The 72,089-nt window shown below is 32.2% G+C and overlaps 2 protein-coding genes and 1 pseudogene across 2 annotated transcripts; 1 reads left to right on the top strand and 2 right to left on the bottom strand.

The window, feature by feature from the left end:
- Positions 1 to 1,605: 1,605 nt before the first annotated feature.
- LOC120211021 lies at positions 1,606 to 7,023 on the bottom strand (annotated as a pseudogene).
- A 1,814-nt stretch (positions 7,024 to 8,837) lies between these two features.
- On the bottom strand, positions 8,838 to 26,949 carry LOC120211084 (phosphatidylinositol-3-phosphatase SAC1-like). Its single transcript, XM_039209703.1, has 16 exons — positions 26,664 to 26,949; positions 25,987 to 26,191; positions 25,734 to 25,899; positions 24,122 to 24,344; positions 23,280 to 23,356; positions 21,747 to 21,934; positions 21,532 to 21,629; positions 16,148 to 16,281; positions 15,902 to 16,036; positions 15,084 to 15,468; positions 14,829 to 14,950; positions 14,524 to 14,634; positions 13,484 to 13,696; positions 12,566 to 12,772; positions 11,613 to 11,724; positions 8,838 to 9,289 (listed from the first exon to the last, which is right to left on the bottom strand). Exons 1-16 carry the CDS (start codon positions 26,790 to 26,792, stop codon positions 9,041 to 9,043), a joined length of 2,754 nt encoding a protein of 917 aa, XP_039065634.1. The 5' UTR covers positions 26,793 to 26,949; the 3' UTR covers positions 8,838 to 9,040.
- A 22,511-nt stretch (positions 26,950 to 49,460) lies between these two features.
- LOC120211059 (V-type proton ATPase subunit G1-like) lies at positions 49,461 to 50,337 on the top strand. The gene is made up of 4 exons (XM_039209681.1): positions 49,461 to 49,498; positions 49,638 to 49,727; positions 50,011 to 50,111; positions 50,194 to 50,337. Exons 2-4 carry the CDS (start codon positions 49,640 to 49,642, stop codon positions 50,335 to 50,337), a joined length of 333 nt encoding a protein of 110 aa, XP_039065612.1. The 5' UTR covers positions 49,461 to 49,498; positions 49,638 to 49,639.
- The last annotated feature ends 21,752 nt before the right edge of the window (positions 50,338 to 72,089 follow it).

Here is a 72,089-nt window from a genome sequence, read left to right on the forward strand (position 1 = left end):
GTTCTCTCCACAACTGAAGCAGAATGTGTCGCTGTTACGGAAGCAGGAAGGAGATGGTTTGGCTCCAAAGTTTCTTGGAAGAGTTAGGCAAAAAACAAGAAAACAATGTCTTGTATTGCGACAGTCAAAGTGCTATCCATCTTGCAAAGAATTCGTCTTTTCATTCCATGACGAAGCACATACAATTGCGATATCATTTTATCCGGTCTCTTTTGGAAGATAGGATTTTGAAACTTGAAAAGATTAGTGGAGCTCAAAATCCGGCAGACATGTTGACAAAGACGGTGACTACGGACAAATTGAAGTTGTGTTCAGCTTCAGTTGGCATGCTAGAGTAACAAGACCAGAAATATTGCTGCATTGATCGAGGGGTGAAGACAGATTAAAATCAGTCTTCAAGTGGGAGATTGTAAAGTCAAACAAAGGGGGGCAGGGGGCTGATGTTTTTTCAACAAAGGGGGCACCGAATTATTTTTTATTTTTTATGTAATAGGGTTAATTACATTTTAGTCCCTACATACTTTAGGGTATTTACAATATTAGTCCTTAAGCTTCAAGTATAAATACCCTAACCCATTTAGCTTCAAGATCATCCAAAATAATTTCTTTCTCCCAACACTAGAGAGCTTCATTGTGAGTTGTGTGTTTTGTAAACACCTGTAAATTTTATCTCTTTAGTAAAAGATCTGCAGTAGTCCGGAGACGTAGGCAAAATTGGCTGAACTCCGTTATCAATTTCGGGTATTATTTTTCCGCTTTTATTTTGCATTCTCACTAATATGGTTATAGGGAAATTACTCGTTTATTTCCCAACACATACAACCAATCAGGATTGGAATTTCCATATCATCAAAAATCACATTCTTCCTTTATTTCAACTTTTGCACCCGAAAAATTATTTGACCAAATAAAACAGCAAGCAAACAAAATATGAAGTATATTACCTTTAAAGCGGCTGCTGCTCCGCCATAGCTGCTATATCGAACAACATGCATCATTTTACTCGCAAGTCTCAGGCTCTCAGCCTTCTTCATTTGGGAGATACACACAAAGTAGTCAAGTGAGAACTCAGAAAAAGAAACTGGCACGAGGTGTTCACTGTTCAGTTCTGTTAAATTCATTCTTGTTATATTTCACCTTTTTAAAAGAATTATATTGAATGAATTGGACAAAAAAATCAATCAACATAATTGTTTTTTTAATAATTGATCATACACATAATATTAAATTCAGGTGTTTGAAACTAAATTTTTTAGAAAGGAAAAATATTATTTTTCACTACTAATCGACGTATCATATTTATATAAATAAAAAATTTAAAATAAATAGCCAATACATGAAATGGTGGTCTATTGAAGTTAAATGTCAGCTCACTAGTTGCTGAAAAATACCATGATTATGTTGGCACAAGTGGCCTTCCCTCAAATCTACGCACGCTACTAATTTTTCTTTTCATACAAATGAAACCAATTTTGCAAAAATATGTAGTAAATATCAATCATGGTGACCTAAAAAACCCAGTTATTCTTATTGTACAACTGTATATCAGTATATGTATATATACTATTTGCTGTTGTATTTTGTGAGTAAACAAATTAATGTTACCTAGGGATCCCAAAGAGAATCGAGTTGCATATCTTCCTCATTCTTATTGCAGAACATCATTGATTCATCCATCATCAATGCCTCCGACATTTTCATCCACGTCTTGGGTGAGTCCATAGGGGACTCATTGATGGCCTGAATTTGGCTCTGCGAAAGCCTGACCGTTACTGGACCGATGCTCCAGCTGGAGCTGCCGCCGTTGGACGCTGATGCATTATTCATGGTCCACGAGGCTGAGCTGCCGCCGTTGGACGCTGATGCATTTTTCATGGTCAACGTGGCTGCCTTTCGGATATCTTTGGCATTGGAACTGGCCGGCCTGGGAAGACAATGCATCGTCACCCCTGAGTTGTAACGCCGCCGCATTGTAAGCCGGGGCCGCCATTTCCTGTGTCTCGAAGCTCCCTAGACAGATTCTCGTCTTTTTTCCGGGCTCCCGGATTTCAGACACCCACTTACCCCATTTTCTCTTACGAACGCCTCTATAGCTGGATGGTAAGCCGCCCCGATCACCTCCGCTGTTCTTTCCTTCCATAAAATGCACTGGCTTTCTCCTTTTCGTTCTTGAAATTTTGATTGTTTCATGGATATTAGAAAATGCTTAATACAGCTAAGGGTATTTATAGAAGTGCTGGGAATACTGTTAAGAAAACAACACACAAAATCTTGGAGGAAGTAAGCTTCCGAGCAGCTGCAGATTCGGTGAAAAGGATTAAAAAAAGAAAAAGAAAAACATATGTGCATGTTACGATCAATCCATGTAATCCAGAGGAATTTAAAATCTTATTTAGTGAACAGCACCAATCAGCGGACGACAAGCTTGTAAACTTGTTTTTTTTTTCTTTGTTTCTTTCTTTTGTGAAAGCTTAGATAATTTGATGAAAAAATATCCTAGGGCACACAGAGTTTCCTCATGTTGAAGACGCGGTTTGGTAATAAGGTCAATGTGGGAATTAGGGCTTTGGATTGCATTGGACCCACTCGTCTATCCGAGTCTCAAGATGAAAATGAAGCAGGGTTGAACTTAAATGAATAAATCCACTTTTTCTTCTCCTTACTTTCATCAGTCTAACGAATACTCTGATTCGTAGTGGGACTCCTTCGGTAACCGCCCCTTGAAATAATTCTATTTATTTTGTGATGTTTTGTATTATTTAATTTATTAATTCAAAGTTATTGGTAGTAGTAATATAGATTGGGACGATAGTAAGCCATTTATTTATTTTTGGTTTGTTTTGGTTTGAACTGAGAAGCGTTGTCGATGATATGGATGACGATTAAAAAGTTTAAGGGAAAAAAAAACAAGAACCATCCCTGCTTTCCTCTTGCGTGATATATAGGTTTATATATTGATATCGTATTATTGTTAGTGTTAGATTTAAGATCATGATTGTTATTTATAGATCGATAAAGTAAATAAATGTGTCTGTCAATTAATATATAACAATTTAACATATCTCTTAGGCTTCCTGATATTTTTGTTAAGAGGTAGTGGTCGCCGTAGGATACCAAGCTCCGAAGGCTTTAGTTTCCAAAATGACGCATCCAGAAGTTTCATTGTTATCATTTTGTTGGGCAATGGAATTTTATTTTTAAAGTAACGTAATATAATTTGTATGTCTCCTTAAAAACCTTTTTAATCTTAAACGGAAAAAATGAATAAAAATCAGATAAAACAGAACACACAGCAAATCAAACTAATACGAGTAGAACATAAGATACCATGACAACAAACTGTCAATTTTCGACTAGATAGACTCACCACTTATATCGAGCAAATTCATCTCCTAACTTGTGTACTTTTCCTTGTAGATTATTTTCGATGTCTTAATAGAATGTCTTATTTTGTGAGAGTTATATCAGGTGGAATCATCTCTAAACTCCGTTTATATTCCCCTGTGAAGGATTTTTGACGATTTAATGGGATGTCTTAATAGGATTCTCGACGCTTTTTATGTTCTTCAAAGATCAAGACCAGTTTTTTTCGACCATAGCAAAGGATCTCTACTCTATTTGGATATTGATTAGTAATTTAATCTAATAAAGGATTATATTATATAAGGTTGCAAAAATATTATTTAGTTTTATATGGAGGGGATAAACATTTAATTCAGATCAGGTTTGGTTTGGATCATTTCGGTTCGAATCATTTCGAATTTAGACTTAATTCAGTCGGGTTGGGTCATTTCAGATTTTGGTTTTATTCGGATCAATAGTAAGCAGAGGTCGGGTTCGGATTCAGGTAGGATCATTTTGGCTTTCGATTTTATTATGGTCTATAGTAATTGGGGTCTATCGAGTCAGGTCAATATCAGATCAGATGATTTTCAATTCGGGTTAATATTGGATCTGTTGATTTCGGGTCGATCAATTAGATCGGTTAATTTTCGGATCATGTCAATATTTGATCAATTATTTTCACTTTGGGTCAACTTTGAATCTTCGAGTCAATTCGGGTTGAGTTGGGTATGCGTCAAATCAAAAATATATAGAATTGCTGATATACTTTTATAAAAATACGTCTTTTTAAAAAAAATGTATATATAGAGATCGTACTTTTTTTATTGATCCAGACCAAAAAGTTTGTGGCACAATCTATTTGATTAAAAAATAAGTTTTTAATTCTAAATTTTATTATCAATTGAAATTTTATATGAGATGTTTAACGTTTAATTATAAATATAATATTTTTATTAAATTTAAAAGTAATAATAATATACTATTTATGTTTGAATAAATATTATTTTAAATAAATTTATAAATGATTTTTTATATTATAAAAATAAGTTATTTGTGTAGTGTAAACTAAGTTATTTTTATATTAAATTTAAATAACTGTGTTTTTTACATATACGGAGAAATTAAATATAGTTTGTAATTTTCATATACGGAGAAATTAAATATAGTTTGTAAATTAATTTGATAGTTTTGAAAAGCTAGTTTAGTAGTTACAAAAGTAAAATATTAAATTAATAGTTTTTAATTTGATTTAAATAAAATGAAAATTAACTTAATAATTTTGATTCAATAGGTATCTAATCCAAAATGAAATATTGAATTAATAAATTATTATCTAAATGATTTGAAGATTAATTTCATATTTTGGTTCATTAATTAGTGGAATCTAAAATAGATATTAAATCAATAAATTATTTAATAAAAATATAAAATAAAAGTAAAGTTAACCATAAATTTTGAGATTATAAAATTATTATTATTTTAAGAAATTAGAATTAGATTTTATAAAAAATAATTAATGGAGAAAAATTAATTTTCTCGTAATTATTAATTAATTAGTGGATTAACTATAGATTAAAGTTAATTTAGATTTATTTAGTTACTAAATATTTAATTAGGTATATTAATTTTAAATTTAGATATTTAATTATTAATAAAAATGAATAAATTGAAATGTTGTCCATAAACAAATCTGAATTTATAAAAAGACCCATAATAAGTATTTTTTTTCTAAAGTGTAGGGGTTAAAATAAAAATTAAACCATTTTTCTAACGGTTCACATCATCAAACTAACGCATTTAACGTTCAAGTGACCAAAACTTAACAAGATAATAACGTAAGTGATTAAAACTTAATAAAATGATAATGCAAGTCATCAAAAGTGTACAAATATGGAAGGAAAGTGAGCAAAACTTAATCCACGTATTATCTACGTAGAAATTATGTAATTTTAGTTTTATATATTTACCGTGCTACATTAACAAACGTTAAAGGTTTAGCGGTTGTTAATCTTTAGTGACCGCATCTTAATTAAAACGAAATAAAAGTGGTCAAATCTTATGTTTTTCGAATTCAATAAGGAAAAGTTTATAAAACTAAAAAAGAAGTGACCATTTCTATAGTTTACCCTAAGAAAAAGAAGTAGATTCAAAACAAAAACCAAGACTCAGCTTTGTTTCGTCCAATTTTTTTTTTAAACTAGACTCAGCTATGTTTTTAAACCACATCAAAATATAGAGAAAAAATTAGAGATAAAAGTCACAAAATATTGATATAAAAATAAATTATTAAGCATAAATATACGAAGAAAAATAAAATATTTCGTTCAGAATGACGACTAACATCAAAACTCAATAATATTTATAAAATCTCTGTCTCTATCAAATGAGACGCTTTAAGAAACGATAAAAAGAGTTGTGCGCGAACCAAACAATATGACATGTTGTTTCACTACACAATTCTGATTATATCTACAAACAACTTTTTACTAAAAATGAAATCTGATTATACGTAACGACCGACAAATCAATTAGAAAATAAATATTATAATAGTTTTTGTGTGAGTACCAAAACAACCGCAAAGGTATATGACGTAGTAAAAATCATAAGGATCATACCACAAAAACAGAGAGAATCTGTCACAACAGTAGAGAAAAATATGTCACAATGACATAAATTTTTATTCAAAATTAAAAAGTCGTAAAAAATAAAATAAACAATATATATAAAAAAAGAATTAATATTTCCCTGTTGGCTTAACAAAAATCAAAATGAAAGAAAAAGACGATATAAAAATATTGAAAGAAGAACAAAATGACACAAAAATTAACTCTTTGTGCCCAAAAGAAAAAAATAAATTAAAGTTTCTTTTGATTTTAAAAAATATTTTATATTTTATATTTTATGTTTTTATTTTTGTTTTTATTTTTAAATTTTATTTTTAAATTTTTTAAAAATTTTAAAAAATGTTTAATAAACTTGAATTTAAAAATAAAAATAGTGAAAATATATTTAGTATTTAAATTATTTACAATTCAATTAAAGGTAAATAAAACAAATCATCACTGCACTTTATTTTATTTACTCGTTGTACTTTAAATTTATTTAATTTTCTTATTAAACTTTATATATTTAGCATTCACTCGACCGTTTCGTTAACTATCGATGTTATGACATGAAATTTTTTATTATTAATTTTAAATAATATTTTTTAAGTAAAAAAAAATAAAATAAAAGAAAACTCCTTTTTTCTTCCCCCGTTCTCTTCTTCTCCGTTCAACTCTGCTTCTCTCCCCTAGAACTTCACCATCCTCTTCTCTACCCTCTTATTCCCTTTCTCCTGAAACCCTGCATTTCTCCACATCTTAATTTTTTTAACATAAGGAAAAGTTGAAACTTTCAGACCATTTCATAGCGAAACCCAGATTTCATATTACATCAGGAAACTTGGGATTCTTTCAACACGAAGTAAAATTGGAACTTTCATATCTTTTTGCAAGAAACCCATTATTTTTTTATATTGGAATTGTTAAAGAAAATTAGAAACCAGATTCTGCACTTACCATGCTTTCCCCAATTGATGGAAGAGGAATTTGAAGAAAACCCATTATCAGCAAGATCAACCATATCAAAGCAACCAAAGCATTCATTTGCTTACTCAACTCATCAGCTTCCACCATAGTTTCTTCAACTTTGAAGAAGCTGACTTATACCGAGTTGTGAGTCCACTAAATGTCGTGCTGTTTCCAGTTTCCAGGCAATGGGGGTAGTTTTGTTGTTTCGTGCTAGCTTTCCTTCCTTTAATAATGAAGTGATTGCCATTTATGGTACATAATCAACATTGTGGAGGAAGGCGGGGTTCAGGAGAAGAGAGGGAAGAAAGGGTGGAGGAGATGGAGAGGAGAAGAGTTGAGAGGAGAAGAGAAGAGTTGAGCGAAGCAGAGAATGGGAAAAAAAGAGGATTTTTTTGATTTGGAAAATGTTATTTAAAAATAATAATAATAAATTCAGGTTATAACGTCGTTAGTAGAAAAAACGATCGATTAACTAAAATTGTTAAATGTGTAAAATTTAGCAGAACATTTAAACGAATCTAAAATACAGTTAATGAAATAAGAAATATTCGTATAAGTTACCCTTCAATTAAAAAGCAATGTTATCAAAATCGGACTGAATCGATCAGTTCTACCGGTTGAGCCGGAATCGATTGTCTGTCCGGTCCGGTCAGTCTCTAAAACCAATTTTGTAATGAACCGATCGGTTCATACGGTTCTTTTTTTAAAAAAAATAAACCAAACGACGTCTAGGGGTGTAAACGAGCCGAGTCTAGCTCGAATATTATTGAACTCAACTCGAACTCGAAAACTTTAAAAAAAGGCTCGGCTCGACTCGACTCAAAAACTCGTGAGCTAAAAATTATCAAATTCAGCTCGAACTCAAAATGTAATATTAAAATTCGACTCGAACTCGAAAAAGCTCAAACTCAAAAAAAATTCAAGAGCTCGTTTGAAGCTCGAGACTCGAGCTAGATTGAAGCTCATTTCAAGCTCGACCTAAGCACAAAGATGCTTTAAACCTACGTATCCCCTCGCCTTTTATAATAGACTCAATGATTCTTTCGCTATTCACCTACCAATGTGAGATTGTTTTCAATTTGGAATTCACAATTGGACCCGCGTATATTAAATGATTGGAATTAACCTTTTACATCTTTCACTTAATTTTTAGGGTTTAGTATTTAAACTCAAACATGAACCTTAAATATTATGTTGTAAATTTGAATCATTTTGTTTCACTTGATTTTATGATATTTAACTTATATATGTTATTACTTGCGATATTTTTATACCTTTTAATATTGTTAACTTAAAAAGAGTGTTATATATATATTAATATTGCTTTGAATATTATGTAAATTTATTTTTAAAAAATATTATTTTATATAAATCCATTCAACCCGGTTCAATCAGTGAACCAATACCTTCACCGGTTTAAAATCCGATCCAGTTTTAAAAATATTGTTAAAAAGTGAAATATGCACAAAATATTAAAATGTTGTTGCATAGTGGGGGATTTTAACGCGGATCACATGAATGGAAAGACATCTTTCAACCATTAAATCAAGCTTCATTTTTTTTTTTGTATTTAGTGAAAGAAGAGAAATAGAGTTTGAAAAAACATTATACATACATCTTACTGAGAAAATATAAACTACTATTATTCTCATACCTCGTCTTCTCTTACTCTTAAACACCATTTTTTCTTTGGTTTCTTCCTTTAATAATTCAATTATATTATTTGATATCAATAGATTTTTAACTCGGGAATTATTTGTTTTAAACTTACTAATGCAATATCCCTGTTTGTAAAAATAACCAAACCCTAAACCGCATGCAACTACTGAAGCCAACATAAAAGTGGCAAAGGCAAAATCTTGATGCTACAATACAATAGTTATTACAAACCATATTACCATATACACAAAAGCTTTTCCCTACAAACCATATAAACATATAGAGTGAGATATTTCAAGTCTCAAATTTTGGTTCTACACAAGCAGAGTATTTGGAAAGCATCTTTCAACCACTAATGAATTAGCTAAATTTTTAACAGGTTTCACCTTTTATAGCAGCTGTTTAACCAAAGCAAATAAATGTGTATTTTCTATGAGAAACTGAATTCATTTGACAATGTTATTCACACCTTTTGCAGTTTTCCCTCACCGATGATCCATCGTGTCAACCGACTTGGATCTTCAGTAAATGATTTGCACGACACAGGAAAAATACCAAGATCAGCTCCGATTAGGTCGTATTCCTCTAGTGCTTCAGCCATCTTGGCTTCAACAGATGCATCGTCTACAACATCAATTGTGTTCATTTGTACAAGATCTGCATAATGATGCTCTCTTTCCAGATCATGTTGGAAAGGCTCCATGGCTGGTCCCTGGTATTCCAAGCATTTTAAGAAATATAGTTAGCAGCAAATAGAAAATCAAATGTTAGTTTTTTTTATGATAAGGAAGGTCTCATTAAAAAAACCCCTTCATATCTGTCGAAATACAGTAAAGTATCCTAGCAAACATTGGAAGGAGGAAAAGAGTACCTCAAATTTTATTAGATAGAAAAACTTATAGCAACAGAAAAATTCATAAAGCCCAAATAGGACCAACCACCAAAAAAAAAATATCAACAAGAAACAAATACCGAACAACAGAACAAGAGACAACACAAGTTAACCCGTTCCTAATTTTGCTAACTCATCCGCCTCCCAATTGGCACTCCTCTGAATGTGCTTAACAATCACATTACGATCCAAAACAATAGAAGTAATTTCCCGCACTAGAAGCTCGAGCAAAGCTGGACAGGAGCCAGGATTATTTATCCAATCCAAGGCATTTATACAGTAGTTCTCCAAAATCAAACGCCCCTTTGCACCCCATTCTGACTCCACAAGGAAAAGCAAACCAGCTTTGACTGCCTTCAACTCAGCCAGGGCTGGAGGGCCAGGCCCTACAGGTTCAGAAAAGGACCCCAGCAGGGTACAGTCAGAGTCTCGAAGTAAACCTCCAATACCGCCTTTTAGCCAATCCCTGTTCACCGCACCATCAACATTAACTTTGAAAAAACCCGGGGGTGGTTGAGTCCACGAGGGGGGAGAAGGAGCTTTCTTCTTGCAGCAAATACAGGAATCAGCCAAGGAAGGATCCCCAACAAGGCAGTCAAACAAGATAGAAATATTAGGAAACTTTGCTTAGGAAACTTTGCTGAGAACCACGCTGCAAGTCTATATCTAGTAAGAAAAGAGGCAAGTAGGATCTAACTTAAGACTTAAGTAGGATCTAACTTCCCCTTCTCGAAACTTATAAGATTCCTACATTTCCATAACGACCAAAGGACAGCCCCAGGGATAAAAACCCATTTATTCAAACGAGGAACCATATTCAACCCGACTTCTATTAGGGCAGAAGGATTATCAGGAGGAGCAAAGGACACATTCCAGAAACGCAAGAACCGAAACCATAAATCCTATGCAACTCTGCATGAAACAAATAAATGAGAAACAGTCTCCGGTTCAAGACCACAGAATGGGCAAAGATTACCTACAACCCCAGGGACACCACACTTCAGGAGCTCAGTTTTAACTGTCATTTGATGGATTACCTGCCAAACAAAAGACTCCACTCTAGGGGGGGCAACCCCTAGCCATACGTGTCAAGACCATATAGGATTAACTACAACCTGACTGGACATTAACAAATGCAGGACTTAACCGAGTAGGAAACTTCCCCATTACAAATCCACACAAAATAATCATCCTCGAAAGAACCAAAAGAAAAGTTACACAGCAATGTCATTAACTCTATCCACTGATCCAATTCCCAGTCAACAAGATTCCTCCTCATTTGGGTGTCCCAGCACCAAACCGAGGAATTAAGGATTCTATATTCAGCAATTTTCCCTCCTTTATTAACAGCAAGAGCGAATAATCTCGGAAATTGAGATTTCAAAAGGGCATTGCCTAACCAGATATCCTGCCATAAAAGAATAGACTCCCCATTGCCCACTTGTAATTGTAGATGGCTGTGAAAGCATAAACCAAAATCATCATCCTTCAAACAATTATTCACTACACCTCTCCATAACCAGGAGGCTTGGGGGTTAGAGATGTCTTCTTGTTGGGTTAAGGTTGGAAGGTTGATTGTGGAAAGTGACTGTAAGTCGGCTGTGGAATGGGTCCATACACCAGCTATGGCCCCAGTTTTTATCCTCCCATTAGTTAAAGAGATTTCATCTTTTATCACGGACAGGGTGCACTCTATTAGACTGATTCCAAGGGTGTGTAATGGGGAGGCTGATAGTTTAGCAAAGATGGGAATTGGTTGATGTTTAGTCGTTTCCAGTGCGTTTTATCGTTTGAGTTTAGGTTTTCGGTTATGTTGAGTAGCTTAGTCTGTTGTGTTTTTTCAGTATGGTGTCTACGTTAAATCTTATGTAATTTCGGAGGAGTAATAAAGTTTCTAAGGCACTCTTTTCCTCCTTCTTTGATCAAGAAGGAGGTTTTTAAGGAGGCCTGTCATTCTTATCAAAAAAAAAAATATATAACATGTAAAAAGGAAAAAAGATTAATCATATGAACCCAGCTTCATTTAATAAAAAAATCAAGGATCGGATGTCAACTTCAAGTCCACTTAGAATTGTCAAAAGTTGCCGGAAAAAGGAAAAAAACTTGAATCAAATATATCGACTTTAAATTGTTACAGTATTACCTGACATAGTTCAGAATAATGCCTATATATCTCACTGCTTTCATCTTGATCGCCAAGCAGTGTTCCGCCATACCAACCATTGGCTTCATCAATAGAGGTCATTGAGAGGTACCTAAGATCAAAAAATATGTTTACAATGTACTAATAAACTCAGTATTAGCAATAAAAAGACTTGAATCCAACTAAAATATAAAATTATAAATATGTATCCTATATAACTAGAGATATCAAAGTCAGAAAGAACAGGATAACAAGAAACATAATTGATTAGCATTACAAATACTTGAATCCAACTACAATGTAAAATCATAAATATTTATCCTAATTCCTAAATAACTAGAGAAATCAAAAGTCATAAAGATCAAGATACCAATAAACACACGATTGCATATAGATTGCACTTCCTTAACTGTTATGTTATCAGAGCCTTAGAATACAAGTCCCTCCAACTGTGCTTTCATAACTTCCAAAATATTTCACAATGCATAACAAATGTGATAAATTCCAGTATGCTGTAAGGAAAAATATATTCCTCCTCACACTAAGGCTTTCCTTGGTATGAAGGATGGAAAATTTGTTAATCTAATAGTTAAGCTACAAAATAAAAAGGTGGTTATGAACGGAAATTTCATTAAACAAGTGGTTAAGATTCATAACCACTTTTTGCGTTATGACAATGTGATGTCACCTGCATGTAGTTACACTTTGATAATGCTTTTCATGACAATGATACCTCATGCATGTGTGAACATTTATGTCACCTGTGCATGCAAGCACATATGGATCTCAAATAGTAAAAAATCAATCAATCCCGCCATTACTAAATTTTCAGGACATATTCATGGAGCCCAATGTTGTTGGCCCGCAGTTAGCAATCTGAATCCTTCATGCTGTGAAAATAAAAAGATAATGCATTTTTCCTGAGAAAAGAAGAATGAATTTTAAGAAAATACCTCTGGAAAATATCTTTTTCATCATCATCATCATCACCACCATCATCATAGGAAGAAAGCCAATTTAAGTCACAAAAATCGTCAAATTTCATTTCCCCGTTCAGCCCTCCATTTTTAGTTCCACACACAGGGACTTTGGGAGCTAAGACGACTTCTTCCAACTTTCTTTGGCCAAATAGCCAATTCGGACTTCTAAGCTGTATTTCACTGCACCAAAATTCCAAAGTTCGTATCAAATAAAATAATTTGGCATTCTTACCCCACATACCAGTTATAAGTTATAACACAAGAATTTAGAGCAGAACAGTGTTCTGCCCTAAAATTTAGGCTAAAACAAGTAGATAATCCACTTTACCACAAAAATTTAACTGATACGTGAGGGACAAAATAATTTCAAGAAAAGCTTGAAAGTTCTTAAGATTGAAAAGTCAGAGCACTTGAAATTGACATTCTTGGATTAATATTGTATTTCAGAGCCAAAAACAAACCCATTCCACCTCCCGCAAATTGTAAAAAAAATATATATTGTATTTCAGAACAGGTACCATAGATAGTAGTGAAGTCAAAATGAAAACAGTCACAAACAAGGTTTAAGCTTCTCAACAAGGATACAGTTGCCTCAAAATTATTTAAAACAGAGAACCTAAATGCAACTAAGATAAGCTTCAAACTAGCCAAGGTAAGAGACGAAACAAATGAAGGAAACAAATCAGGACACTTAAATAGTCACAAATGGTTCAATTTTAGGGGAAAAATGATTACTGCATATAAAATATTAAAAAAAAACATCTTATTACCTGGAAGAGGCATCACTATTCAACAAAAGATGAGAGAAACAGATAAGAAAGTAAAAAAGGCTACAAACAGAATATAATATATATATATATATATATATTGCAGAGATAAAATGATATTTACATTGCATCAGGTGCCACACCAGAATTTGCTGTGGGACCACCAGGTCTTTGATCTGGTTCGCTGCACAGCCTCACATTCTTTATTGAACTACATGTCTGTTCTATCAATTTATGAAATGACGTCAACTTCATCCGCGAAAAGTCTTCTCTACAAGCTGGAATGGGAGCAAGGGTCTTTCCCACTACTCCTAAAGGCTTAATATTATCCTCCACACTGCACATGGAAATCGAAACAATTAAAAAATGGTAAATTAAAGGTCAGAAACTTGAAAATAATGCAGGTTGGGATAGGTATTTATCGAAACAATAGACCGGTTAGGGTTGGGGTCAGGTTTAGGAAAAACTGGCCTTGCCTGGATTATTACAAAACTTACCCCAATGTGTATTATCTAGAGTTTACTTTTTTAGACTTGATTCATTGTTCTTGCTGCAATTTTTTCTATTAACTCAAGAAATTTTATCTTTTTATTTCATTTTTGTATTTTTCCTAATCTTTAATATTAAATAAGGTTTATTTTATCAACTTTTTTACATTTTATTGCCGCCTCTCACTAACATTGTTAGAGCCAACTTACCGCAACTTTCAAGTAAGATCTGAAGCGATGTTTATTGTGCTTAATGTTCTTTTGATTTGAAAGCATTTTTAGAATTAAATGTTCTTTTAATATTTAAAAAAAATGAAACTTTTATGATAATTTGGGGTGGGGTAAAGTCGGGTATGTATAGCATTTATTTCCGGGGTTGGGTTCAGAGATTTTAAGGTTTTCTTTTGAAGTTGGGGTCAGGTCAGTTTTGGGCATAGTCCTGTGTTGGAGTCAGGGTTGATGTGAGCAAAAAAGCACCCAAGCCCCGTTTACTTCTCTAACCCTAATAATTTATAGTACTCCATAATAACAACAGCAACAATAAGAACAATAATAATCCTGGCAATAAGAAACAGCTAAATGTCCTTAGTTGAGGTTTAGAATAAATATATCAGGATTGATGGAAGGTGAAGAGTGTAATTTTTTTGGGGGGTTAAAATAGATATGGACACATTACCACTTATCAGGGAATAGGTCATCTCCGGTCCCAGAAACATGAAGATAATAATCTGAATCCAACTCCCAGAGAGCAGGTTTTCCTTCCCTCGGTTGGAAGTAGCCCAAAAATCTGGTAGAAATACCAATGGCTGGTAGTCAGAAGAACAAAAACTGTACATAATTATAAAGGCTATAGCCTATACTAAATACTCTCTAAAGCCTCAAATGCCCCTATTTTTCAAAAGGCACAGTTATAATGAAGATAAAAATCTTCAAGATTTCGTTAAAGAATTGTTTTTAAAATGGTAGATGGAAAACAATTACAAGTTTATTGCATCTTGTTTTTCACCGTCGGTGTAGGCATTACTATAGTATCGCTTGATAGACTTGATAAACTCTCTAGACTGGGTCGTAGCTTTCCACTTTCCCTGCCTCTCCAGAAAAACCTGAAGTTTGTAATGAATTAAATATTCTACGAGAATAGTTTCATAACATATGAAAACTAAAAAGATGAATATCTTATGTTTTAGCTTTTGCATTTTTCCCCTAACAACAAAATGGTTAAGAAGATAATCCTACAGTGTTATGAGCAGCAGAACCTCCATACTGATGGGCAAGAGCATCTCCCATACTCTGGTACATGTCCATGAGGGCAGCAGCAACACTACTATCGGGGTCCACTTTAGGCTTGTCTGTCAATCCCATTGCATGGAGTTGGCGGCCTAAAGCTGCCAACCCATAAGCATATTGTGCAACATTTGTACGATCCAAACAGTCAATGCAGTTAGTTCGCAGTACTCCACTCTGAAATCTTGGAGGTTCACCATGATAATGATCGATTTTAATTTGTTGACTTACATCACCCTCTCTTTCTCTACTGGTTAGTGAATTTGAATTCTCATTTCTGCTTCCAATCTTAACAAGATCACCAGATTTACCTCTCAGATCTCTAAACGATGCATCCCTGTAATAATTGAAATAAGCTCGTATTATACTGCCAATATAACCCATTAGGAAATTTCAAATTAGTTACAAACAACTCCCAACTTTCAAAAAGGGGAAAAATAAATCCTCGATATTCTGTCCACCATTGGAAAATCATAATAACCCTCTAAGAAATCTTTCTAGGTTTTATCTTTTCAAAGATATGTTAACATGGCATAATAATGTCTTAGCAATTCTTAAAACTGTAACTTAACACCACCTATTTTAATCTTTAACTTCTTTTACTCGTATGTGCTTTGTATCAAGTGAGTATCATGTTTCCTGAAAATAAATTAGAAAAACCTAAATTCCAACACCTATATCTACGTAAACAGGTTACTTCTCAAATGAAAAGGCAACCATAAAATATACGAAAGTAAAAGACAAAACCCAGCATAAAGATTAGAATTTACCTCCCGGTGCTTGTTCTGCTAAGTTGGTTGGATCTCCTTTTAACAGTGCTGGGTTTACCACTATAGTAAAAGCCGGTTAAATCAAGAGCTTCAGTAGCCACAGCACCCAAAACAGCCAAAACATTGGCAGACTTGCTTGAGATCAGCAAAGAACATACAAGAACATCGATATAAGCTCAAATTTGAAAAAGGTGAAGGGAGGAAGCCAAAGGTTGTCTGTTTCATGAGAAAAATTTAACAACTTACGTCTTGGCAAACTTGTGAAAATCCCAATGAATAAATTTCAGTTGATTCTCTTCCGAAAGAATTGCGTTCAAATATCCAACTGCATGTGCAAATTCACGCCTCAACATCATCTCTCTAGGTCTTTTCTCAACAGTCTGCGTTTCAATATTTAATTTAATTAAAAGATAAAAATTATAGCAAAACTCAAAATGGTTTGTAGTTTTTTTGATAGGAAAAAATGGTTTGTAGTTAAATGGTCAAAAGGAGATAAGCTATAAAATGTACACAAGCTTAGATTACAAATAAACAAATACATATTGGCAGACCGATAGCTAGTTTCCATCTTTTTAGGCAACTAACAAGTATGTTGCGAGAGATAAGAGGGAGTTATGGTCTTTGTATAAAAAAGACGAACAAATTTGGTTTCAAAAATCAAGGGCGAAGTGGAATTAGGATGGCGATCGAAATTCAAGATACTTCCACTAGTGCGCTTCAAATAAGGGAAGGGCCAATGCCATGAAGTTTTTGAAAGTGAATGGTAAGTTGGTTTCAAACCCGGAATAGATAAAATCTAGTATTCTTGAATATTTCAAGAAAGCTTACAACTTGATGCCAGCACTGGAGGTGGAGCATATGGACATGCATTTTAATAGGCTTTTTGATGAGTAGTGTTTCGTTCTGGAAAGGAGTTTCTCGGAGGATGAAATTTGGGAGGCAATCGCTTCGTCGAATAGTAACAAGGCGACGGGACCGGATGGATTGAACATGGGTTTCTTTCAAAGATTTTGGCCGTTCTTGAAGGAGGACATTTTGAAATTTTTCAATGGTTTCTACTCCGGAAAAAAGATAGGAAAAGGTGTGAATCATTCATTTATCACACTGATTCCGAAGAAGTCAAATCCGATTGGTATAGAGGAGTATAGGCCCATTAGCTTGGTCGGTGGTTTGTATAAGATTTTGTCGAAAGTGTTATCAAAAAGATTAAGGGCGTGCATAGATTCGTTCATTGGCCCTTCGCAGTTTGCGTTTATTCCAGGGAGACATATTTGCGATTGTTGCTTTATAGCAAATGAAGGCATCAATTACTGGAGGAGGAAAGGGAGGAAAGGTATTGTGTTTAAAGTGGATTTCAGAATAGCCTATGATTCATTTGATTGGGCGATCTTGATCAAAATTATGGAGTCGGTCTTGGATTGTTAAGTGCTTATCATCAACATCTATTTCGGTTTTAGTAAATGGTTCTCCGACAAAAAGCTTCAACATATCTCGGGGATTACGCCAAGGATGTTCACTATCTCCGCTACTATTTAATTTAGTGGGAGAGTTGCTAAACCTTTTTCTGTCCAAAGCAGTCAAGTTGGGGTTGTTCGATGGTTTTCAGATCAGTTGCGATAATAGGTCTTTCTCGCTCTCTCATTTGCAATTCGCTGACGATTTGATAATTTTTTGTAGAGCTTCAGAAGGTCAATTGAAGAATATTAAGAGGATTTTGATCGTCTTTGAGATGTGTACAGGGCTGCAATTAAATCTATCGAAGAGCAAGATGTTTGGTATTAATATGGAAGAATCAACAGTCAAAGAGTGGGCAAATTCAACTGGGTGTATGTATGGTGTTCTTCCAACGGAGTATCTTGGGCTTCCCCATGGTGGCAAGCGAAATTCGGTAGCTCTTTGGGAACCGATCTTTAAGAATTTTTACCAGAAGCTGGCTGGGTGGAAAACAGGGACGTTATCCCTTGCGGAGAGGGTTGTTTTAGTAAAGTCTGTCTTGAATGCGATGCCGATTTACTATATGTCTTTGCTCAGATTGCCTTTTGGTGTTCGTAAAAAGTTGGAGTCACTAATGGCTATTTTTTTGTGGGGGAGCTCAGCCCAGAAAAGTCGGATCCACTGGGTGAATTGGTCGATAGTATGCAAAAAAGAAAGATTATGTGGGTTTGGGTATTACGGATTTAAATCTGATGAATAGGACTCTATTAGGGAAATGGGTATGCAAGTTTAGCAGTGAAAAGGAGTCCTGGTGGAAGCGGGTGTTATGTTGTAAGTACAATTTAGATAGAAGGTCGATTTTGTTGGATAAGAATCTGCCTTCCCTTTCATCTTGGTTTTGGAAAGGAGTAATCAATAACTATTGGTCAAATGATGCTTCTAGCATTTGTTTTCGCAATCACCTTATTCTATAAGTGGGGAAGGGGAATTCCATTTTGTTTTGGCATGATTGTTGGTTATGCAATATTCCCTTGAAGATAAAATTCCTTAGGCTTTTCGCCTTGTCGGATAAGAAGAACGGGGTCATTGCGAACTATGGTTGCCTAAACAATGGGAGGTAGGTCTAGGATATCCAAATGATACGATATTTGCTGGATTAGGAAGCTGAACAATGGATCGAGTTATTATCAATGTTGGATAGTGTTTGTCTTGGATTGGAGGCAGATGATTGCTACATTTGGAAAGGAAACGGAGAGGGTGTTTATTCGGTTAAATCGTGCATTAACTTAGTATCAAGTCTGTCCGATCCGGATTTATCTTGGTCGAAGCTTGTTTGGGTTGGTATAGCACCTCCAAAAGTGGAGGCTTTTCTATGGCAGGTGTTCCACCAGAAGTTGGCTGTTAAGACTGTTCTAATGAATCGGGGTGTTCGAGGGATCGAGGATCCTCTCTGCCCGGTCTGTGGATTAGAGCTAGAGTCGGTTTGCCACTTGTTCTTCTCGTGCAGAGTAGTTTGGGGGGTTTGGGTGAGTTTCTACAATTGTGGAATATATATACAATCTTGCCTAATAATCCCAAGGCGTTTTTGTACACTTGGTTTGATTTACAACCGGATTCAGACATTTGAAAATTTGTCCCGGGTGCTGTAATGTGGACTGTATGGAAATGTCGAAATCATATGGTGTTCGAGAATGGTAGGTTGGATCAGACTCATCTATTCTTTTTGGTTAGATATAGGTTGGCTTCCTGATTCTCGACAAAGAACTCAAATTTCCCTATTCTTCTAGATTGCCTTGTGGGAGATTTAACTTTGGCTGATCTGCACCGTATTACTATGAAGAAAGTATCCCCTAAGTCACATTGGTGCCCCCCTCCTCCGGGGTTTTTTAAAGTGAATGTGGATTGGGTTGTAAGTTATGACCGGAGGTGCAGTGGTATTGGTGGTCTGTTGAGGGATATTGATTATAAGCGGTTGGGGTATTTCTCGGGAGCGTCCGGACCAATCCCTCTGATTCTTGCCGAGCTAAAAGCAATTCAAGCTGGTTTGAGTCTTTTTTTAGATTCAGAGTGGAGTGATAAGGGGTGTCTTATTTTAGAAAGTGATTCTTCTATTGCTTTGAACTGGATTAACAATCCTAAGGCAAGTCTGGCTGCTTATGTTCATTTGGTTAAGGAAATTGCCAAGCGAGTGTTAGAGTACAATGTGACTATTAGGCATATTCAGAGATGTTTTAATTGGGAAGCAGATAGTTTAGCTAAGTCGGGCATAGGATAATATCGGGTGTTTTGGTTGGGTATGGTGGTTGAGTGCTTTGGGTGTTTTTGTGGGGAACTTTTGTACTTAAAATGGTTTTATCATGGATGTACTCTATGTTTCAGTAATAAAATTTTAGGCACTCTTTTCCGCCTTCCAATGTCCGTGGAGTTACCTACGTAGCTTGACGGTTATGAAGGGGGTTTATAATGAGGCCCTATTCTTATAAAAAAAAAACAAGTACATATACACCTCCACATATTTACATGTGCACTCATATATGTATACAATTATACATCCAAATTATATTCATGAACAGGATAAAATCTAGATGGAGGTTATCAACAGCTTGAGATCCCTACAAAAGCAACTACAACTTCACACTTGCGCATAAGTTAAAAAGGGTAGCAAGGTAAGGAGTTATCAATAAGTGTTTCTGGCTACTTCAAAGAAATTAAAAAATATTCTATCTGAAACTTATGAAGAGAATTAACGGCATCACTTTCCACATAAAGCTAAAGCAGAAAATAACAAGCTTTCTGCAATATAATTACTGGTAAGATATTTTTAACAAGTCATCATATAATGTCTCATCTATATCAATTAATTAAAAGTTTTCAACTCAAACACAAAACAAATCCAGACATGCAGCTATAGCAGTTAATTTAATTGCACTAATCAATACATGGAGCCCCAAAAGAACTAGTTGTCAAGGAATGTTGGTAAAATCAACCTCCCTATCATACCGGGTGATCCAACTATTTATATTAGTGCAAAGTTAACCCTGAGATATGATTTAGGTGCAATTTTAATCATTTTTTGGATGGAAAAAGTCACATGACTGCAAGTACACAGCAAATAGAGTTACAAGACAATTAAATGAAAGATCTGAACACTTGCAAAGTCAGATTACATATACAAAACTATATATTTAATATTGTCTTTATTTTTCATCATCTTTCTCTCTATTCACCCTTTCAAGGGTTGCTGGAACCAGCCGAAAAGCTTCGTCAGAGATCTTGGAAAGTTATGTAACTCGGACTCTGGTATAAGTGTCGGACACAAGTATCACTAGACTTCTCTAAGTTTTCCAATATATTTGGAGGATCCTTGGAGATCATATCCCCAAAACCAAGTGTTGGACAAGGGTACTTCATGAAAAATAAAAAGTCTGGGCAACATAGTTGGAAAGCCCAATTGCTTCCATTCAGTTTCCTAAGGCATGGCTCAGGTGCCAGAAATCAAAATAATCCCTGCATTAAGTTGGTATGTCTATGTACAAATTTTATAAGTAAAATGTTGTATTACATCACCCTGAAGGATCCTTGGTGGTAAGGGAGTCTACATAGCACCTCTATTATTGTAACCTACAAAGAACTAGCAGCCTTAATACTCCTACACAGGTGTAATATTTCTTTTGGATTTGGTTTTAAGAATATATTTCTTTTTCCTTTTTCAGAATTTTAAGAATATATTTCACGACATTGTGAGAAGCCAATACTAATTCCAGTCCGACTCCACAAGAGTTCTTCTCAGTTTATGTCACTAATTTGTTACATTAAGAAGCCACAGGTAGTTAAACAAATAAGGCTTAAGGGTGCCTAAAACCCTTGAAGTTTTTTTTGGGGGGGGGGGGGGAAATGAATTTAGCCTCCGAACCATTTTGCACCCAATTGAACCCTCGAATTGAGAAATTGAATCAATTAAGTCCTTTGACCAATTAGTCTTAATGATTTTTTTCTTAGATGTTAATATCACATGGCATTTGTAGATTTTTAAAGAAAAAATCTATAAAAAATATCAGGGGCTTAATTGAATTTTTTTCCCCAAAAGTTCGAGGGCTTATGGCACCCTTAAGCCAAAAATAATAAATGCACTAAAGAAGCAAAATGAACATGAAAGATTGAATAAAATGTAACAAGAAAGAGGATATTGCAATAACCTTGATTAAATTAAGTACAATTATTGGATTGCCGTATCTCTTTGCCAAGTCCTCAAAATGCAATTTGGTTGCCTGGTACGTAGGATCATACCTCTGTACTGGAGTAAAACAAAAACAATAAAGATTTTGTTGACCTAAAGTTAGGTATATGAAGATGCAAAGGGTGACAACAGGAAAACAAAGAAAAAAGGTAAAAGAATCAAGCTGATTTTTACGAATTATATCAGGTTTAGGACTAAATCTTGAAGCTTCTTGGGACCAGAAAAGAGGAATTGAACCACGCATCTGCACAACAGAACTCATCTTTCCCTTGCAAGACCCAGCTTCTTCATCAATGATAATTTGCTCTGTTTCAACATCATTAGCAACCCTTCCTCGATCATTCACTCCCCTTTTCAAGTACCTGTGATTAATGAAAAAAAAATACATCAGAATTTGGAAAAAGAAAACAATAAACTATACATTTTAGAATGAGTCCACCTCAATCCCTCCCAACTTTTTTTCTTTACCTTTGTACCCCCTGGACCAAAAATCTAGAAGCCAATGACAAGAAATTATTTGTGTCTTCCATACTCCTTGAAATAAAATTCAGTGAAGCTTCAAAGGATATATTCAAATAGTAGAAATATATTGCTCCTTTTTTCTCCAAGTGACATCTTAAACAATTATAACAAGAAAAAAGGAAGAATAAGAAGGCAAATCTTGGAAACTTGAGGGGGGGAAAACCATCATAGAATGCTTCAAGGAACACCTTTTAAAAGAGTTTACCTATTCTGGCTCTCACATAATCACCCAGGAAATAGAAAACAAAAAGAGAAGGAACAATAGAAGGAATAATACCCAAACAAAACCAGATAATAATTGTAATATTTAACAATTATATCAAATTCTGATATTTGAAAAGATCTAGGATAATTTGCTCTGGTAACCATTATAAATAATGAATTAACAAAAAGGCAACATAATAATATTTCTACCCATCAATCCATCTGCCATATGCCATCTTTCTTATGGATCATCATTCATCGCAGCTAAATAATGAAAACAATTACTCTTAGGAACTGCTTCCGATCACGCTCGACTCTGATCATCATTTCTTGTTATACCATCAGACTACCAATTAACCTGCTCTCTTTAGATTCTGTTTTGGTCCTAATTAATCAATCTTTAGATCCTGAGAATTTTTTCAACTATAGTGAGCAACTAACTTCCTCTGGGCAATTAAGAGTTAAGACTATATTTCCACAAATAGTTCATCAGGAATATAATCTTTAGCATGCCAGTTCGATGCAGTTCAGATCATCAGGAACTAGAAAGGATGAGCAATGGCATACAAGATACCATTACTTACAACATTACAATTAGCCTATTGCCTATCAGCCATAAATTGACCATTTGACAAAAAATGTGATGCCAACAAGTCTAAAATTCAAAATGGAGCAAATCAAGCAAAAAGAAGGGATTTTTATTTCTAACATTTTTTCAACAAAAATGCATGTATGACATTTAATGAACCAAGGACTTCTAGTAAATATCAAGCAAAAAGAAGGGATTTTTATTTCTAACATTTTTTCAACAAAAATGCATGTATGACATTTAATGGACCAAGGACTTTTAGTAAAGAACATGATTTCCAAACAAAATGGCAGACTTTCAAGTTGAAAACATCTTCTAACATATTACAACGTTCGAATGCCACTTCAGTGGTCTGTAAATAAAAGGATGAAGGATGCATGCAAAGTAGTTACCGTGTTCCAGCAAAATGCCGAGATCGTCTAGAAACTATGGTAACACTAAAGTCCCTCCCAAAGATTGATAGCCGAGTCTGTGTTAAAGTAGCACAAAACCAAAAAAAAAAAAAAAATCAAGAGAATTGGTTGAATAAGCAACAAGTAGCACATCAAACTAAAATAAAATATTCATATTCATGAGCAACAAATTGTTTTAACCAAACCAAAGACTTTCAGCATCACTAAAACAGCTTCCTCTAAAATAAATGAAAAAGAAATTAAAGTTGTGTAATTGTATCAAATATTATCACATTGGGAAAAAAAATATATCTAAACTTTTCTGACACCGTTCTTCATATTCAATATTCCAGATTAATTCTAGTATGTCGGAATATATGTCAGAATTGAGTCTCTGACTGAATTTCTCCTTTCCAAGTATTCAGCCAAATGGATTCTAGTATGTAGAAATATCTGTAAGAATTGAGTCTCTGACTGAATTTTCATTTCCATGTATTGAGCCAAATAGGTTCTAGTATGCAGAAATATCTGTCAGAATTGAGCCTCTGACTGAATTTTTCATGTCCATGTATTGAGCCAAATGGAAAAAGAAAATAAATATAGGTTGATATAGCAGAAAAAAATAACCAGATACTTATGGCACTACATATAAGTAAGACAGGACGAGCCTTAAAGAACATAAATAATGGCTTATTACAACTAGCAGCAAAAAATCAATAGTTACAGACTTACAGCCTTACAGGAAATGACAGAGGATGCTGAAATCAAACTAATTCTACAAATAAAAATGAATAAAATGTGTCCAATGCGGCAAAAAAAATCTCTACCAACATTTTAATTACCTGTTTAAAATGCCCATGAACTAATGCTATTGTCCAAATGGTGTTACTGCATCTTGAACGTATTGCTTGGGCTAAATAGGCATTCCAAACAAATATGTTATCATAAGGCATCCTTTCTTCGCCTACAGATAAAACATTTTTTTGCAAACTTTGCATTATAGGATACGTATAGCTGTAGAAAAAATCTTTGGTCAAGTCCACACTGGAAAGCAGCTTCTTGTACCTGAAGCCCAAAAGAAAATGAATAAGTGTAGTTAAAACTAAAGGCTCTACTAAAATTAGACCCTGAAATGCCAAAAGAAATCGAGAAAGGAAAAAAATACAGCAAAATACAAACCAAAGGAATAAGGCAAAGCCTACAACATATTATACGTACACGGTTATTTAGTTTCACATTGTTTTTCTGTGGTAGTGACTGAGAAAAACCACAGATCAAATTGGTGATTATTATTGGTGATAAAGATACAAGTATAGGTTACCATGGCAGCCCTTACAATTACTTAAAGGTATTAAACAAAAGAAAAATCTATTTAAAATATATAAATATCCAAACAGATCTCTCTACACAGAGAAATAAATGCAGTTCAAGATTGGAAAATTACTGATCTTTTAACTGGGGAGACTGTTATTACCTTAACAAATCACTCAATGTACTTATAAAGCGAAGAAAAAAATGCCCGAGGGATATTTTGCCTATTGGAGAAGATAATGTCACTGACCTCCGTTCAAATTAAAGTAGATTGGTAGAAACCAAAAGTAGCAGGGGGGGCCCAATGCATTTCACTGTTTCTAATGTTTCATTGCTAACTAGTTACAACATAATATCTACAAATTATTTAGTTTTCACATTTTTTTTGTTGTAGTTACTGAGAGAAGCCATACATTGAAATGGTGAGTATCATTACTGATATAGATATAAGGATAGATTTCCATGATGGTAGTTATAATTACTTAAAGGTATTTAACAAAGCAAGATCCTATTTAAAGGGGAAAATATCAGAGCAGGACTCCACACACATAGCACTAAATGGAGTTTAAGATTTGAATATTACTGATCTTTTAAAACTGGGGACCTAAGTTCTCTTTAATAAATATCTCTAACCTCGGAATTCTTAGAAAGAAAAGAAAACAAGGCCTGAGTGCTGATTGAAGAAGATAACCGATCTCAATTTAAATTGAAGTATACTGTTGAAACATCTCAAGTGGGCACAGACTCTGGAGTTTCCTGTTTCTCCTGTCTCAGAGCTTCCTCGTTGATCCACTTAGGGTAACAAAAACAATCCATTTTTCCATAAAGTAATCACTAAAAAGCCAAGAAACTGTAAATGACACCTCACAACCTAATAAGAGTAGAAAAATCACTTCTAAGGAAATGGTTTCGGTCACCACATAGTTTGGTGTTGCAATTGCATCCATATTCTGCAAAACGACTATTTCTAGGAATGCAATAGAGATAAATGCATAAAATGAATGCAGTTAATGTCGAAGTGAATAAGCAAAGTCAGTTCTACTTTCAAACTGATAAAAAGTTCTAAAAAGGAATAAACATGATCCACAGGTTTTCAACCAAACCTAAAAACTAACTATGAAGCAATCAAAAAAAAGGAGATACCTTAGCTCCGTTTTAGAATGTGCTATGTCGGATTGAACAGAAACATGAGGAATAGTGATCAACTGGCTCTCATCTATGCTATATATTGCATGACCACATATACTACCAATTTGCTGTCGCTTTGTAACCAGAATCAAGTAGTATGACTCCAAAAACTTGATGCAACCTGAAAATCCGGGTACACGGTAGAGATTTTAATAGAAACTGTAAATATTCCTTAAAAGCCTTTTAATAATTAATAATTTTCACTAACCTACAATCCCGAAAACCTTTGCCACAAAGTTTAAGCCCCCAGTGGCACGATTCCCTTCAGCAATCCGCTGAAGCAAGTTTTTGATCTCTTGCGGTGAATAAACCACCGGGTCTTCACTGATATTAAGATCAGATGGTTCAGATCGATCAATTTTCAGCACCCGAAAAAATTTCTTGTTCCTATCACTCCCAATTAAATAAAACCTCTGTTTAAAGAAACCAGAAATAAATAAATTAATACCGTTACAAGACAAAAGCCTCAATCCTGAACAAAAGGAGATGAAAATCATGCATAAAAGTAATCTAATTAACCTATTAGCAACCAAACAGCAGTTTCAAAATTCTTTATTAATCTCAACTAATACAGCCACTATAGCAATTTCTTTCTTCATTTCCTATTTTTTACTATGGCAATTTTAGTTGCTTCTTCTCGAAATTTCTCCTTTTTCAGCGCAAGCAGAAAACTTGAGAATCGAAGACCAAAGCCCTAATTTCTATTTTCAAATCCAGCATTTATCTTAAAAAGATACCACTTAATGAACTTTTCGGCAGCAACTAACCTTATGCAAAAAAAAAGATCGAAAAAGTAAAGATCAATTAGAGAACTGCCTTTCCTGTTGCTAAAATCAAGAAAATTCTATGATATTTTCATGAAAACCCAAAAAAAAGGATAATTACAGCTCGAGTTTCATAAAGCTTGAACTTCTCAAGGGAATAGGAATTGGAATCGGCCTCCGGTTCCATGGAAGGGTGAATCTTAGCGTATGGAAGAGATGAAATGGTTTTCGAATTCTCCGATTTTGCCATTTTGGTGGTAAAATTTTGGGACACAATTCAGTTTCAATGCTGTGGTAGGGGAATTTTGGTTCGGGTCAAGCTAGTTTCATTTAACAACTAAAACGGCATTGGATCTCTGCAAACTTTAACTGAGTTGGCTATATAGTGTTTGGCTCTTCGATTCTCTTAACTCACTGAGTTGGCTTCGGCACTCAAATGCCATTGAAGTAATTTAGAAATATATCAGATTTATTATTAGATTTGTTAGAGGGTTGGGCTTAATTAAGGGCTGGCCTTGTTGGACAACATTAGTAGGATCAGGTGCAAATCAATATCTTTATTAAAATTAGGTAATATAATTCCCACAAATTCCACTTCATTATTTGGAAATGATGTAATGACAAATAAACCCTTCATGTTTACAATTTTTTTATTCTAATCTTAATTTTCTTTTGCAATTAAAAGCTTTTTTTTCTTCAAATAAGTTCTATTTAGATGGTCAACTAACGACTAACATTCTTATTAACGTGACATGACAACATGATTTGCAATGAATTTGAGAATCAAACATTTTTAGGCCGGATTATTTTTTTATGAATTGATAAATTGTAGGTTACATTTCAACTGCGTATTAAAATATTATAATCGAATATCGAAAACTTAAGTTATATATGTTTCAGTTGAGATAACATGTAATACCCCGAATCTCAGGTCAGTAGTTCGGGTCAAGTCGAGACCCCTAAGTTGAGCCCTAAGATCTCCCAGAGTAGTTGAGACCAATTTATGAGACTATTTGGCCTAAGTTTAGCCTAAGAGCATAGAATAAGTGAAGGTTTAAAATGGAGGTAAAAAGGTGAGTGATCAAAAGTGTAGTTTACTCATAGCTTGGTTTAAAGGATAAAAACCCCTTAAACCAATAGTTTTTCACGTGAAAACCCAAGCTCCCCAAATATCTTCCTTTTGTCTCTTTATTTCCTTCCAAGAACAAGAAAAATGAGCAAGCTTTAAGAGTTGCAAGCCTAGATTGAGTTAACCAAGGTAAGAATCTTAATCTCCTTCCCTCAAGCTTCAATTTGAGCCATTAATCTTGAGTTTTGGTTAAGGTTTCCAAAAATGAGTTTTTTATGGAAGTTAAAGGAATCAAAGGATTCAAGTTAGTTTTAGTAAATTTAAGTTGATTAGAGTGTTTCTAACTTAGTTCTAAGCCCTGAACAAGTTATTAACTTCTAGTTTTGCTTATTACTAGCCAAAGAGGTAGGAGAAAGTTCCAAAGCTATAGGTAAAAAAAAGTGAATCCTAGTTGATTCGAGAGGAGTTTTAGCAGCCAAAGAAGCCATGTAACACACTCACAATTCATTCAAACCCTTAGTGGGTCATTAGAGATGCAAAAGAGTATATGATATGAGATTAAGCTTATAAAGTTGATTTTCATGGGAAGATGCATGTTTTAGAGTTATGAGATGTTTAAAAGCCTTATTTATGATCCTTAATATTCATATAAGACTTAATAATTATTGGAAAACCTTAAAGTAGGGAAATTTGGGAATTTGGGAGGCAAATCGGACCCAAATAGGGAATTTTTACGGGTTGGCTGTTGGGACCATCGGCTCACCCCATGGCACAATGGAAATAAAACTCAATGGTCTCACCAACGATTCAGGTACGATAAATCGAAATCTAGAGGAAAGGATGCGAATACTTACAATGGGTTCCTTGAAAAACAGCAAAGGCAGCAGCGACTAATGGTGATCATGAACGGTTTGAATTGTATGCCTCTACGAAAACACGTCTCGACCTCTACTTAGTTCACCCGATTAAGAGTAAAATTTACTTTTCCCAAAATAAGTTTTTAGAAAAATGGCTAAAGTTCTCGGCTGTTAGACCTTACCTCACTTAAATATATCAGTTACCCTAACATATTAGGGATTTTTAAGTTATTTCGAATTAATAAAAAATATTATTTAATTAATTCAAATTAAATATATATTAAAGACTTATAATCTGAATTACCATCTTTAATCTTGATTTAAAATCTTATTTAATTATTCTGAATTAAATATCAATTAAAAGAGTTGTAATCAAAATTACATTCTTTTAATGGTTACTTACTATATTCGGGATAATTAAAATCATATGTATATCAAATATACATATATTAACTCTAGATATATTTTAGTAACGTACAAAAAATTGTACATCTTTGCTCATTTCAATCCTAGGCTGTGACCCTGTAGGTTCTTGTAACGTTAGTAGTAATTATTAGAATAATTCTAATATTACATACAATGAGTGACATCTAGCAATATATCATTGTCACCTACGTTACAAGAAATTATGATTCGACATATCATCTTCGTGATTTACTCTTTTATGTATTACATCATTTTATTCTTTATATCTATAATAGGCACAAGTCTTAGAATAGTCACACTTGTATAGCCCATCTATTGTTTCTTGATATCTAGAGTAGACTATAATTAACGAATAATTTGTGATATCACATATCAACTTATTCGAGCATGGCCATGCATTTCTAGTCTCACTCAATCAAGTGGCATGGGATATATTTCCTATTATGTAGGAAGGTCAAATCCTATCTTAATCATACACACCCCACTACATATATTGAGATATATTGAATAACAATCTTTATAGTGCAACCTGTTACGGAGCATGTTTAATTGTATTAAAACATACAACAATATATGTTGGGATGACATTGATCTCAAGTCTAAGGATCATACATATAGTCATCACCATGAGCAATGTTATGACCGTTACATAATAATCCAAGACATATGCTCATATGGGTCAATCCAATACATTGTTCTCTAACAATATAATCATGTATCAATTCTGACATCTTTATGTCAATGACAACTCATTGTCATCAATCAATAACATGTTAGTCTTAAGCGTATTATTATTGTCCATGCCCATAATAATACTTGACTATGGATCTTTTAATAATGTTATTGTATGGACTTTATTATCTTTCAGTTTATGTTAAACACATACATATAACTGAAAATAATAGGGGCAATGCCTATATTCAATAAAATCGGTAAATAAATGTATTGTTACAATCATCATATGATTGGTCTTTGGGCATACTCTAACAATCTCCCACTAGCACTAAGACCAATCACTTACATATCTAATACCGAGTGAATTAGTGTGATGATCATGCCTCTTCTGTGTAAGAGGCTTTGTTAAGGGATCAATAATGTTGCCAACCGTGTGTACTCTGCATATTTCCACATCTCCTCGATCTATGATCTCTCGAATGAGATGAAAATGCCTAAGAGTATGTTTGGATCGTTGATGAGATATGAGTTCTTTTGCTTGTGCAATGGCTCCATTATTGTCACAACAGAGTTCTACAACATCTGATATGCTGGGAACAACCCCTAATTCCAATATGAACTTCTTGATCCAAACAACCTCTTTTGCTGCTTCATTGGTTGCAATGTATTCAGCCTCTGTTGTAGAATCAACTATTGTGTCTTGCTTTAAACTTTTCTACCTCACAACACCTCCATTAAGATAAACACAAAACCTGATTATGATCGTGAGTCATTCTTGTCAGTTTGGAAGCTAACATCAATATAACCTTTTACACTAAGCTCTTCGTCCCCTCCACAGACAAGAATTTATCCTTAGTTCTTCTTAAGTACTTAAGGATATTTTTAACCGCAACCCAGTGATTTTCACCATGGTTTGCTTAATACCGACTCGTCATGCTTAAAGCATACGATACATCTGGTCGAGTATATATCATGGCATACATGATAGAACCAATAGCCGAAGCATATGGAATCTTATTCATCCTTTCTCTTTCTTGTGGAGTTGAAGGACACATTTCCTTCAAAAGGGAAATGCCATGTCTCATAGGCAAAAATCCTTTCTTAGATTCTTCCATACTGAACCTTTTCAGAACTTTGTCTATATATGTACTTTGACTCAAACCTATAAGTCATCTTAATCTATCTTTATAGATCTTAACTCCTAAGATATACGCTACCTCACTCAAATCTTTCATAGAAAAATAACTACCTAATCAAGTCTTAACAGACTGTAACGTAGGTATATCATTTCCTATGATGAGTATGTCATCTACATACAAGATTAGGAAAGAAATAATTCTCCCACTAGCCTTTTTATAAAAACAAGGATCATCTTCATTTATGATAAAACCAAATTCTTTGATTGCATCATTGAAACAAAGATTTCAGCTTCGAGAAACTTGTTTTAGTCCATAAATAGACCTTTGTAGCTTACAAACCTTTCTAGCATTTCCTGGAGTGACAAAACCTTCTGGTTGTGTCATATACACATCCTCTTCAAGTTTTTCATTAAGGAAAGCGGTTTTGACTTCCATTTTCCAGATTTCATAATCATGGAAAGCAACTATTGCGAGTAAGATCTGGATTGACTTAAACATAGCTACAGGGGAGAATGTTTTGTCATAGTCAACACCATGAACTTGTCAAAAACCTTTAGTAACTAATCACCCCTTGTATGTTTGTACATTACCATCCATGTCGGTTTTCTTCTTGAAAACCCATTTACACCCTATAGGTTTGACCACTTCAGGTGGTTCAACCAAAGTCCACACTTGGTTTACTGACATAGAATCCATCTAAGATCTCATGGCTTCAAGCCATTTCTCATATTCTGGGCTAGATACTGCCTCTTTATAAGTCCTAGGCTCATCTTGATCCATAAGAATAATGTCTCCATGTGCAGTAATGAGAAATCTAAATCTCTTAGGTGCACGACGTTCTCTTGTGGATCTGCACAATGGTTGTGTTTCTAAATCAGTTAATTGTTTCTCAACAACTTGTGAAACATGCTCAACTTCAGGTACATTGATCTGTTGTTCTTGAACTTCTCCAAGTTCAATATTTCTACCATTCTATTTCTTTGAGAGAAATTCTCTTTCGAGAAAAACTCATGTTCGAGCAACAAATACTTTGTTCTCATTAGGGTTGAAGAAATAGTATCCCTTAGTTTCTTTAGGATATCCAACAAATATACACTTATAAGATTTAGGTTCGAGCTTTGTAGACATATGTTGTTTTATATAAGCTTCACAACCCCAAATCTTCATAAAAACATACTAAGACGCTTCCCAGTTCATATCTCGTATAGTTTCTTTTGAATCGATATAGATGGAACTCGATTTAGTGTGAAAGTGGTTGTTTCAAGTGCATGTCCCCAAAACAAAGTCAGAAGATCACTTTGACTCATCATCGATCGAACCATGTCTAACAGTGTTTGATTCCTTCTTTCAGAAACTCCATTCCACTGTGGTGTACCAGGTGGTGTAAACTGTAAGACAATCCCACATTCTTTCAGGAGTTCATCAAACTCTATGCTTAAGTATTCTCCACCTCGATCTGATCGAAGTGCCTTAATACTATTACCTAGTTGATTTTGTACTTCATTTTTAAATTCCTTAAACTTTTCAAGGGTTTCAGATTTATGGCGCACAAGATAAATATACCCATACTGACTGAAGTCATCGGTGAATGTAATGAAGTAATGGAATCCACCTCTGGCTTGTGTATTCATCGGTCCATATACATCACTATGTATTAACCCCAATAAATCACTTTCTCACTTACCTTTACTATTAAAAGGAGCTTTAGTCATTTTTCCCAACAAGCAAGATTCGCATACATCATATTGTTTAAAAACAAATGAATCTAAGAGTCCATCTTTATGGAGTTTTGATATGTGTTTCTCACTTATATGACCTAAACGACAATGCCAAAGATAAGTTTGATTCGAGTCATTCATTTTTTATCTTTTAGTATTTATGTTATAAATTATGTTTTCTTGATCCAAAATATAGAGACCATTAACCAATTGTGTCGAACCATAAAAAACATTATCGAGATAAAAAAACAACAATTATTCTTAATAATAATCTCAAAACCAATCTTATCCAAACAAGAAATAAAAATAATGTTCTTAGTCAAACTAGGCACAAAATAACAATCCTCTAAATTTAAATCAAGTCCACTAGGAAAAGATAAAACATGTCCCTATAGCTAATGCAACAACTCTTGATCCATTTCCCACTCGTAGGTCTACATCTCCTTTAGCCAGATTCATTCTCTTTTGCAGTCTCTGTACGTAAGTTCAAATATGATAACCACAACTGATATCTAATACCCAAGAAGTAGATGTCGAAAAATTAACATCAATAACATAAATACCTGAAACAAACGTTCTGTTTGCTTTTGCCTTCTTGACCTCTTCCAGGTAAACAGTGCAAATTCTATTCTAGTGTCCGGTCTTATTGCAATGGAAACATTTTCCTTCTTTTCTAACTCCCCCCTTGGGTTTCAATGAATTTTTCCCTTTCAGTTTGGCCTTACCATTGCCCTTAGACTTTGCTGCTAACTTTTTCTTTCCCTTTTCTTTGTCCTTGTGGACCATCAGAATGAGCTTAGATCCAACCTTTTTCATGTTACTTTCAGCAGTTCGTAACATGCCAAGTAACTCTGGCAAAGTCTTGTTAATTTCATTCATGTTGAAATTAAGGGCAAATTGGCTAAAGCTATCTGGAAACGATTGAAGGATAACATCAGTATCCAATTCATCTTTGAGAGGAAATCCTAACTTTTTCAACATTTGGATATAGCCCATCATCTTGATGACATGAGCTCCTCCAGGAGTTCCCTCTGCTATTTTGCATTGCAATAGAGCTTTAGAGGTCTCATATCTCTCTTGACGTGCTTTCCCTTCATATATTTCTTTGAGATTTTGAATCATCTCATATACAACCATGCCTTTATGTTGCTTCTGAAGCTCAAGAGTCATGGTAGCAAGCATTAGACATCCAACGTCTAACATATCATCCTTATGTTTCTTGAATTTATGTTTGTCAGCTCTTGAAGCATTAGCTTCTGGTTAATCAGGAACATGTTCTTGAATGACATATTCCTTCATTTCCTGTTTGAGAACAATTCTCAAATTACGAAACCAGTCAAGGAAGTTTATGCCATTAAGCTTCTCCTTCTCAAGGAGTGATCACAGTGATAAAGTGTTGTTTGCCATTAAATCTACAACAATGGAAATATTAAAATAAGTAAATTTACCGAATTAAAATTTATAAATAGGTCTTTATTTACAAATTACTCCCACTATTTTATTCAAAATTAAAAACCCTCTCTGTTTTAATTTCGGAAAAATTCAGCGAAAATTTTTCTAGTGGGTGATGATCCATAATACATAAATTTCCTAAATCAGATTTGGCTTTTCTTTTAGGATAGTGATTATTTAGGTAACACTTTACTAGTTTCATCTCATGTAAGTCCTCCTTTTAGTGAACAACTCTTGCTCAAGTCATCTCATGACTTATCCAAAGACTTAACCTTTAGGTTTCTAATCCTATTAGAATAACCTAGCTAAATTATTACCAATATCTCAACTGATGAATATCACTTGCTTATTTTTCGCGTTTAACCAAGATAGATTTATGTGCCAATGCTTTGGCAAAGCCCACACAATATCGATCGAAGCCTTACCGAGGGTAAATATTGGAAGGTTAAATTAACTTAGATTATAAAGAGGGATTTGCGTAATTATCTCATCATTGTTCGTTTTAATATTATACACTTATTGATCTCATCAATATTCATTCTTATTTTATCATTTGATGCATTGCGTACATAACATATATAGCAATAAATAAGATGCAATGGTTATAGCCCAAAAACAATGACTAAGGTGGCACATCTCAAGCCAATGGGAGAACCAAAAAACCCTAAAGCCTAAGGCTAATCGCTAGGTATATTCTCGCATTTAGTTCAATCAATTATTCTTCTCCTTGTGAATCTTCATAGGATTACAATTTTAAAAGAAACTCGTTTTACATACGAGCGAGTAAGATGAGAAGAGAAATACAACTGAGATATAGAAAGGCACGGCTCGCAGACCGTATTTCAAATGCAACCATTGTAAATTGAACAAGGGTTATAACCATGCATGTCAAACACAGTGCGAAAAAAACATATCATATCTATACACGTTGTTACGCCTTTGTTAAAAATATTAATATGGGCTTACAATCTGTACTGTTGATGAAGGGTCAACGGGCGAAGCCCCTTGCGGGGTCTAGGGGCAAAGCCCCTAGCGCGTATCGGCCGTCGCGGGACTACCGGTGGGATTTTGTTTTAAAAATAGTACTTCTGTTTCTATAGAAAAACCTCATGATTTGATAAAACTTATCAACAGAATCATGTTTTTAGGATTTTCAATCCCGACGGTTTTCTGCATCGAAACAACCATTGTTCCACTACCAAACGCGATTTGCTATCGCACTCACATAGATCATCATGTCAACAATTGACATATGGATTTCTTAAAATCCTTGCAGGAACAAATAGATTATAAAAACAGAATAACAAATTAACATATTAATCATTGCGGTTATCGATTCGATCAATGATATCATGCATATTTATTGAAAACGATAAAACTAGAACATGCATCTTATACATATCACATCAACGAAGAATTTAACCCAAATTCGGAACGTACAAGTGGCTCTGATATCACTATTGGGACCGTCGGCGCACCCCATTGCGCAACAGAAACAAAACACGTTGTCATCAATCAATAACATATTAGTCTTAAGCATATTATTATTGTTCATTCCCATAATAATACTTTACTATGGATTTTTTTTAATAATGTTATTATATGGACTTTATTATCTTTCAATTTATCTTAAACGCAGACATATAACTGAAAATAATAGGGGCAATGCCTTTATTCAATAAATTCGGTAAATAAATGTATTATTACATGCATCCCATGATTGGTCTTTGGGCATACTCTAAAAGGTATGTATCAATATTGTTCATCTGTGAAGCTTAAAATTAGAGAGTCTTAGAAGAAAAATATCGATACTCCTTCAGGAGTATCAATACTAAGGGTCTGGTATCGAGACCAAAGGGCTTGGTATCGAGACCGGGATTCCAGTAGCCATTTTTTGTATCGATACTCTAAGGAGTATCGATACCCAATGTCCCAGTATTGATACTCTCATATTAGTATCGATACTCCCCACCTCTTTCAAGCATTTCATTACTAGGGTATCGATACTGAAGAGAGACTATTGATACTACAAGGCTAGTATCGATACCAAGGGTGAGACTTGGGCATTAAATAAAGATAAATAATAGAGGCAAGTGAGATTTCCCTAAATCTTATAATTACCTCTAAATAAAACTACAAGCGAGAACGATAAAAATACTTAGTAAAACACAGAAACGAGATAAAGTTGGATGACATAAGACTAGCCTTGATTGATGCTTGGGAAAGGAGTTCCTTTAGAAAAACTAGAGATGTTGAAAGAATAGATGCAGTCTAGATATCCTCAGGTAGTGCGCGAGACACTTTAAACTAACTAACTAAGGGGCAAGGTCCGACACCCGTGAGGGGTGGGTTAGTCGAGGGTGTTGACCGATGCAGAGATTACGAGCACCGTCCTTGGTAGACTAGAGGGGTCTATGAGCTCCAAGATGCAAAGATCCCTCACTCGCACCATGATGTCTACCCTAGAGTAGAAAGAGTGAGTATCACGAGGATACTCACTAATGATTGAGATTGAGTAGCTTGATGTATTTCAGTGATGCACTTTTAGTATGAGCTAGTTGTTATTGTGGCATTGAGCTAGTTAGCTCATCGTTTGGAATTTTTTCCTTACGCAGATTAGGTGGAGCTTTCTAGGAGACCTAGTGAGGCAGAGGTCCAGACCAGAGTAGATCAAATCAGAGTGCGTCTCAAGTTTTTGAAATAGAACGCATATTTTTAAACCATGATGTAAAATTGAGTCGTAAAGTCAATCTAGAATTGGTCTATATATTTTTTATTGTAAATATTTTATTTTGAGAGCTCTCAGATGTAAAGTATTTTATTATGTTAAAGTTATGGTTGATCTTTATTTTTAAAATGACCGTTTTTAAAGTTTAAGAAATAAAGAAAAGTTGGTCAACCACTTCGGTGGTTCCGTATAGCACCCTAATTTGTCGATTTTGTGTCGTACTGGTCTAGGGTGTTACATAACACATGTAGAAAACTATATATGAATCAAATACATTTTTTATATTATAAAATTTTGATAATTTTATTTAATATTTGTATTTAAATTCAATCCAATACTCTTTATTATGAGTTTTAGATGATAAAAGATCATAATATCATTGTTTTTATTTTGTTAAAATATTCATATATGTTTCAATGTTTTCAACTAGTATTAAATTACATAGAAAAATCAAAGTGCATAGATTAAATTTTAGCATAATATAGGAACTAAAATCATAATTAAACATTACCAACAACCAGTTGGTATAGTGGGATAAGGTATTAGATTCCTTCAGCAAGGATAGGGGTTCAAATCTTGGCATTTACGAATGGAGCAAACTGGGCTCGGAGGATCGCCCTCGCTTCTACAATACCCGATCTAGATTAGTAGATCAATAAATCGAATATCAGTTGATTAATTACAAAATCACAATTAAACATTATTGTAGATCAAAATGAAGCTAAACCTTACAATAATCGAAGTTTCGTTTGTTTCAATGTGGTCCATAATAAGTGCAAGAACCACATTTTTCCTAGTTGAATTGTTCTATATTTTAGAGAAAAAATGAAATGGGTTGGACAAAGTCATTGCATTCAGTTAGTTTCCTCCAGGGTCCTCTTAAATTAATAACAAAGATTGGTTACCCATGAAACTCGTAGAAATAGGGAAAAAATTCAACTTTTTATCACCTTTCCATGAAAATTACATATATTCTCAATAATCGTTCCCCCATTCCATATTATCAATATTTAAATAAAATTATTGGGGTTTTGGATCTTCAAGAGATCAAAATACGATATACCAAATAAAACCCCATTTTGTTTTATCTTTTCTTATCTTTTCAAATGTGGTTCTCTTCTATTTTACCTCAATTTCAACTCAAGAAGTTGGCAATATGATAAAAATTTCAGATTCACATATCTTTTTTCTATATTTTATACCAATAATTTGTTTTCAGCTTCTAACATAAAATTTTATGTCCGTCTCTGAGTATATGAAAATTGAATGCAGAGAATGAGAGAGGATTTGACTACATAGAGAAGAGTGGAAAAGGACCAAAATTATGGGGAATTCTTAATAAAGATTGGGCTGCCTGTAGTAAAGGATTTTTATAGTCGTTGATCGATTTGTTAAGTCCTCAAGTGAAGATGATCAGTAAATCCAGAGATTTGAACAGGATGTACAAACCTTCTGAGGCAATCATCAAGACTAGAGAAGGTTTCTTTGAGCATTTTGACATTAGTTCTACTGTCTTCTTCTATTTGAAGCCTAACAAGCAATTTTTCCATCTTCATTTCTTTCCTTTTATGCTTCAGATAATTCTTGAAGTCATTCAATCCAAGAGGTAATTTTTCAATAATCACGATTACTTGAAAGAATTCATCTATGGCTATTCTTTTGGAAATAATTCCATTAATAAGTAGTTAGAGTTCCTCCACTTGTATTACTACTAATTTAGAGTAAACTATAGTAAAATTCAAGAACTTGGCAACTAAAAACTTTTTAGCTCCAGCATCCTCAACTTTGTACTTGTGGTCCCATGCCTCCCACAATTTCTTAGTTGTTTCATAACCAACATATACCATATATAGTGAATCTTGTATACTATTCAGAACTATATTCCAACATATATAATCAGTGTGCTTCCAAACATCAACAACATTGAATGCAGTAATATGTCTTTCTCTTCTTCTCATTCTTTAAGAACATGAGGATTTTCTTCAAGAACCTTGAAATATTCATTGTGGTCAGATAGAAAAACATTTTGTTTCCACATTGTTGAACTAACTTTTGATTTTGATATAACATGGTTTTTTAAAATATTTTAAGTTGTTAAAATTTACATTTCACAATTTTATAAATAATTTACCATAAACATTTTTAAAATGGAGAACAAAAAGAAAGTCAATTGCAAGATCAATCCAACATCAAAAGAGTTTTTGAGCTAAATTGTCATATTCTTTTTAATACACTTGTGAGCTTCTTGTGTATTGTTGCTCAAGTGTAATTTTGGTGTGTGCTTAATTAATTGTAAACTCATTTGCCTTTGTGAGGGTTTTTTTGTGCTAAATTTTGTAGTTCTTCTTGTGGAGAGAGTGTAAGCAAGGTTTTGGGGTATAAACCTTGTGTGTCATTGTACGGTTACACCTTGTCCTTGAAGGTTAGTAAATCTAGTGGATTTGAAAAATCCTTAGTGTGGATATAGACTTGGTTTAGAAGTTGAACCACTCTAAATTCTTGTACAAAATTTTATTTTTTTAATTTGTTCCATTGCAAAAGTCTCGAAGGCCAATTCACCCCCTATTGATAGTTTTCGATTGTTTGATAAAGTCAACAATTGGTATCAGAGTAGATCTTAATTGACATTTTAACAATATTGCGAAGGTTATTGGATAGCTTTATCAACTTATTCAATCAATTGATAAATATGGATTCAATCTTCGACTCCTATTACTTTGAAGATTTTCAATCAATCAATAAGTCAACTTATTTTAATGGAGCAAATTATGCCTATTGGAAAAATAGGATGATGCTCTTCATTCAAGAAAGTGATCTAGAGGCTTGGGAATCTATAATGAAAGGTCACTCTACCCCAATCAATGTGAAGTTCCAAAAAAATGCCAAGGCCATGCACATTTTATTTTGTGCATTAGGCCCGGATGAATATGGAAGAATCTCCTCTTGTTCAAATGCCAAGGAGATTTAGAACATGATCCAAGTCAGTGATGAAGGAATCGATGAAGTATGTAAAATAAAAATCGGTATTCTCAACCATAGCTATGAAAATTTTAAGATGAAACCTGATGAAAACATCAAAGCTATGATGGATATATTTTTCTTTTTTGTCAATGGTCTCAAGGGATATGAAGAAATCATCCCCAATGAAAAGCTTGAGAGAAAGGGGATTTACTATCTTCCAAAGCCTTGGCAATCAAATAAGATGATGACAATCGAAGAAAATAAACTAAATTCTCTCAATCTTGATGAGCTTATTGGTTCCTTGCTCAAGCATGAGTTAATGGTGAAAGAGGAAGAGCAAGAAGAAGAAAAAAAGAAAGAGAAAAAAGATGTTGGTATCGCTCTTAAGTCTATAAATGAAATGAAAGAATATTCATGTGAAGATATGGATGATGAATAGAAAGAGATGGCCAAGCTCTTCAAGAGATTTAATTGACTCTTGTCATCCAAAGAAAAAGAGAGGAAGCATAAATCGAGGAAGGAAAAAGATCATATCATATGCTACCATTGTAAAAAACTGAGTTACATCAAGTATGATTGTCCTCACTTAAAGAAGAAAGAATCTATCAAGCCAATGAATAAGGCTTTTGTGGCTACATAGAGTGATGAAGGCATCACTGATGATAAAAATTATGAAGCAACCAACCTTTACCTCAAGGCCATCCAAGAAGATTCAAAGGTATCCTCTAACTCATCGTGTTAGAATGTGAAGTCATGCTTTCAAAACACAGAAAGATTCATTCAAAATTGAAAATAGAAAATGACTCACTTTCTAATACTAATAGTGAACTTGAAAGAAAAGTCAATGATTTGTAAGAAAAATTATATTTTTGAGAAACAAATTTTGACTTGCAAAATTTACTTTCCAAAATTCGTGAGGGTCATCAAAGGAAAATTGATGATCATGAAAAAGAAAAGGTTAATTTTGACAAAATCATTAAAAATAAATTTGAAAGAAGAGATTACTCGAAATCAAATTTTGTCAAAAATGACTTTTATAATAGACATGATTATTTCCATAAATATTTTAAAGCAAAATTGTTAAGAGTATATGGGTCCCTATAGGACTCATTGCTACTAAAGATAACGCTATCCTATCTCTATGGATACTTAAGGGGACTAAATCACTTGAAACTGACATTAATGGACCCAAAAAGATTTGGGTACCAAAAGTTACATAATTGTCTATTGTAGATGTGTTGGAGCAATGGTGAGCAATGTCAAGGTATTTAGAGGCTCTAGACACACTAAGGAAGAAACTTGAAGAAAATGAGATTTAACAAATCAATCTTTATTCAAGTAGTAAAATATTTCATTTTCATGCAATCTTATGCTTCTGCATGATTTTATATGTTTTAATGCTTGATTGTGTGTCCCCATATAATGCTTAATTGCAATTAGTTAGGGGGAGTTAATATTGCATTAATTGTATTATTGTGGCTTTGTATGCTTAATTTGATATCCTTTGGCCTTAAATTAATCCTTGTGATATGTTTTGGACCATGTTTGTTCCAACTAGAAAATTCTTTAAAAATTCCATAATTTACACTCTAGTAAAGTACCTAGGAAAACACTTTAATTTGGTATCGAATAATAATTTTTAGTGCTAAAATAAGTTCCTAGTGCATTCTATAGTCTTAAAATCATTAGATACTTATTCTGGAAGCTTTTGAGTGTTAACAATGTCAAATTTGACATTTCCAAGCTTTCGGTATCGAGAACAACATGTTGGTATCAATACCGAAATTCTAGTAGCCAAAATGGTATCGATACTGCCTTGGAGAATCAATACTAGCTAGGGAGTCTCGAGACTGCCAATCTCATGGTAAAAGGGGTTGTTTTATTCCAAATTCATATTTTTATCAAACACTCTTAACCCTAAACTAAACCCATCTCTTAAATTTCCTCATCTTCACTTTGATTGTCTACAAATTTGTGTCGAATTATTCAGTCTCTTCATCATTTACAATGGATTTGCATCAACAATACTATTTTCATAAAATTTGAGGTAATATCATTTGAACCCTAAATTTCTAGTTTTCAAAATTTGTATTTCTAAATCATTTTTAATCATTTTTTGAGTTTCTTTGATTCTCAAAATAAGATATATATCATTTTAACTTATTTCCATTGAATCAACATGTTTTTATTCAAAAATTTCAAAAAAATGTATTTATGAGGGTTTCAAAAAAATTTAAATATACGGAAATTTGTTATAATTAATTGCAATTGGGTTGCTTAAAAGATATATGTATGCATGTTTTTCTTGCAAGAGTTTAACCCATTCACCAATTTTTACTTAGAATCCTTGTTTTAGGTTTGTACTCCAAGTGTTCGACAAAATTCTCAAATGAACACTTCTATTGTCGTAACCACTATTTTAATAAAAAAATGACTCCTAGAAAGAACCTAAAGCATCTTAGGACTGATAGTACTTCTCATCAAGGTCAAATATATAACTTCACAAGTTTTAAAAATGCTTACTTTAGGGACCCTAATGCTCTTGGTCTATTCAATCACTTTTACAAAACTAAGCACATTTGTTCTAAGCGTACCATTAACCTTGTTTGTGCTTTCTTCTCAAATTATATTCTTGTCCATGCCGAAGATAACGAGGATGGAGTTATTGGGATATAGTCATATCTCACGGGAAAAACTTTTACTCTTAGTCCCTTATCAGTCCCTTATCAATTGCTACCCACTTAAATATACATGATGATGATGGTCCTTTCAAGGAAAATTCTTTTGTTCAAATGAAAAGATTCCCTAATGATAACCCTACCTTTCTTGAGTTTCCTGATCGTTTGTTGTTGCTCCTCATCATGTGGTTCTTTTTTTCTTCATGTGGTAAGGCTACCCATATGCGTACTTGTGACTATTGGTGGTTTTATCTTATCAAGAACATCTATCCAAAATTTGCCAAGATCATATTCTTAGACTTTGTTGATGTTGTCAATAAAGGGGTTAATTACACCAAAATGCTTCCCTATGATTGTATTCTTACCTACATCTTTAGGGATAAACTTAAAGTATCTACCGCCTATGATTCTCCAATTTTTCTCATTAGCGTCATAGATCTCAAATCGACCCGCAAGGCCAATTAGAATTTTGATGAAGATATCGCAATGACATCCTTATAGAATACATTTCTTGGATGAAGGAAACGAAATGGAAAAGCCACCTATGCCACCACCTCAAGAGGAGATATCGATGAAGACCATGTATGATTATATGGTTTAAAACTTTGGGGATCATAAATGCTCGCTTAGACTCGCTTGAGTCTACTATGGATCATCGCTTGGATGCGCTTGATAATAACGTTTGCTCAATACGACATCACTTGATGCCTCCCTCACCTTTGCCACCTCATCTGAAAGAATAGTTTTCCTATGTCATTTTAAGACATTTTTATTTTGATGGGTTTATGCACTTTATGGATTTTATTTTGGAGCTTTATGTTGTTTTATGTTTGATACTTTCTTATTTTGGTACTTTATGGATTTGAATTATTGTTGATGTTGGTCTTATGTTTATGAACTTGTTTATTTTATATTAATCATAATTTGATTTTTCTTTATGTTGAATATTTGAGTTCACTATTACACTAACATATTTTCTCTTTTAAAGTTTAATTTGATTTTGTTATAACAAAAAGGGGGAGAAATATGTATAATGTAAAATTTGCAATTTGCTAGCAAAAATTGTTTTTCAAAGGGGGAGATTTTATTTTTCATAAAATATGACAAGTCAATTTTAAAGTAAATTTTCACAAAAGGTTATGTTATATCAAAAAAGGGGAGATTGTTGAACTAACTTTTTGATTTTGATATAAAATGATTTTTTAAATGTTTTATGTTGTTAAAATTTGCATTTTACAATTTTATAAATAATGTCATAAGCAATTTTAAAGCATTTTTAAGTGTGAAAAATAATCACAGGTGTTATTGAGTAAATTCACATTTTATAAATATTGTTTTAAAGCTTAAAAAACTTGATTTTCAGCCAAAACCCTCCCAGTCTCGATACCAATATGCTAGTCTTGATACTAAAATTCTAAAAGGCTTTTGATGAGTATCGATACTCACTTAAACAATATTGATATTGTTGGTTCAATTGCTATAAATTTGACCGTTGGGAGGCTCAGTCTCATACCAACATCCCGTTATCGATACCAAATGTTTCAACGGCTATAAACTTAACCAGTGTGGATGCTAAGGTAGTAGATGTAGACTTGATTTAGAAATCGAACCACCGCAAAAGTTTCAAAGGCCAATTCACCCCCTCTTGGCAGTTTTCAATTGTTTGATAAAGCTAACATACATCTTGGAATTCTCTCCGCATAATTTTACCAACTTTTCATTGTGGTTAAACTGCCATCTACCGTTGACCCGTATTCAGATTTGAATTATGAATCTGTGCCACCATTTTAGCATCCAAGTTGGATAAACCAATGGAGTTTTTTGTCTCTATTTTTTTCTATAAAAGAAATGGAACTATAATTAGAAATAATTCCAATAAATAGAAAATTAGTTATTGTTTATTTCAATTTTGTTATAAAACATAATCGATATTCTGAAACAAAATCAGTAGCTAAGATTACTTTCATGAAAATTTTATATTATATAGATTTCTCCACTTTTAGATTTTAGCAAACTCGTTAAGATGACATGATAAATACCGAAACAAATTTGTTTGCTATCTCAATTTTCTCTATGAATAATCTCAAATTAAGAATGTAACACCCTTAACCCGCATTCGTACCCGAATATAAGTTAAAGATGTCACAAAGATTATGTATAACATTTCCTGTTCGAAATAGGTAAAATTTTGTTTTTTTTAAATATCATAATTTAACATTTATTATCATAATATTTAATAGCATAAATTTTTAATGATATATTTTAAATTTCTAATTTATATACGATTTCGCTACGTCGCTATGCAATTTAATACTATTTCATATTACCGTTAACTAACTAATTCAAATATTTAATAAAATACTTCCTTTGGTTGTTATCTACCACTACACGACACCTACTGACAACAACTAGTATCACAACTCCACGTCCTACATATCAACTCCCTTAAGATAAGTAATTATCTTTTAACCTTAGTATCTACAATTTGGGGTAAGCATCCATTGTATAGCTATGAGAAATACTAATTAATATAAAATTTATTCTACTATGACAGTTGTCACTTTCTTCTTGATAAGATACTATAAGACTATTCCATACTTTATTTATTATGTCTTCTTTGTTCTTGTCTAACACATATATATAAAGAAACTATTGTTAATCATAAAATTTTACTTTCGTATTCAACCTATTTAACTCATACATATTAAATCACATATAATAATATGCAACTTATATATTATTACAAAACATCGTATAACCATATAAGATAAATCCATTTAATTAAGATTTGTCCAACTCATTTCATATACGAATTAATTTATAATATAACTTTTTTACCTATAAATATTCCATGTTAAATCGAACATCAAACCAATATTGTTTATTTCTTCCTATATTGTTCAATTTTTATACTGTTTCTCTTTTCTGTATTTTTCCTTTCTCTTATAATATTCTATATCTTATACTGCACTATTTTATATACTATACCATTTACTGTACTATTTATTTAATTTCATTTTATAGCCTAGTACATAATCATGAGAATGTTTGATACCCGAGTCTCATTGAGTGTACTCTTATATGCACTTAAAAGTGCCTCGTAGATATATTTGCACTCGAAAGTGCCTCGTAAAATTGCACCATAGGTGCCATACAAACATGTATCATATAGTCACTCCACCTTATGCACCACAAGGGTACTCAAGTCTCATTGAGTGATCAGTACAATATTCAATTACCACTCCATCTCATACGCCACAAAGGTACAAGAGTCTCATTGAGTGATCTGTATAATATTCAATTATTACTCCACCTCATGCACCACAAAGGTACATGAGTCTTATTGAGTGATTTGCACAGTATTCAACAATCATTCCATCTCGTGCATCATTGACTCTTATGTTTTATACATTGGTCTTTGATTTAAATCTTATATCCCTTTTAATATAAAACATTTATAGAATAATTATCAACTTCATATATTATTTTAACATATATTAAATCTTTAATTAACTTAATAACTCATGTTCGTATAAATATTCTAAAATTATTATTAATGTATATGCAATACTAATTTCTTTTAGCAAATCGAAATTGACTTTAATTCTATTAAATTATCCTTCTAAGTCCTGTTAAATAATCGTTATTATTATTTTTACAATCATTCACTTGACTTTTCAACATTTCACATTTAACCACTAGTAAACTTTTCTTTAAATTATAAATCTAATATTTTGTATATAAACAAATTAGTTCCTTAATATTAAATTTAAATCCATTTCAATTATTTTCACATTATATCAAATCTAATACGTTAACTTTACCTAATTGTCATTGTACCACCAACTTTCCTAAAACTTATGAATTGAACCTCTATCTTATACAACTTTTCACATTGATCCAAATTCCAATTTAACTATTCAAGTTCCTCTAATAATTATTTAGACTTTACACATCATCTCATGCTCAATTTATGCTTTAATATGCAATTTATCCATATTTATAATTTTTTTCTTTAGTTTATACAATCTTCCAAATTCTATTCTCTATCCATAATACCATAATTTTCACTATAGGTTAAATTCTTTTAAATTTTAATCTCAACTTTTCTATTTTATTTAATATAGTCATTTTTATCATTTAGTCCTAAATTAAAGTATCCTACAACAAATTCAAATGCTCCAACAACATGTTCAATTTCTATTCATTAACTTATAACAAATCTCATTTCAATACCCGCTACTTAAATAATTTATAACTTAGTCATCAATCTTAACAATTTTATAAATTTAATTTCAATTCATGCTTCAATTAATATAACCAAAATTTCCAACCTTTTAACATAATACCTTAATAATTAAAATTTTTTCACTTAAGTCACTACCTATCTTCATAATTTACGTTTTAATCCCTAAACTTTACCAAATTTCGAAGTTAATCAAATTTCATGTTATAAGCATATAAAATAACTCATTCATCATTTTTAAACCTTGTATAATTTTTTCCACAAATTTTCTTTATCTTCTTCCCATAGGCCTAATTGATTAAAATGTATTAAGCTTGATTTTCAACATGATTCATGTATGATTTGATTTCGTTAACAACATTTCCATATATTTCTCATAATTATCATGCTAAGATACTGTTCATATGGTACTGATACCAAAGGTAAGAGAAGTATCGATACTCACTAGGTAGTATCAATACTACCAACAATGCTCAAATTCCAGAATGCAAAAATAGTACTGATACCCAAAGGGGTACCGATACTACTCTGTATAGTAGTATCGATATCATAGGCATAATATCGATACCATGAAGCCCCAACAGCTAGTTGATTTAAAAATAACAAAGGTAGTACTGATACTCCCTTAGGAGTACCGATAACCTCTGTTATGGACAGTTTTATTTTGCTCGAAAATTGATCACCAACAGCTCCAAAACACTCCCAATGGCTAGAAATGACCACAACAAAATCCCAACATATAAATACGAGTTGAGGACACTTGAAGAAGGGTTAGAACACCTATCCAAGCAATCAAACACAAGAGAAGAACTTTTCACTATTTATTCCAATTTTCTTGTAAATATTTTTGTTTTAGTTAGCTAAATTTTGTAGACACCTACCTTAGAGAGGTTTATTTGTTTACTCCTTTTATCCTTTTGTAAAGGGGTTTTTGGTTCTATCTTAGCCAAGTAAAAAAATAGGGAGTTTGTAAAGGTTACTCTTGATCCTTGAAAAAGAAAGAACAAATTAGTGAATTTGTTAGAAAATCCTTAGTGAGGAGCTAAGGTAGTGGAGGTAGACTTAATTGAGAAGTCGAACCACTATAAATCCTTGTGTCCATTGTCTTATCTTTTACTCTCCTTACTCCCTAAACAAATTTTTATCAATTCACACCTTTGCACATTTTTCGGTTGTTTTATTTTAGCCTCTTCGATCCTAACAATATTTATTTAGTTATTTATTTCAATATATGGATTTTAAGTGAATGAATATGTCACTTTGAAAAAAAGTTGGGTTAGGCACTCCGGTAGTCCATCTGACGTAATAGTCTGTCAATCTTCGGGTTGTACTGGATTAGGACATTACAATTATAACATGTCTTAAGTTTGTTATGCAAAATTAAAATCTGAGATGAAATCAAACCTGAGAAAAAAAAAAGAAATTAAACTTCTTTAAAAATAAAACAAAATGTATGAAAAGGAAAATACTCTTTTGTTTGATCTTTTGATCGGAACCAGTTGAGGTCTGTTGCTACACAGTTTCCTTAAGACAAATTTTCGGCCACTCCTTAGGTGCTTGAGATCTTTTGTCGTCTGTCTCCCAGGATAAAACAACATGATGATCAACGAACAATAGCACAAACTTTCGAGATCACGAACAATTTCTAATCTTTTCCTATCATTGGAAAACAAGTGAATGAGAGAAAATATTTTTTAAAAAAAGTAGAAGTTCTTGAATTCTGAGATATGAAAAACCTAGTAGGTTAGCTCAGTATTAATAGGTGATTTTCAAGAGAGATTTACTCCAAGCAGATATCTTTTAATATAAAAATTTAAATAGATAATAATATTTTTTAATTTGAAATACTCAAAAGATATAACACATTTTACTATTCAAACTTAAATAGATATTATTTTAATTTAAAATATTAAGATGGATATAATTATTCTTTTGATATTCAAATTTAAATAGATAATAAATACGGTTTAATTTAACATATTCAAAAGAATAATTATCCTACTAATATTCAAATTAAAAAATATATTTTGATTTTATAATATTCAAAAAGAATATGAATTTAATGTAAATATTAAATCCATTAATAAAATTCATTTTTTTAACATGTACATTGCATAATTATGTAACCGCTAAAACTCCTGACTTAATAATCTGCTACACTATATTCTGGAAAGTCTATTACTATTGTTTTGTTCCAAATCATTTATTTATCATTTTGTATTTTGTACGAGATTCTGATTATTAAGATTGTAGTAATATTGCAATGGCGATTCATGGCATTTATTTATGTAGTTCATTTGTATCGTGGTGGATCCAGAAATTTAGAAGTAGAAATAAAAAAAAAATAATACTCTTTTTCTCAATACAATGGGTATGAAAAATTTCTTGTTTTTTTCTTCTTTCTTTAATATATTGAATTTTATTTAATATCTAATCTAAAATAATAAGTATGCATTTAGCCCCTATGGGGCCATGTGCATCCGCCTCTAATTTGTATACCACTGCTTGGGTACTGGTATATGATTTTGTTATACGATTATGTCTTATTACCGTCCAATGGAGAAATAATATGTATTATGAGTATTGAAGTACTCTACCCATGAAGACTACTTGGTGAACATATAGGTAGCATATGTTCTCTGATTATTTTCTGTACCTGCATTTCGCGAGAGCTTAAGAGATGTCACCATAGGACATAGCCCCATACATATTTGTTTTAACGAGAAGCTCTTTGATAAGCTTTCGCTGTTTAAGCAACAATATTATGAAAGAAAAATGATCGTTTAGAAGTTTTTTTGGTCTCGAAATTAGTTAGGTCTCTCATGAACTTACTAGAATGTATACACGTATCTTTTTAAAAATCTATTTTAACTAGGAAAATAAACCAAAACTAATCCCGTTAACTATGGAAAGTGAGAGTCAAAAGTACGAAAACCCTGAAAGATTTGGAAGTATTTAAGTGGAAAATGTGACGAGCATCTGATTCTTTCTTCCATTATCTAATCAGGTATGATATCTTTGGCTCTAACTCGTTTATGGCTCTACTCTTTTTTCTTTCCCATTGGATCTCAATAATAAAGAAATATCATGTATAGTTTTGTTGGTTATTTTGTGACCTTTTCTAGATATTGTTGGTACGGTGGCAGCCATGGATTCATTCAAAGGGCAAGGGGGCATTCAGATGTTGCTAACTGCAGAGCAAGATGCACAGCACGTAGTTACAAGTGCTAGAAACAGTAAGAAAACTAATTATGATATTACACGATGATTAGCTGATTAAATATACTTAATTTTGTTATTTCCTTTTATATTTTTCTGTAATTCAATTTTTGATGTTGAAGTACTTATTAAATGACTTCAGGAGGAGTATTGATTTTTCTTGAGCTTTCGGATTCAAATAATTATGTATGTAGGGTATATGCAATATTGCTAATTGATTAACGTATACTATCTTGTAATTACTCCAGACAAATAAAAAAATAGATGTTAAATTTTCACTTAAATTATGTCATTGCTCAGTGAAGATGGCCAGGCTAAAGCAAGCCAAAGAAGAGGCCGAAAAAGAGGTTGCCCTTTACCGCTCCCAAATGGAAACCGAATATCAAAACAAAATATCGGAGGTACGTATAGATTGATAAATTTCTATATTAAATTTTATAAGTCATAAATGACTGTAAATCTGAATTACGATAATCTTTGCAGTCAACCGGAAGCTCTGGAAATACAGTGAAGAAACTTGAAGAGGAAACCGATAGGAAGATTAAGGCTTTGACGAAATCAACCACGATGGTATCAAAAGAAGTAGTTGACATGCTCATTGAACACATTACAAGTGTGAAGATTTGATATATGCTGGTAGAAACTTATATGTTTCTTATATTTGACACGATAGATCTAATAAAGCATTTGATGTTTCCAATTCTAATAATGATGTAAAGGACCCAGCTTTTTCATTCATTTTCTGAGGATGGTTTAGTTGGAAACTTTCATATTCTAATTGTCTTAATACAAAAATAAGTAGTCAAACTATACCTAAAGTTAACTTTTGGTGTTTAAAAATAAGTAGATATTACAGTTTTAGGTGCCTACTGTTAAAAGAACCCGTTAAGTGACATGCGTCACATTTATATTTTTATTTTTTTAAAATAAAATATTATTTAAAAACATTTTTTAAAAACTCTGATCATGACACGTGTCACTTAACGGTTTTTTAACGGTAGTCCCTAAAAATATAATGGATAAAACATTAAACACTTATTTTTAACAGAAAAAATCTTTAGACATCAAACGTTAAACCATTCTGATTTGAAACTAGAAAACCGACGATCAATGTGTGATAATAATGTAGCGAGGTTGGCGATATCAACTATTTAAAATTTTAATCCGAATTAGGTCTTATTGTTAAAATATTCCATAGTTGTGTGTTTGATTATTGGAAAATATTTTCTGAAAAATATTTTTTTCATTCTCTTGTTTTGATAGTTGTCGAAACGGTTTTTTCCGAAACAAGGGAAAAGAGGGGTCTCATTTCGAAATAATTTTTGATGGTCGGTTAATGATGAAATGGTTTGATGAGTCACAACCAATCTTTGATTAGGGTGTGATTGGGCACCCAAAAACATATTTTTCATTTTAAGAAAATTTTAATTTTAATTAAAATGACAAACTTGTGGTCTATGTTACCAAAATTTGAGTTCGAGAGTCGGTTACATGTGAGGAAGGATTAACACCCCCACAGCGCCCTAAATTGGTACCTAGTCGATTAATTAATTTTATTTGAAATGAAATTTACAAGTTCGAGTCTAATTTAATTTAAGATCCCCTAAAAATAATATTCTTTGAATTTTTGAACGAAACATAATATTTAATTATTTCCTATCGAGAAGAATCGATCTCTCATACCTTAGAGCAATCTATTTTTACTCCAATCGAAGTAAAGAAATATTAAAATTCCATTCTAAAATTCATTATTAATTCAAAATAGCAACGCCCAAAATAATTTTAAGAGAAAAACCGATAATATCTAATTATTTCCAGTCGATAATAAATGACCTTTCATGCCTTAAAACAATCATTCATTACTTCAACCGAAATAGAAAGATATTACTATTCTCAATATCGATTCGAGTGTTATTATTTCGAAAAAAAAACCCCAACGAAAATTAATTAATTATTTTACTGATATTTAATGAGAATAAGGATGTTCAATTATTTAAATATCTCGAGACAAGATCTTAGATTTGATCTAACAGTCTTTTCTCGATGAATTTAATTAAAAAAAACATGATCTTTTTCCCAATCCTCCAATTTTAAAATGAATTCGATTTAGTTCGTGTCACTAAAAGGGATATACGTTCATTTTAAAATCATCGAAAGTAACTTTCTTATACGTTAAGACAGTCACTTTACGACATAATTAAAATGAACGAATATTACCCTTAATCAATTTATTTCGAATCGAGACCCCCTTTTCTCTCCTTTAAAAAAAACCGTTTCGACAGCTTGGTGACTCCGCTGGGGATTTTTTAGAGAGTCAGACCATTAGTCAATTAATTAATTGTCATTGCAATAAAAATTACAAGTTCATTCTAATTTGGTTTTTGATCCCCTGTTTAGTTTAAATGAGTGCTTATAATCTGATTAACCGCTAAATAGTTGTTCTGACTTGTTTGTTGGTGTTTTTAGAGTAAATAATTGTTTAGAGTTTTGAGTTTTCTGTTTGGTGTTGCTTGTTTTGTTTTCGCTTTTCCTCACACACTGCACAACTGCATTTGCATGACATGAGCTAAAACCATGCTCTGTTATATTTAAGTAGGAGTGAGAAGCTACTCCCTCGTGCGGTTTTCACCTCCGTACGGGATAGTGAATCGCTCATGGGGTTCACACTTTATGGTCCTCGTGATGGGTTTCACCTCCATATGGACGTAAGGTAGTGTGTCTCCTCGAATTGAACTCGATCTGAAAGCTTATGATGGGCCATGATTGAAGATTCGGTAGGCCAAGGGGTACCGACAAGGCCAATTCGAGGACTTCTCACTTTAGAATCGAACCCGGCATGTAGTAAACTTAGAACCCAGATAGAACCTTGCCCAAATCATAAGAATCCCGCGAGGAGAGTACACAAGGAAAAGCCTATTTGAGCCTTTTAATTTTTGTAGTATAATTTTGATTCCCAAATAAATGTATACGAACTAGAGATCATGCGGTTAGGTTTATTTTTTTGAATAAGCATGAGAACTAGATGATATGAGATTAGGATTTACTATAAGCAAAGCATGTGGGTAGAAATCCTGCTTGGGTAGGATCTACTAAAGCATGATTGGGTAGCTAGCATGCGGGGTAGGTTTTTTTATCAACAAATTATATTATGTCTGATTAATTCATTTATGATCAATGACTAACTTTCTCTTCTCTTTTTGATTTATTTTGTTCTCATTTGCATTGCACTATTCATCCCACTGGCGTTGATCCGTGACCGATGTCCATCTAGTAGAGTAGTAATATGGAACGAAGGATTCAAAAAGAGGTAGAAGACAATGGAGATGTTTTGAGATGGTCCGAGCAGTTCTAGCTAACGAATGGAGAAAGTTTATAGATGGGTATGTGTCTGATCTGATTGGGTACAGTCACATCAATGTCCTTCAAAATGACCTGAGCAAGCTAAAAGAGAAGTTAGGGAAAGTAATGAAGAGCTTAAACAGAGTAGACATCGGACGAAGCTATTTTCAAGAGAAAAGAGTGCGCTAGAGCAACAAATGCAAGAGAGTCAGGCCCAGAATGAGAAATTGAAGGGTATAATCTTGAGTTTAGAGACAACCTTGAGACAGTACCAGAGTCGAGAAAATAATTCAAACCGTGTAGAAGTTGAAAGTTTGAAGAAGCGTGTGATTGAACTCTAGGGAATGGTTCAAGATTTTTAGGAAAGAGTAAGTGAACTGCCATTAGTCCTTATGAAGGAGTTATACAATGGAACCATAATTGGGAATAGGCTCAATGGAGAGTTAAGAAAAGGCGTGGCCTCATTGCGAGCTACTTGCAACATGCTAAAGGAGTGTCTCAGTACTTGGTTAACTTATCACATGAAATTTATGTTATAAACGAAGGATTGAAGCCCGAGAATGAAGAAGCTCAAAGGATTTTAGATTTACTGGGGTACATCCAACAATTAGGAGAACTAGTTCAGATTTATCTATGATATGTTTAAGCCTTGTAACTGAACTTTGTTTCTAGTATAAAAAGTTGTTCTAAGGAATCGGTCCAGAATCAACACCATGCATTGCATTTACATTGCATCTATATTGCATTTACTTTTCACATTGCATTATATTTATTAATAGTCATATTTTTCACCTCTATTAATAAAATATTAATAAAAACGGTACGGTGGTACAATTTTTGAGAGCCAATTGAAGTTACCCGGGCCGTGTCTCTTGAAAGATCGAAATCGATGGATGAAATATTAGCACGTGTTAGTAGGGTCGAGAGAATCCAGGAGCAATTCATAAAAATCCAACAAGAGATGATCGATCAAGAAATAAGGTTCATTTAGTTACATTTAGGTTATATTTTCTTGTGGTGGATAAGTTTTCCTTCGGCAAGATTTATTTGGTTTAATTGATACTGCTGAGGAGAAAGGGTGTGTGTGGATTGTGAATGTGCAGGAAACCTACAGAAGAAGAACATTTCAGTCACGACAACATAATTTGCAAGGGCCTATGGAACAGAGAAGAACTTGAGGAGCAAATTTATCTCACCGAGACATGGTTTATCTGAAGAGTCTGAAGCGGATATGACGAAACTGCCTATGTCACATGCTAGCTGGATGACCTCTTTCACGTGCAAGCAAGGCTTAAATATTATGGCAGTCGCTAGCCGCATTTCCTTTTTAGGCTAGGCAAGATAAAAATGGTTATTTAAGGAATCTCCAATCATGTAAAACCCTAGGAGATTCCTTCCTATAAATATCCAGCCGTAGCCACCAAAGAAAAGAGGCAAGAAAGAAGAGAGAAGAGCTTTATTGAAGGCGGGAGTGGACAACTACAGTGCTTTCTCATTGTTTACCCACCAACCTTCCTTGGTGTCCTCCATAACTAGACTGTAGCAGAGCGGTGATCAGGTCTTGAAAGAGGCTGATCACCAAGGCAGGCTCGACGCTGATAAGAATTGTCACGACAGAGCCCCCAGTTTTGGGAGTCGTTCTTCCTTTGTTCTTAAAGTCTTTACATGTTTGGGGTTGTATTAAACGTTGAATCTTGGATGACTTTTTGATAGCACCATGACTGTCTTATTTGGTATTAAACTTTGTTTTGCCTAGACAATTATTTTCTGCTTTATGAATGATGAATTATGCTTTTGCTCATGACTGTTTTGTTCATTGTTTGAATATTTTACCTTGACACTGTAAGAGCATCGAGAGATTGCCTGGGGTTTTGGTAAAATATGTCTTGGAAATGTAAGAGCATCGAGAGATTGACTTTTGTCTAGATAGTGATTCATAGATTCGAGAGAACTAAGATAGATCTATGTGAATAATGGAATGGGTCTGGGATGGTGATGTTCTAACTTGTCTACCTTATAGATAAGGAGCGGGTTTCAATCGACTAAAAGGGATAGACGCTAGAGTAGGATAAACAACGCCTATAATTCAAACTAAGAGGTATTGCTATAACAACAGTCTGACAAACCAAGGGTTGTAGTTAACGCTGAGTAGTATAGCCATAGCAACCATCTAAGAATACTTAGTAATCCTGTCGGGTAGCTTAAGAAAGTCATAATAATTTATTCTAGACTTAGAATAATTGTTGTCAATGTAAAACATTAGCATAAGTGCTCTGTGATAAGTCTGAATATGTGAGGTTGTTTGAATTATATTTAAATAAACATTTGTCTTTTTTTTTGTTTTATTTTGGTAGTATGCATATTTATTTTGTCTCGACCAAACTTTTCTGCAATCATACATTATAATATTTCCTTGTGTTATTAATATTAGTTTTTAGTTTGACAAGATAGTATGAATTAGTTTGTGAAAACTAGTTCTAGTTGTGGTGAAGATAAATTTCTAGACCAATCCCTGAGGACATGATAACTCACTTACCCTATGTTACTTGATTCGGTTGTGTATATTTGCACATAATTGCTTGGCTTAGCATATACATTTACAAGCGATCAGAAGCCACTAGAGGATCATTTTGTAAAGGCTTTGAATGGGATTATTAATGTCACTGGTGGAGTCGAAATGACAATGACAGGTGATCGATGACTTGTTAAGGAGCATGATATCGCAAGCCAACTTCAAAAATCAAATGTGGTCTTAGAAGGCCCCATTGAACCAACAATGAAAGCAAAAGTAATGAGAGATAAAGGTTCCCTTGTGAGAGATAAGTTTTACTCAAAGAGGAGGGGCATAGAAGAGAACCGGATGTTGATCAAGAAAGCTAAGAATGATCAATCTCTCATGATTCAATGTTCTAACCCTTCACAATCATCTGGTCAAGACAACCAAACTCTATCTCTAAACCCATCACTAGGTAACCTATTTTCAGGAGGATTAGATGAGAATAAAAATAAATCGTGGGGTTTTCAGTCCCTCCCTTCTATTTTTCATGCAAAAAATTGCATTCAGAAATGCTCAAAGTAGGATTGATTATTCCACAATATGTCCAGCCACAGTGGCCTCCGAATAAGAAGTGGACCTATAAGGAGGTTCATTGGATAAACCAGTATGGAACCCTAGGTTGTTCAGCTAAGGTTCCTAGCAACCTTGAGGGAAAATTCCAGGATCCTTTAGAGCAAGAAATTCAGAGGTGGAAGGTAGAAAAGAAAAGAGTTAAGATTCAGTGCCCAGAAATCTTTTCCCCAACAGAGATTAATATAGTCAGATCCTGTGAATGATACATGGATCAAGAGGATGGAATAGGAAATCCAAGTAAAAGGACTCTAATAGATGTAATATGAGACTATCCTATAGGTTTAAATTGGGTAGATATAACCCTAAAGATACCTCAAACACCTATATCAGATTTCCTGATGACAAGTGGTTCTTTGGATAGTTTAGAGAGTTTGACAAATACTACACCAATCACAACAACAATATATAGTTAGAACCATGCCAAAACTATCTTCACCGAAGAGAATTATTTTGGATCTAAATTTGGGCCCGATTTCCAACCAGGGAAGAAAATGCTATAGGGGAAACGAAGAAGAGAAATAGGCCAACCTGAAAGGAGAGGGTAGTCTTTTGGAATATATGAATAATGCTTTACAGTTTGGGTAGGTTAATGTTGAACCAAAGTTGGTGTATGTAACTAAGTAAGAAGATCCAATGGAGGATCCAGAGCTGCACATCAGCAAGATGCCTAATGATAACAGCGATGAAAGTATGTGATTGGTATCTGACCACATTTCCTATGAAAATGAATCGAACAATTTGACTACATAGGATCTTCTTGTAGTTTTTAGATGAATTTTAGAGTAATATTCGAAACTAACCCTTATGTTTTTGTCCCCGAGCATTAAGGAATCTTTTGTGAGGGCTACCATGTTAATTGTATTGTTTTGCAATTAAAGATGTTTTCTTTCATTTCGCAAGTGGCAATCATTTTATACATTTTCATATTTTTATCATTCTTTACATTCTTTATCATTTTTGACACTTCTTTTGTTATTAGTATTCTTTCGTTCATCCCAAACAAATGTCTATTACTTTTCCAAATGTATTTATTAGTTCCAAATTTTCTTTACAAGTGTCTCAATCGTTAATAACATGAATGTTTCTGAATTCTAATCATGGGATAAATTTCGAGCAGCCTATGCTTAGTAGAAACCTATGAGTACAAAAATGAGGTAGAATATGAGGTTTCTAACAATTTTTTAAGGTTGATTGAAAAGCAAGGTAACCATGTCTTATCTCACGGACAAGAATTCGAGATTCTGAGTTTGAGAATGAATAAGAAAATAGATAATTAAGGATTTGCAATACATTGTCAAGAATCGGTGGAGCTGTTTCAAGTTGTCAAAATATCTTTCCCTGGTCTTATCAAGCAACCAAGATTGAATATAGAGGTTGTAGTGCACAATTCCTAATAAAATTATTGATCCTCTATTTGACAACCTTCAAAAATTCATTGAGATATACGTTGGGGTAACATAACAAGTTCGGGAAGAAGTAGATACATATCTAGTACTGCAGCAAGAAGCTCATCAATTATGAGACCCGATAACCGTCGATCCAAAAGTCATGATATACTTGAAGGATTAGACAATACATGTTTTCGTTCTACTTGGTTAATATCCAAACTTGTTCCTCTAAAGTGCTTTATGGAGTCACCAGCTTTGTCAGGAAAATTTGCGATGGAAAATATTGTTTGACACCATATATGTGAGTCTGAAAAGTAATAAAACAAAGTACCAAAGTATATTTTCTAACTAGTAGTACGTTTGATGATTATGAGTCCCTGAGTTCCTGTTTTGCATATCCACTATGGAAGAAATTGAATCAAATGACAAATCCTGAGAGCTTTATTCTGATGAGGCATGCAATGCTTTAGGACGAGGAATTGAAACAGTGATAACTTCTCCAAAAAAAATGTCTACTATCCTCTTTCCAGTATGTTGAAGTTCTTTAGCACGAATAGAATTTGAGGTTTGCTCTATGGGGATAAGAGAGACCATATAAAAAATGGTTGAAATTACATGGAGAGGATATTGGGAATCTTTATAAGAAATTGTCCTTCATCATGTATGCATAGTATGTACTCGGATGAGGAACAACAATGCCTTTATTTGGATTTTAGCCTTACTCATTGTGGTTGAAATTTTGTTACTTCAAGTTTTGACAAAGATAGAGATACGACCAAGCTGAATACGCTTAAGCTCAACATGATCATTTCAACATCATTGAAGAAAAGAAGTTGGAAGCTATCTGCCATGGACAAATGTGTCAGAAGAAAACGAAGCAAGCTTTAAAATTTTGAGAGGGTGATCTGGTGATTAAAAAGATCTTGCCAATTCATAAAGATTTTCGTGAGAAATAGGTATCTAAGGGATAAAAGATCATATGTTGTCAATGAGGCCGTTTCTAAAGAATTGCTAACTTTTTTTAGAGATCGACGAAGATATATTGAGTGGCCCATTAATTTTGATTCTACTTTAGAAATACCACACTCGAAAAAGAAAAAGAGAAAAAAAAGAAAGAAAAAAATAGAAGGAAATAAAAAAAAGAATATAAAAAAGAAAGAAAGAAAAAAGAAAAAAGAAAAAAGAAAAGAAAAAAGAAAAAAGAAAAGAAAAAAGAATAAAAAAGGAAAAAAGAAAGAAAGAAAAGATAGATAAGGAAGAGCAAAAGGAAAATTGAAAAGTGGCTCAAGACGAGAATCCACAAAGATCGTTTTAAAACCAAATGAAGGATTTGAGGTGAAAATCCGAAAGTGCGGCTCAAATACATTTTGATAAGCAACGGGCACATAAAATACCCAAAAGAGTATGATATTTTGAGAGAAGCTTCACATCTACAAATATTTTGGCAAGATTTGTGTTCTTATAGACAGAAGCTTATTTTAGTGCTCCAAATTATATCAAATTGTTTGGTTCAAGAACATTCATGCTCGTGATGCTTAAGGTATTTGACTTTATTTCTTGATTTTTATCATTTCGATGATTGCCATGACTTTGTAAAAATTTCAATTTCTTCATTTCAAGCCCCAATTTTGTTCATTTACAAGCATCTTATAAGTAGATTAACATAGTTCAAAAGGACAAAAAAGATTTCTTGGTATTACTTCAAACTGATCTTTTAAAGTGCATGAAATCCGAAGTAGTCCAAAACCTTGACACTCATGCTCATTCGTTAAAGAGTGTATGCCAAAGAATGATATGTGAGCTGAATTCATGTACATAACTACGTAGGGATAGCTATTTGATCCTCATCAAAGACGTCTCTTTGAGATGTTTAGATCGGGGCAAATAAACAAGTTGATTTCTTGAGAATAATGGATATCTTAGAAGCATTTGAGGCTTATTATACCTCAAATAAGAGTAATATAGGAGAAAGGGAGATATTTTCCAACCCTTGGAACAACAAAAGCCTGGTAGAGTAGAGGACTCAAGAATAAGAGTTTTCACACTTGTTTGTGACATCATCAATAACCGACCAAGAAGAAGACGATCGCCTTAATAAAATGAGGGAAAGTATTATTTTGAGATTTTTTCAGTATCTTAAGTCATAACAAATGTTCATGGCATTCATGTACTAAATATATTGATCATTTGTTTGAGCAAGTTTGAAATAAGAAGTTTTGATAATAATGTCCCAAAATCTTCATGAGTGCCCACATTAGGGGGCATAACCAAACACCCAGATAATTTTGAGATGATAAGTTTGATTTTTCAAACTTCATTGCTTCGAAAGAAAACAAATCCTCTTTTGGCTTCAAGATTTCATAGATGATTCATAAGTACCCACTTTGGGGCTTGACCATGAACCCAGATCATGTTGAGGTAACAATGTTTAGACCAAGAAGACATTGAGAATGACTCTCACAACTTGAAGTGTCAGGGACAGACCTTGAAAATGAGCAGAGCTTACCTTGAAAAGAAAATCAGTCGAGTATCAACTAATGGTAGAATCCCAGAAAAACAACTCTGACAGCGTAATTGAGTAAAGGACATAATGGGGCATCAGGGTCATATTTCTAACCATAGAAAGAATTCAAGAGAGAAAACACTTCCTCTGAAATGAATACAGAAAACAAAGACCACAGGATGACTGGACAGATCTTCAGAAGTTGCAAGCTTAAAAAATTTTGAGTTGCTATACCGATATCTAAGTAAACCTTAGAAAAGAGTTATCAAGAGGAATAAGGCATGGTTCCCCACTTTGGAGTCAAAGGAAAATTGAATTAGCATTTATGCATGCATGAGAACATCATTTGCATAAAAGAAAATGCATTATATTGCATTCGCATGTCACACATAAACGTATGGTTTTTACAAATCTTCAAAGGAAATGAAAAGATTCATGGTATTAAAATCCTAAGAAGTGGAAGCTAGAATTCAAACCTCAAATATAGGGAATCATGTTTAAAGAGGCATAACTTGAAGAACAGGGTGGGCTCAATCCACAGAGGAAATATTACTTTGAAGTGAGACATGTTACCCGACCATTAAGTTGTTTCATAAGTTTAAAAATGAGAAAGGTTTCTCATTTACATCTGAAAATTGAAATTTTTGAAAAGTAAGAAAAGTTTATCACCTAGTAAACTATTTCCAAAGTTGGTAAGTCATTCAAGCCATCAGTAAGTCTTTCGAGCATGATGCTTAAATCTTTCGGGTCATCTGTAAGTCCTTTGAGCAAGATGATAAGTCCTTCGGGCCATCCATAAGTCCTTTAAGAAGGATGTTTTCGCATGATTTTCCGAAAAATGAGAAAATAATTTTCAAAGTTTTTCATTTAAATATTTTCTGAAAGATGAAGTTTTTGAAAAAGTAACCAATTCAGAGTCTCAAAAAGCGACATATTCAACTGACACTCAAATCGAGACAGACTCTCATATTCAGTGGTTGCGAGACAAATGTCCACAAGAAAATTGATTTTCAAAGATTATCTTGAAATTCCAAGACTTTCAAGTATGATGTTTTCAAATTCTCAAAATTCATACTAATAAGGGTTAATGTTTAATTTTCAAATTTGATATTCTTGAAGACAAGAGAAACAAATAGAACTCGATTTAATCTTCCCTGAGTGATAGTGGAATGAATCAACATCCCCAGATCTGATTTTCCCTCAAGAAGAAACATAAACTATCCATCTCTTTCAATATTTAATATTCCCTTAGTAGTAGTGGAACAAGCCTGCCTCGATTATATTTTCCATGAGTGACAATGGAATGAATAAACATTCCCAGATATGATTTTCCCTCAAGAAGAAGCATAACATATCCCTCTCTTTCAAGATTTGATATTCCCTGAATAATAGTGGAACAAATCTACCTCGATTCAATCTTCCCTGAGTGACAGTGGAATGAATCAATGTCCTCATATCTTATTTTCCCTCAAAAAGAAATGGAACAGGTTCATCCCTTTTAAGATTTGATATTCCCTGAGTAACAGTGGAACAAGTATGCCTCGATTCAATCTTCCCTGAGTGACAGTGGAATGAATCAACGACCCCGAATCTGATTTTCCATCAAGAAAAAGTGAAATAAATCCATCTCTTTCAAGAGTTGATATTCCCTGAATAACAGTTAAAAAAATCTACCTCGATTCAATCTTCCCTGAGTGACAATGGAATGAATCAACGTCCTGAGATATAATTTTCCCTTAAGAAGAAACAGAACATATCCATCTCTTTCAAGAATTGATATTCCCTGAGTAACAGTGGAATAAGTATACCTCGATTCAATCTTTCCTGAAGAACAGTGGAATGAGTCAACATTTCTCGATCTGATCTCCCCTAAATAAACAGTGGAGTAGATATCTCATCAGATTTCAAAGTAGGGAGTCGACTAGACGAAAACTCATTTTCTCTTCGTCTTTTCCTATTCTTGTTAACACAAGAATGGGCAAAGAGGGGCAATTGTCGACAACAGTTTTTGTCTGGATATCTATTATTATTATTATTATTATTATTATTATTATTATTATTATTATTATTATTATTTAGTTTTTATTCTATGTTTATAGACCAAAATACAACAGGCCCAATTGGGTCACCAATTGACCAAACGTGCCACCACCTTGCCCTGCCAGCAGCCCATCCTCTGCAACACAACAATCACCATCACCAAAATACCAAGCAATGTCAGAAGATTTTTTTGGGACTAATACCTATTGTAATATGGGTATAAAACCTATACAAAATAATTTAAAAAGGGTTTCTCCCCTTTGTTTTCAAAAATCAATAAGATAAGAACATTCAAGGTAGGTTTTTTTTCTTTCTATATTTCTTTTCGGTGTTCAAAATAAAAGAAGGATTTTTTAAGATAAAAAACAAAGCTTTTTCTTAAAAAATCAGAAACTTTCAAAGGTAATTTTCTTGTGTTTTTTCAGTGTTCGAAAACAAAGAAAAAAATTAGAAGCCAAGCATTTACGAAATAAAAAAAGAGGTAAGAGAGGAGAAAAGAATTTACGAACGAGGGAAGCAACATACTTTGATTTGGGCCCGATCCAACGACAGATGTTAGAGATCCGGGCGGTGGAAGTCGAGATGTTCTCAGCTTATTTCATGGAATTGGGGGTCTTTTTCACAAAACCGAGCCCATATCTGTTACCACTGCATCGAGACCAATAAGCCCTTAAAATTTGGTGGCCAATAACCACCAGCGACGCGATGACCGACGAAGGCCAATCGGCCGACGACTGTCCGGTTTTGAGAAAGAGGGGAGAGATTCTCTCTCTAAAAATAAAAAAAAATGAAAAAATATAAAAATATGAAAAAAATATTGTATTTATAGAAAATTTTAGGGGGAAATTGCATATAGGTTCCCCTAAGTTATGTGTGTTCTTACAAAATGGTCACATATAGGGACCAATTTTATAATTTACCCATTTTTTATGCATGTTATATATTTTTGGTTTAATTATTGTTAGTCCCCTGTATATTTATGTGTGTTTTGCATTTTGGTCATGTGTAGTGACTTTTTAATTTTTTTAAAAATGCTTAGGGAGTGATTTAGTAATTTCCCCTTTTATTTAGGAAAAATGGAATATTTAGGAAATAACCCCTGTAGTTTCTGCATGTTTGTATTTCAAACCCGAATATATTTTTTATTTATTTTGATTTGGCCATGCAATTTTAATTTATTTTAATTTAGCCCCATATTTTACTTATTTTCATATTATTGTAATTTTTGCACTCAATATTAAAAATGCTCATTTTAGTCACTTTTATTCTTTATTTTATTTTAGTTTTGACATGTTGGTTTTATTGTTTATGTTTTAATCCTATTTTTATTTTATTTTAATTTTGCATGTTGCTTGCATGGTAGTTCAATTTAGTCCTCAATTAATTTTGCATGTTACACTCATAAGCATCACTAGACTCAATTCGAAATAAATTAATTAAGGGTAATATTCATTCATTTTAATATTTTCATAAAGTGATTGTCTTAACTAAATCAAATTCATTTTAAAATTGGGGGATTGAGAAAAAGATCATGTTCATTTTAATTAAATTAATCGAGAAAAGACTGTTAGATCGAATCTAAGGTCTCGTCTCGAGATATTTAAATAATTTAACATCCTTATTCTCATTAAATATCAACAAAATAAATAATTAATTTTACTTGCTTGATATGCCTTTATTTGCTTTATTTTTGCATGTGTTTTCCGTTGGGGTTTTTTTCCCCAAAATAATAACAATCGAATCGATATTGAGAATATCAATATCTTTCTATTTCGGTTGGAGTAATGAATGATTGTTTTAAGGCATGAAATGTCCTTTATTCTCGATTGAAAATAATTAGATATTATCGGTTTCTCTCTTAAAATTATTTTGGGTGTTGCTATTTTGAATTAATAATGAATTTTAGAATGAAATTTTAATATTTCTTTATTTCGAATGGAGTAAGAATCGATTTCTTTAAGGAATTGGATATCGATTCTTCTCGATAGGAAATAATTAAATATTATTATGTTTCGTCCAAAAATTCAAAGAATACTATTTTTAGGGGATCTTAAATTAAATTAGACTCGAACTTGTAAATTTCAGTGCAAAGACAATTGATTAATCGACTAGGTACCGATTTAGGGTGCTGTGGGGTGCTAATCCTTCCCCACACGTAACCGACTCATGAACTCAAATTTTGGTAATGCAGATCGCAAGTTTGTTGTTTTAATTAAAATTAATATTTTATTAAAATGACAAATACGTTTTTGGGTGCTCAATCAGACCCTAATTAAATATTGGTGGTGACTCCTCGAACCACGTTTTCATCATTAGCCAATCATCAAAAATTATTTTGAAACGAGATCCCCTTTTCCCCCTTTCGAAAAAATCGTTTCAACAATAGTTGGAAAATATTTTTCGCAAAAGGTTTTCCTCGTTTTCCTGTGTTTGATAGTTGGAAAATGTTTTCCAAAAAATGTTTTCCAATGTTTGATAGTTGTAATTGGTTTTACGAAAAACATTTTTCAATGTTTGATAGTTGTAATTGGTAATCCTAAGTGTAATTCATTTTTCTAGTTTCTTTGTATTTTCTATAAAATGTTTTGCCATCTGATTTTCCGTAAAACATTTTCTTAACTTTTCACTTCAAAATATAAGTAATCAAAATAATATTATTTTATTTATTTAATAATAATATAATATTGTAGTATTATTTTAATACAATATTTATTATTTAAATATTTAATATATATAATATAATATAATTTTAATAGTATTATTTTTAATATTATATTAATATATACTTAGTTATATTACAATAATATATGATGTTATATTTTTAATTTAATAATATGTAATAAATTATTAATATAATCATATTATTTGTTATTTTTATAAAAATAATATTATTAAATTATTAATAATGAGTACTATTATTTTATATATTTAATATTAATATAATATTGCACAAGCCAAGCGAAGCTTGGTGGTAAAGGAATTGTTGTTTTTCATTGAGGTCAAATAATAAATTATTATATTTGATATTTGTAATATAAAAATTTATCAACTAGAAATGATTTACATAACATCATCCAAACACCGTAAAATATTTTCTGAAATTATTTTTCAATAATTCATTTTACGTAAGTCAATTTTCAGGTAATTCTTTTATGTAAATCCTTTTCCATAAAATTAATTATAATGTATCAAACAAGTGAAAATGATTTACACAATTTCATCAAAACACCTACAATAGTTTCCCGAAATTGTTTTTCAAACAATGTAATTCATTTTATGTAAAATAATTTTTAGGTTTATATAAAACAGTTTTTAGGTAATTCATTTTACGTAAATTATTTTTCAGAAGACCAATTACAGTCTATCAAACGGATTAAACTGAAATAATTAAACTAGGTATGTAATTATCCTTTCATATTACACAAAAAAAAAAGATCATTACATACATTAAAAAGTAAAATGCTAAGTTTGTATATTTAGATATTCTAAAGATTTAAGGTTGTTGCAACTCTTTCAGAGCTTGTCCACAAACCACACCTACATCATCAATTTTCCGCTTGTTGAAGTCTTTGCGTTCCTTAAAGTCTCTGAAATTTTATATCGTTCAACTAATTACAGACTTTTGATATTGTTATCGACAAACCCACGTGATTAATTAAATCTACTATCTTCTAAACAAATCTATTTAACTTGCTAACCTATAAATAGTCATCGTCAATAAATGTGAGACAACAACACTAAAAGTTTGTATGAGTCTGCATGCAAAGCTAGAGAAAATACAACTTATAACATATACATTATTTCATAAAAGTAAAAGACATAAAACGATAATTATTATTATTGTTTTTAAAACAAATAGTTCAATACATAAATTTAAATACCGGTCAAGTAATGGAATAACAATTACTAGATCGCGATCGTGATGCTGTCCGAAATTTTTATTATGGAAATTAGCAGTGTGAAGTGGAATCAGATCAAAACAGTGGATAGTAGCCACAATTTAATGGGTAGCAACCAACAATAACAATAACGGGTCGTTGTTATGCTATTGTTCTGCTATTTTAATTGAAAAATCTCAGTTTTTTTCTCAATAAAATCAAATTCTTTAGAGAAAAAAGTTCACAACCGTGATACTCACAATAACCGTGATAGCATTGTTATATTTGCAACCACGATAAACGCTACACGATTGAAAATGCTGCCACAACCGCAATTTAAATCTTTAATTCTAAAATTGGTTGTTTAAAAATAGTAAATGATAGAAGCACTTACCTCTAGGGGGCATTTTGTTCACGTAAAGTTAATTACCAAAGGGGATAATCATTTTCAAAATTATATTCTCATGTTTGGTTCGCAGAAATATCATTATCAAGTAATAACATATTACCAATATTAGCATTTTTTTGTTAAAATGATGAGAATGTCATTACTTCTAAATTCTTATGTATTACACAATTCCCACCACTTTGGATAATAATGCCTCTGAAATAATGAATTCTTTTCATAAGGATTCTTCTCAATTCCCATTCTTCGTGCTTTACTCAAAATTATAAACTTAATAATAATTATATAAAAAGAGTTTAATTTAGTAAAATATTAATAAATTTGAGTAACTAAAATTATTTTATATTTTTAATATTGAATATATTAATCATTTATAATTTTATGATGTAAAAATGTTATTATTGTAAAATATAATAATTTAAAATAATATATATCTTTAAGTTACTAAAAAATAAATCTTATACATTGAAAAATAATATTTTTGTCCACTTGAGATCACAATATTATTTTTTTTCATATTATATTATATTTTATATAGATAAAAATGATACTTATAAAAATTATTTAAATACAAATTTGATATACTAATTATATTAATTATATATTAAATTTATTTTTCTCAAAAGTTAGATAGTATAACAATTAAAATATTTATATGTTAATAATTATATTAAAATAATATATATCTTTAAGTTACTAAAAAATAAATCTTATACATTGAAAAATAATATCTTTGTCCACTTAAGATCACAATATTATTTTTTTCATATTATATTATATTTTATATAGATAAATATGATACTTATAAAAATTATTTAAATACAAAGTTGATATACTAATTATATTAATTATATATTAAATGTATTTTTCTCAAAAGTTAGATAGTATAATAATTAAAATATTTATATGTTAAAATGTGTAAGACTGAGGTCTTGAAAAACTAAGGAAGATAAAACTTTTTCAAGATAAGAGAAATTCTTGAAAAACTGAGTTGTGGGATCTGTTAAGATGTGTAAGACCTAATAGATTTACCCACTATTTATAATGGATTTTCAAAAGGGATTTAATCCAACCAAATATCTTTTAATATTCAACATTAAATATATAACAATATCTTTTAATTTAAAATATTCAAAAAATAAAATCATTTTACGATTCAAACTTAAATAGGTATTATTTTAATTTGAAATATACAAAAGTATATAATTATTTTTAATATTCAAAGTTAAAAAGATAACAAATATCTTTTTAAATTGACATATTCATAGAGTAATTATCCTACTAATATTCAAATTAAATAATAGATTTAATTTGCAATGGTCAAAGGTAAACTATTTTTACTATTCAAACTTAAACAAATATTATTTTAATTTGAAATATACAAAAGTATATAATTATCTTTTAATATTCAAAATTATAAAGATAAAAAATACCTTTTTAAATTGATTTATTAAAATAGTAATTATCCTACTAATATTCAAATTAAAAATTATCTTTTAATTTGTAATAGTCAAAAAGACTATGAATTTAATCAATTAAATTCACCATTTTCCCAACAGATTCTGATCATATCATAGATCTAATAAAGCATTTGATGTTTTCAATTCTAATAAAGGTGTAAAGGACACAACTTTTTCATTTTTTTTCTTTGAGGATGGTTTAGTTGGAATTTTTCATATTCTAATTGTCTTAATATGTCTTAATATAAAAAAAGTAGTGTCCAAACTATACTCAAATTTAACTTTTGATGCTTAAAGATTTTTTTCTGTTAAAAATAGGTGTTTAACGTTTTATCCGTTACACGTTTAAGTTTCTACCGTTAAAAAAAACACGTTAAGAGACAAGTGTCACATTTATATTTTTTATTTTTTAAAATAAAACATTATTTAAAAACATTTTTAAAAATTTTGATCATTACATGTGTCAGTTAACGGTTCTTTTTAACAGTAGGTCGTAAAAGTGTAATGGCAAAAAATATTAAATACTTATTTTAATGAAAAATTATTTAGATATCAAATATTAATCCATTCTGATTTGAAACTAGAAAACCAGCGATGAAGAACCCCGACGTGCATTGCCATTTCAAATGTGTGGTAATCATGCCGCGAGGTTGGCAATGTCAATATTACATTTTCCATTAGAGGCTAGATATCAACTATTTAAAATTTTAATCCGAATTAGGTCTTATTGTTAAAATATTTTATAATTGTGCGTTTGATAGCTAGAAAATATTTTTCAAAAAATATTTTCCTCATTTTTCTGTGTTTGATAGTTGAAAAATATTTTTCGAAAAATAATTTCTAATATTTGATACTTGTAATTAATTTTACAGAAAATATTTTCCAGTGTTTAATAGTTTTAATTGATTTTCTTCAGTGTAATTCATTTTCATAGTTCTTTTGTATTTTATGTAAAATGTTTTACCATCTGATTTTCTGTAAAATATTTTTCAAACTTTTCACTTCAAAATATAAGCAATCAAAGTAATATTTTATTTATTTATTTAATATTAATATAATATTTTAGTATCATTTTAATAAAATATTAATTATTAAAATATTATATATATATATATATATATATATATATATAACTTTAATAATTTTATACTTTTTAGATTATATTAATATATACTCGGTTATATTATTATAATGATGTTATGTTTTTAATTTAATAATGTATAATAAATTATTAATATAATTAATATTATTTATTATTTTTACAAAATAATAATATAAAATTATTAATAATGAGTACTATTATTTTACATATTTAATATTAATATAATATTGCATGAACCAAGCGACCTCGATGGTAAATGAATTTTTGTTATTCCTTGATGTCAAATAATAAATTATTATATTCGATATTTATAAAAAATTATCAACTATAAATGATTTACATAACATCATCCAAACACTGTAAAATATTTTTTGAAAAATTGTTTTTCAATAAATCATTTTATGTAAATCAATTTTCGGGCAATTCAATTTATGTAAATCATTTTCCATAAAACTAATTATAATGTATCAAACAAGTGAAAATGATTTACACAATATCATCAAAAACCTATAATAATTTCCAGAAATTATTTTTCAGAAAATGTAATTCATTTTATGTAAAATATTTAGGTAATTCATTTGATGTAAAACAATTTTTAGGTAATTCATTTTACGTAAATTATTTTCCAAAAAAACAACTATAGTATATATGAAACTGATTAAACTAAAATAACTGAATTAAGTATGGAACTATCCTTTCATATTACACAACAAAAAGATCATTACATACATTAAAAAGTAAAATGCTAGGTTTGTATATTTAGATATCCTAATGATTTAAGGTTGTTGTAACTCTTTCATAGCTTCTCCTATATCATCAATTTTTTCCTTATCGAAGTCTTTGTGTTCCTTGAAGTCCCTGAAATTTTGTATCATTCAACTAATTACATACCTTTGATATTACCATCAACAAACCCACGTGATTAACTATACCTACTATATCTCAAACAAATCTATTTAGCTTACTAACCAATAAATAGTCATAGTCGTTCTAGGTCAGACAACAACACTAAAAGTTTGTATATGAGTTAGCATGTAAAGCTAGAGAAAACACAACTCACAACATATACATTATTTTCTGAAAGTAAAAGATATAGATTGTAATTATTATTATTGTTTCTAAAACAATAGTTCAATTCAAGGATACAAATAACGGCCAAGTAACGGAATAACAACTGTTAGATCACGATTATTATGGCGTCTGAAATCGTTATTGTAGAAAATAGCAGTGTGAAGTGGAATCACACCAAAACAGTGGATCGTGGACATAATTTAAAGGGTAGCAACCAATTGCGACAATAGCGGGTCATTGTTTTGCTTTTTTAATTGAAAAATACCAGTTTTAAATAAAAAATCAACTTCTTTACAAAAAGGTCACGATCGCGATACCCACAACGAATGTAATAGCATTTGTTATTCTGCAACTGCGATAAATGCAACGCGATCGAAAATGCTACCACAACCTCAATTTAAATCCTTACTTTAATGTATTGAAATTTGTTGTTTAAAAGTAGTAAATGACATAAGCACTTACTTTAGAAGGCATTTGGTTTGCATAAAAAAATAATTACATGTTTTCTGGAATTATATTATCATTTTTGGTTTCGTAGAAAAGATCATTACCAAGTAATAACATATTACCAATATTAGCAATTTGTGATTAAAATGGTGGAAATGTCATTACATCTAAATTCTTAGGTGTTACACAATTCCCGCCACTTTGGATAAGAATGCCCAAGAAATAATGAATTATTTTTATATGGATCCTTCTCAATTCTCGTTTTTTGTGCTTTACTCAAAATTATAAACGTAATAATAATTCTATACAAAGAGTTTAATTTAGTAAAATATTAATAAATTTGAGTAATTAAAATTATTTTATATTTTTAATATTTAATATATTAGTCTTTTATAATTTTATGAGGTAAAAATGATATTATTGTAACCCCTAGGATCTCGGGTTAGGAGTTTTGGGTTAACGAGAGATGGATTTTGGGTAAGTATTTTGGCTTGGATTGAGCCCAATAGTTGATAAAAATGATATTTTTAGTTTGCAGTCAGAATCAGAGGGACCAAGGGAGTAATTTTTCATTGTTCAAAATAAAGGTCGAACACCATTAAAACTTGGTGGTATCATGTCTGATTTCCCTACTTCATTTTTATTCACCTTTGTCTTCTTCTTCCAAGCTTTCCTCTTCTTCATCTTCTTCATCTTCTTCTTAAGCAAGACAAATTAAAAGAAGAAACTTTAGGTTGCTTACAACATTTCATAGCAAGCCAAAGTAAAAATCAGATTGTACTCACCCCAAGTTTCATCCCAAACCCACATTTTCAAAGTTTTACCATAGTTTTTAAGAAACGAAATTTGTGGGGGGTTTTAAGAGATTTCAAGATTTCAGTCCATTTTAAGTAATCTATAGGCTTAGGAAGTGTTCTTATTACCTTTTGAACCATCAAACTGAGCTAGTAACCTTTATATTTGATTCTTGTATAATGAGAGAGGTTGGTGAAAGCTCTCAAGCAAACGGGAAGGAGAAACTTACATTGGGTTGACCTTTAGACACTCTTAGCATCTTAGAATCATCAAGTAACTGACTTCTAACTCATCTATACCATGTGTAACTTATTTAGATGAGTTTTGATAGGTTGCATAAGCTTAAAGTATTTTCATGGAAGATTCATAATTTGGGAGTTTCAGCATGTATTAAGACCTTTTTATGATCCCTAAAATCATATAAAATACTTAAACATTAGTTAGGGACCTCACAAAGGCTTTTGGGGGTAGAAAGATATGATTTTTCAAGCCAAAACAGGGCACACCGTAGCAGTAGTATCCATACTGTAAGAAAAATTTCGATATTATTCTTCAGTTGGACAAAAATCAAACAAGTTATAAAGGGAAGTATCGATACTCATGCAAGTAGTATCGATATTGGGGTCTTAGTTTCGAAACTGATCGTGTTGGTATCGAGACCACCAATCGAGTGTGTAATTTTGGTAATGTTACTCACATAGAGTATCAATACCAAGGTAAGGTATCGATACTAAAAGGGTGGTATCGATACTAGAGGTAATTTTCAAAAAATATTGAACCTAAATTTGGTTTCAATACTCAGGTCAGTATTGATACCCCA

Source organism: Hibiscus syriacus, unplaced genomic scaffold (assembly GCF_006381635.1).
Source record: "Hibiscus syriacus cultivar Baekdansim isolate YM2019G1 unplaced genomic scaffold, ASM638163v2 tig00109957_pilon, whole genome shotgun sequence".
NCBI classification, from domain to species: Eukaryota; Viridiplantae; Streptophyta; class Magnoliopsida; order Malvales; family Malvaceae; genus Hibiscus; species Hibiscus syriacus.

Coding starts and splice junctions, on each gene's coding strand:
- LOC120211084 (XM_039209703.1), bottom strand. CDS start 26,792: ATGGCAAAATCGGAGAATTCGAAAACCATTTCATCTCTTCCATACGCT. Junction 11,725..12,565: donor GAAAAAGATATTTTCCAGAG/GTATTTTCTTAA, acceptor TTTTGATCTTAG/GTACCTCTCAATGACCTCTA. Junction 9,290..11,612: donor ATTATTCTGAACTATGTCAG/GTAATACTGTAA, acceptor TTGGAATACCAG/GGACCAGCCATGGAGCCTTT.
- LOC120211059 (XM_039209681.1), top strand. CDS start 49,640: ATGGATTCATTCAAAGGGCAAGGGGGCATTCAGATGTTGCTAACTGCA. Junction 49,728..50,010: donor AGTTACAAGTGCTAGAAACA/GTAAGAAAACTA, acceptor GTCATTGCTCAG/TGAAGATGGCCAGGCTAAAG. Junction 50,112..50,193: donor ATCAAAACAAAATATCGGAG/GTACGTATAGAT, acceptor TAATCTTTGCAG/TCAACCGGAAGCTCTGGAAA.